Source organism: Panthera uncia (genome assembly GCF_023721935.1).
Source record: "Panthera uncia isolate 11264 chromosome B2 unlocalized genomic scaffold, Puncia_PCG_1.0 HiC_scaffold_24, whole genome shotgun sequence".
In the NCBI taxonomy this organism is placed as follows: Eukaryota; Metazoa; Chordata; class Mammalia; order Carnivora; family Felidae; genus Panthera; species Panthera uncia.
This window is the reverse complement of record NW_026057580.1, coordinates 115,400,082-115,472,170: the sequence shown is the minus strand read 5'-3', so window position 1 is coordinate 115,472,170 and position 72,089 is coordinate 115,400,082. Positions and strand designations below refer to the sequence as shown.

Here is a 72,089-nt window from a genome sequence, read left to right as displayed (position 1 = left end):
GAGGGCAAGTGGCAGAGGGGCAGACAGAGGGAGGACACAGAATCCAAAGCAGGTTCCAGGCTCCAGGCTGTCAGCCCAGAACCTGACGTGGGGCTTAAACTCACAAACTATGAGATCGTAACCTGAGCCAAAGTCAGATGCTTAACCGACTGAGCCACTCAGGCGCCCCGATATTTTTTTATCTTAATCTACCCTCCAATTTTCTAATGTTTCCTTCAAGATATCCCCCCCTTTTTTTTTTTTACATTTTTACACTATGAGTTTGAAATGTCTTGAACTTGCTTTTGCAAAACACAATCTCAATGTTTTTCTTCCGTGCATCTATTGCACTTTATAGAAGACCTCAAGCTCTCTCTTTCAGGCCCCCAAAAGATGAGTAGACATTTGTGTGTTACATTTCAAACCTTAAAGTTCTGTCTGTTACGCACACACAACTTGGCGGGGCTCATCTGTGTCCCCTGGCAGGCCAATATCCCTCTTTTCTGCAAGGTCTCCCTCTCTCTGGCTATTTGGTTACTCAGCCTGCCCTGGATGGTTGAGCTGCTCGTTTGCTGGTTTCTCGCAAGCTTGGAAGGAAGGTTTCCCAGCCTCTCCCACCCTCTCTGTAACTACAGCGTAGAGCTGAGAGAATGTCAGTTGCTTCCTGAGGATTCAGAGGAGGTTTCCCCTCCTTGGCCCCAATCTTTGGGGCGTAGAAGACTCAACACCCCTCGTCGGCTCTCTCGACCCAGTCGGCAGCCTGTAACTGTTACATGATGGAGGGGTGACTCTGTTCTAAGGCCATGTCTTCACGTTGCCTTTGGGTCCTTTCGTGGGCGATGACATTGTTCTGCAGTGTTTCTTCAAGGGGGTGAAATTCTGTGGAGTGTCCTGTTCTCTCGGCGGGGATGCCCATGAACTCCCCCCTCCTCTCTTCTGTCATCGGGCACCGCGACGCTCTCTGTTGACAAATGACCTGCTCCACGTGACCTCACCAGTAGAGCTTTTCCTCCAGCCGGTGTGCCCCAGGGCCGCGTGATTGCCATAGCATTTCCTCCAGGCCTTCTGGACACTGTCATCTTGAAATTGAGGTTAAAATAGATCTGTGAAAAATTCAGAACAATGAGCGATAACCCTCAGCAGCCCTGTGCTATGGGGAATCCTTTAGGATCTTCGGACTTTCCAAAGCACGCATGAAAAAAAAAATCTTCTGTTTTTCTGGATGGGAAGCAGGAAGAAACTGAATGAATGTGCAACAGAAGAGCTTTTCAGAAGTCAACGAGACATAACTTCCCAGGATGGTAAGACCATGAAACATGGGGAAATTGCAGCAGTAATTACGTGAGATTGGACAGGTAATTGCACTGAGAAACGTAACTGCAGTTTTTCAAGAAAAAGTGCCAGGACAACTTTAAGATAGTGCTGGTTACAGAGCCAGAATCATTGAATCGTAAGCTTAAGAAGAACCGTGAAAAAGATATTGGAAGAAATTTTAATATACATTTTTGGTTTCAGAATTGATGAAATATATTTAAATAATACATGAAGTCAGACGGCATTTCCAACGAATGACTCTACAAGCTTTGCCAATTACTTACGTTATTCAGCTGAAATAGAGAAAAAAATATACTGAGTTCAGGGTAAGCTGTTAAAATGACCTGAGACAATTTACCCATTGTAATAAATATTCTAATCAAGTTTCTCCCCCAGAATAAAACAAAATGTAGTGCATTGAAAAGAAATTAATTTATCGTTATTCCAATTTTAATTTGTACCCTTAGCTACTGAAACCTTTCCGTAGCAACACCATACATACAGATTCATAGGAGAGAAAGCAAAAAAAAACCAAAAGTCTACATTGTTGCTGCTCTTCTGGCAGAGAAATTTCCAGGGTAACGCCAAGTGGACATGAATGTGAAAAGAATTATAGCAGGTGTAATACATGGCCATTTAAATAAATGGTATTGATCTCCACTTATCGTAAACTGAAAAGCACAAGAATCATGGACATTCACTCTATTGGCTTTTTTCTCTCAAAATCTGTTCTAGAAGGTAGCAATTTGTTATGACAACCTGTTCTATTCATTAGGACTAGAAAGAATCAGGCATTTGTAAATATGCATTCTGAGCAATGTATTCGGTGCAAACAGCATACTGTGGCTGAAAATTAGTCTGCAAAACCAGCTACCTGATACGCTAAGCACAATGCAGCATTTACAGCTTCTCTATAGAAATTGTAAAACGCAAGAAGAAATGTTGCTTTTTAACTGAATGCATGCATGTATCCATTTTCTTCAGTCCATTAAATACTGGGTTGTGCTTTGGAAGAATGATACGTAAATGGCAATAAAACACACGCACACAAATTCAGACAGTCGTACGTATCATGAGTTGCTGAGTTTTATCTAGATAATAGCGCTGGGGGTCCAAGTAGTCTCTGTTATTTCCGTAACAACAAATAATCTCAGTGAATTAACCATGAAAAGAGGGGGTTCTCTCACAAAGATGGTGAGCTCTGGGTCGGCGTAACTCCCAGGGACAGTTGCCCCATGTGTTGGCTTGATACTCTGCGCTGGGCCAATCAGAACTTACCAGAAGACCATCGCCACCGCAGTAAACGCTTCTGAGCACCATGGGAAGAGCCACCTGGAGAGGCAACGCCAGCCAGGAGGCATGTGATGGCTATGATTGCAAGTGACTGAGAGTGACTCCTGGGCAGGTCAGGCACACCTGCCTTAGAGATGAAGGAACACAAGAATCCCAGATGTGCAAGTATGGAGGAGCACCGGACGTTGCTGAACAGTGGTTGCCTGCTTTTTTGCTGCTCTTCTGAATTTTTCCACCACCAATAACCACGTCTCCTAGCCTCAACACCATCGCAAATAATTCCTCCTATCCGAGATCGACCAAGAGCCTGGCACTGTGCTAGATACTCTGGATGCGTTACCTTCCTTCATTCTTACGTAAATCTATGAGGTCAGTGCACTGGCATCCCTATTATACAGACAGTGAAAAATGAATATCCCAGTATGCATACAGTCAGGACTCAACCCCACTTCTTTTTCTGATTCCAAAGCTTAATTCCCAGGCTACCGACTCATATGATGGTTTGCTTCCATTCACCAATTACTGGCTGTGTTCTTTTATGTTAAAATCTACAATCAGAAAGTGCTTATAAAATGATATTAGAAAATGAAGAGTCAAGAAGAGTGGCGTAGAAGCTGGGCTGTAACCCATCCTTTCTACTGGGGAACACCCAGGGTGAGACGGATAAAGAGAAAAAAGAAAAAGGCTAGAAGATCTCCCTTTACACCTGCTAATCGGAATTCCTGATAGAAGATAATGTAGAGTCTTTGTCTCCAGAATGCGTTTAGCAGGTCGTATCTGCACTTCTTGTCTTTCTTACAGTAAGCCAATTTTATGGATTTGTGGTTTATTGAATTATGGGGCACACCCACTTAAACTGAAAGGGAAAAATCTATTATAAGCTGGCCAATAGGACTGATAGGGGACTTCCAGTCCCTGCCTGAAGACTCCCCTTCTGGGTTTTTCTTCCCACCCTGCTTGCCTCCTGTGCCAAATTACTACTAATGCGGAATGTGGAAGTGACGGATTATAAATTGTCCCCTCTGCTCATGCTCTGGGCTCAGACCTCGAGAGAGCGATCTCCTCTGAGCCCGCAGGTGTGAAATAAACCTCCCGCCTTCCAAGACCTCTGAGTGCCGCTTGGTTCTTCCGCTGGGTGATCCAGACCGGGTTCTGCAACCAAACTATCAATGTCAGTATATTTCTATGAGAGCATAAAATGTCTCCCTTTGTGTGGGGGGACATCTAACCTAATGTCCGTTAGCAGTCTCTTGTGTTCAGCCCGGATCCGAGAACATCCTGATACAGTAAGAAATGACCCGGTGGCCGCAGGCAGACTTCGTTCGTCACTGCGTCTCAAAGCTGTCTCTGCCCCCTGGTTTATAGGAAGGTTGGAGAGTGCCTCGGATCTTCAAGTCTTGTGAGAACGATTTGGCCATCCTAAACTTGGCGACGTCTAGCCAACTTGATCACCTGTCTGACTGATATCACTAATGCTTAGGAAATTGGGCTTCGTCCTTGTTTTGGAGCTACCTAAAGGTGAAAACCAAGCCTTTTTGGATCCCTGACTCAGGGAGACCAGAAAGCCACAGGGTGACTCCAGGGAGGACTCAGATGTCCTTGGAGGGACATGAGGAGTTAAGTAAGCTAAGCGATTGAGCATTTTGAGTCAGAGGATTTGCCAATGTTCTAGGTCAAGGCAATACATCTTTCAAAATATCGCTTTTATTTCTGGTAAGTGGATATAATAAAACCTGCCTCACAGCGATGAGGGAGTGTGGGGCAGGCTGAGAGCAAAATACAAGCCAGCAGACACTCCCTCCCCCCACCCCCTCCCCCAGTGGGATTTCTGTGGCATTCTTCAGGCACTCTTGGCTGCCCAAGGACAAAGGAAAGGACAGAAAACAAATGGTTGAACTAATAGAGTTTACATCAGTTTACAAATATCTTAGTAAATTACAAGAAAAAGGCAATCTTACCAATAGCCTGATCTCCAGAAACATGTAGACTCAGTTTCCTGGAGCCTCAACATCACCCCTCCCTAGTGATATGGAGAACAAAGGCAAGAAGAAAATGGCAGGTAAAATCAAATTTCCTTATAATCAGCAGCCCATGGACAAATACTTGAGGCCAGAGGAAAACAGTTTCTCCGGGAACTCCCTACTGTCTTAATGCTAATGATTTGCTGGAGGGAAAAACAACTTTAATTTGACAATAGCCAGGCCTGGGGTATCTTTGGAGTCCTCTTTAGCATATGAAAGTCCCTCCAGGAGGCCCCCCTTTTGAATTTACCTCCAAGTCCTTGGTATATAACCATCCATTCTATACAATCCCAGGGCAGCTCTTCCTGCCCCCGGGTCTTGTCCCCAGGCTTCAATAAAATCACCTTTTTGCACCAAAGAAGTCTTCAAGAATTCTTTCTTGACCCTCGGCTCCGGACCCCATGAACCCCACCATCGCCCCAAAACCTCATCAACGGGGTTCAGGTTTTTAGAACCTGACAAACTTTCCTGACTTTGTGTCGTCTTCCCGTCCCCTTCTGGGCAGCGACGTCTCAAGTCTGTTCATGACATTGATTCCATCAGTTGTGTGATGGACACAACTGATCCAATGAGTTCGAAACAACAGGCCAAGCGCCATTCCCACACCCAGGGCAAGGGGAGCCTTGCTGGGATGTTGCGTGGGGCGTACTTAGCCAACCAGCCCCAGTTCTCCCGCACTGGTCCCCATTGACTGGTCCCCAGTCCCGCACTGGTCTCCCTGCCCTGCCCTTCTCGCCATTCGCAGCGCCCAGAGCATCTCAAGAAGTGTCCTGGGCCTCACTCAACACCCCCTTTCCAGCACTTTCTCCCCCTATTTCTTCCTCCTACTATTCGACATTCTTTTCCTTTTAGAGCCCTGCCATGTAAAATATAAAAGAAAAGTTTTATGTTCCTTGCAACCCAATGGACATGGTAAAAAGTCTGTTTACCGATCCTGTGGATAAAGACAAGCAGTTCTTAAAAGCAAGATGCCTGATGTCCATTCCCTGCAAAAAAGGGGTACTGCTCACCCTCTTCCTTCTCTTCCTTCCCACAGACTGTGTGCTGGGAAAAAAATAATAAATCCACATTTAATGCACGACTTCTACTATTACCTAGGTCTTTGAGAAGACGCCATTCTACATTTATGCAAACAAATTCTCTTACCCCCCTCAAAATGATTGCAAACTGCTAGCAGGCAGAGGCCACATTTTGTACACATAATTTTTTACCGAGAGCTGCACTCAGGCCTGGAACATGATAAATAATCTCTCTGGATTCCCACCAGGCTACAGAGAAAGCTTCCCCTAGTTGAAACACATGCACTTTATATGCAAACTTTATAGCAAATAGTTTTCTGTGGAACCAAGACCTGGAATATATCAAAAGTGATGCTAGCACATAATCTTCCCATGGTCACATAGTTTGTAGAAATGGCATATTTGTAGTTAAAGTCGTAGTTTGGTTATAGTTGTAGCACTAATACTCATTGAAGTGTTGGCAAGGTCGCCTGAGACAAACCTTTTCAATTTTAACCCACTAGTTCCCAAACTTCCTTGGAATCCGGACTACCTTCTCTTGGGATCAGAGGCCAGTGGGTATTTTTCTGGCAGAATCAGACAATACATGTTTTCGGGTTTGTCGACAAAAAATTTAGGCTATCGTGTGGGTGTTTCTATAGTCACTTAAAGCATAACAATTTGGAAAAAAAAATGAAATAAGATAGAGCCTTGCGAAGTGTAAAAAGGCCATTTGTCATTCGTGGGCCATAAAGAAAGAGGTCAGCCAAACCTGGCTGACAGGTTTACCAACCTTTAGTGCACACACTTCCACTGACAGAGCGCGGCAGAGTTGGGGATGCTCACAGTGACGTACCTGCACACTTGGGTGTTTGGCTCAAAACTCCCTCAAGCGTCGAGAAACTGCGTCCGTAATTGATTCTCATTTTGATGACTGCTAATCCCACTTACACTTGCAAAAAAGATACAAATACTTCCCTACTTTCTTAAAGTTACACACTGTTTTTCAAATTGCGTGTCACATACAAGGAACAATAGAGAAAACAACCCCCGATTCAGAAATAAATATTCTTTTTTTTTTTAAAATTGGTAATGTGTATTTATTTTTGAGAGAGACAGAGAGACGGAGCACGAGCAGGGGAGGGGCAGAGAGAGAGAGGGAGACACAGAATCGGAAAGAGGCTCCGGGCTCCGAGCTGTCAGCACAGAGCCCGACGCGGGGCTCGAACTCACAAACCGCGAGATCATGACCTGGGCCGACGTCAGATGCATAACCGACTGAGCCCCCCGGGCGCCCCTCAGAGACAAATATTCTTAACCATGTGTTATATTTCTCCCGAAGCCTCCTACTGCATAGTTTAAGGTAGCATTGATTCTTTTGAAATTGCAGAATCCATATACTTGAGAGTTTCAGTGTTTGCAATAAATAAGTGGAGGTCAGAGGGGCACTGTAATTAGACGAGGGTAGGCTGGCGGTAAAACAGACCGCTGACTGACTTCCCATTTTAATGGATTTTTTTACAAGTTTTAATTTTTTGTTTCCTCTAAATTTCTGTTAATCGAATGAGATATGCACCAAGCTATGGAGCAGATACCACTGTCCGGGGTGGAATCTCTTCTTTAGGCAGGATGACAGGACTGGGGAGGTTAAATTCACTCAGCTCGTGGAATCATCTGGTGCCCTGTGTGAACTGACAGGTGCTGCCGTCACAGAGTTAAAGCAGCTGGTTGCCCAGTTATGCTACGTATTTGCTGCGCTGGGAACCACCTCTTCTAGCGTCTTTTGCATGAGCTAAAACTGAATTAAGCAAATAACAGAGCTCACTGCCTTGGGGACACGGATCTTCTGCATTTCAGGGTAATCTGCATTTTGTGGAATGCAGTTTGCATTATCAGAGCCTCTCGCGGGGGATTTCACCGTGAGGTTCCGCACCCACAGAAACCCCTTCTGGAGGTTTTTACTGATATGTCATGAAAGTTGCAAATATCCGCTGTGTTTCTCAGATTCAGAATCTATCTGCACCTCAGCAACTACTGATGATGGGGAAGGGGGCACTTGGCTGCTGGATGGGACAGGGTCAGCCGGTGACTCTTAACATCCGTTGGTCTAAAAATGGACTAGTTAAAAGCTCGCTGCGTAAATTTTCCTGAGTGTTCAAAAATGAGGGAAGGCTGCCAAGGGAGGAGAGACCAAGTCCTGCCAAGAAGCTAAAACAGACGAGGCTCCAACAGTTTATTAACCACAAATAACAAAGAAATAGGGTATATGCTGCTCTGTCCTGCCAGCTTTGAGCCACTTTTCAATTCCAGTGAAATTCTACTGTTGGCAGAGAAGAAGAATCACATACAGGAGACTGGAAAGGTCCCATTCACCAGTCCGCACGTCAGTAGCACAAAGCGAAGGGTAAGCAGTGCTGACAGAAAACAGTGTAGAAGTGGAAAACCAGTGAACAGAAAGGAAGGGTCGAGAGAAGAAAACAAGAAATTTTCAGAGGAGTACAGACGCATCTAGGGAGACTCTTGATGGTTTTCTGTCACCGCGTTTCCTGGCACTGACAGCTTATATTCGACTTCTAAGGGACGGAGGATGTTGTACGAAGAAACTTTAGTGTTTGAGCCTCCAGAAGCATGGGGCTGTCTCCTAAGAATGGACTAAGCCTCAGAGGTGATTGGATGATGGATACGAAGGCCGGTGCTTCCCCAGCTACCCAACCCCCCTCCCCGAGCCTACTTGAGCATCTCCAAGGGAGAGATCTTAACAAAGCAACATCTTCCAGGCTCCAGGCCACTTGCGGCTCTCATGCAGAGTTCACGCCGAAGGAAAATGACACGGTGTTTCTGTCCAAAAAATGACTGAGCAGCTGGAAGGGACAGAAGTGGCCTGATGTGCTTTGAAAAGATGGGCTAATGACTTAAGAAAGCGGCCCGTTGTAATCTCTCTGTGTCTCCTTAGGATACCAACAATAGGGTGGAAGCCTCACCTTCCCTTTGGATGGTCCGAGATGGAAGGGGTTGGCCAAAATGGTCATGGCCGTCCCAGCTGCACATCATGCACGTTTTATGGGGAGATTCTTGGAACCCAGATCCCGGTTTCCGTGTCCAGACTCAATGTACACAATATGTTTAAAAAAATGTTTTTAAATGTCTATTTATTTTTGAGAGAGAGAGAGAGAGAGACAGAGCATGGGCAGAGGAGGGGCAGAGAGAGCGGGAAGCACAGAATGTGAAGCAGGCTCCAAGTTCTGAGCTGTCAGCCCAGCGCCCACTGCGGGACTCAAACCCAGGAACCATGACATCATAACCTGAGCCAAAGTGGGACACTGAACTGAATGAGGCACCCACGTGCCCCAATGTATACAATATTTTGCTGATCTGACCTAGATTAGCTAGACTAATCATTGCACAGAGAAAACCTTACATTATAGCTGTAGATTGAAATTGGTTACGATTTTATCAGCTACCATTTTACGTGTGTAATTTGTAACTTCTTTTAGGTCATTTTTTTCTTTCAACCTCCTTGAATGTTATGAACTAAGTATTTGTGTTTTCCCAAAATTCGTATGTTGAAATATAATCCCCAGTGTGATGGTATTAGCAGGTGTGGCCTTTTGAAGGTGACTGGGTCATGAGGCTGGGGTCCTTATGAATGGATTAATGCTCTTGTAAAAGAGACCTAGAGAGCTCCCTCACCCAGTCTGTCACATGAGGTCACAGAGAGAAGATGGCCATCTAGGAACCAGGAAGCAGGCTCTCACCATTCTCTGGGCCTGCAAGTGCCATGGTCTTGAACTCCCAGCCTCCAGAACTGTGGGAAATATGTTTCTGTTGCTTGTAAGCCCCCCTCTCTCTCTATGTGCAGCAGCCTAAATGGACTAAGACATTGATTTACTATTTTGAACTTTACTATTGCCGTGCTTATGTTAAGGTTCTTAAGCACTTTACGTAAATAGTCATGGGAGAACCAGGAAATAAACACGAAGATACTGAGGACAACACTGAAGGCTGTGAGGGAAGCCGGCCCGGCTCTGGTGGACAGGAGATGCCCGTGGCTCTGTGACGGGTTAGTGCCAACCTCAGCCTCTCTGGCACTGGCTTCCACCAACTTTGGACCTGGACTCCCTTGACCACCTTCACACTCCCCAGGTGATCAGACCCCTCAGTCTGTTCGTGTCTTATCGCTGCACACACGGTGATCGGCCATCTGGGTGACTCTTTCACTCAAACCTTCCCTCCTTTATACATTTACACGGTAACTACCACACGCAACTCCAACTTCTCTTCCATGTTGCCCTCCAGAGTCTCTACCGCGTGCAGGAGGCACGGTGGTGATAAAGAAAACCCGACCCTCTCGGAAACCAGTTCACCTGGCGTGGCTTTCTGTGTGAGCCACCGTCCCTCCGTTTCGGCTGCAGCAGGACCTGTTTCTTCCCTTCAGGAGCCAAGAAACTGGAAGCACCATCGCCATCCCCCTCCTGTCCACCTGCCGCTGTCCCACTGTGAAAGTCAGGGCCGTTCTGCGTGAACCCGTTCCCCTTCTCAGGGCCCCAGTCCTCCACGATGACCCCATTTTCCATGCCTGTTGCCAAGAATCACCTGTCTCCTCCCAGCGTCTCCTTGGCCCTTTATCACCTCCCTTCTTTGGGACGCTGCTACAAGACTCATGGCCTCTGGTGTAACTTTAGCATCTTTCTACCACTGGATCTTCCCACTAGGCTTATGAACCTCTTTGTGGCCAATTCCAAGCGTTCTCTTTAGTCTCTGCTTCTTCTAATCTCTGCCATACATTCCACTGTTGACTCTTTATATGACAGCCATCATAGTCCCTGCCTTCCTTGGATTTCTTCCCCCAGTCCGGGCAGGTTTCTTTTTTCCCTGCTTCTTTCTTCCTTGTCTTTTCCTATTACTTCCTTCTTCCTCATCAAGAAATCCTGAATGCAGTCCCCCCTTTTCCTGCTAAGATCACTCAAGACCACATTATAGACAGTCCCTGCTCTATGCAGGGCAAGATAAAAAATGAATATAAAATGAACCATTGTAAACCAAATTTCTTACTCATAGAATTATTTAAAAGAGCTTTACTCATTTTTATGGCCTCCAGAGTAATATTCCATTGTGTGTGTGTGTGTATGAGTGTTTGCGCGCGCGCGTGTGTGTGTGTGTGTATGTATGTATGTATGTATCTAGATATAGATATATATTTCTATATCCATTCATCAGTATATGGATATTTGGGCTGTTTCCATAATTTGGCTAGTGTAGATAATGCTGCTCTAAACACCCAATGCATGTACTCTTGTATTCTTTGGGTAAATACCTAGTAGTGCAATTGCTGGAGAGTAGCGTAGTTCTATTTTTGCAAAGACATGGATAGAGTGAGAGATTATTATGCTAAATAAAATACATCAGTCAAAGGGGGCGTCTGGGTGGCTAAGTCAGTTGTGTCTGACTTCGGCTCAGGTCATGATCTCGTGGTTTGTGAGTTTGAGCCCCGTGTTGGGCTCTGTGCGGACAGCTCAGAGCCTGGACCTTGCTTCGGATTCTGTGCCTTCCTCTCTCTATACCCCTCCCCAACTCATGCTCTCTCTCTCCTTCTCTTTCAAATATAAATAAAACATTTAAAAAATTAAAAAATATAAGTCAGTCAAAGAAAGACAAATACCATATGATTTCACTCATATGTGGAATTTAAGAAGCAAAACAAACCAGAAAAGGGAGAAAAAGAGAGAAAGAGAGAGACAAAACAAGAAACTACAGACTCTTAACTACAGTGAAGAAACTGATGGTCACCAGACGAGGTGGGAGGGAGGCTGGGGAAACAAGTGATGTGGATTCACGAGTGCACTCGTCATGACGAGCACCAAGTGATGTACGGAAGTGTTGAATCGCTATAGTGTGCACGAAACTGATAGAACATCGTATGTTAACTAACTGGAATTTAAATAAAATTTAAACAATGAAAGAGCTTTCCTCACTAGTCGTATTGCTAAGAACATGGGGACAACGACACGTGCAACATGATTGATACAACATCTCAAGTGTAGGCAAGGGAATTTCAAATACTGCTCTCTTGTTGCTCCGGAAAGGTAGCAAGTGGCCATACAATATTATTTACGGAAGCAGATATGTATAAAATATATGAAAAATTATTGGTAGTCTCCATTTACACAGGTTGCCTGAAAATTAATTAATAAAGCCACACGAACACTTGAACATGTGTTTGCAGAAAAAGAAATACAAGTAACCCATGTTTGAAATAGTGAAGAGTTGGAAAGGACCTTTGCATCCAGTCGTGACATTTTTTTGCAATCTGAGGAAACTACTAAGAATGTTATCGAAGTATGTGTGAAAACATTAATGATATACTCCGTGTGCTAAAGTGTTCCCAAGCTCTCTGAAGTTGGGTTCATCATTTGCAAAATGAAAACGTTACTAACTATTCCCCTGATTTCAGAACGCCATCAAAATCCAGTAAACCCTCAAAATACCATTTTTACCCTGAGCTGAAGGCTGTGCATAAAGTACGATGTAGACAGTGAAATGTAATAAATTTTAATAAATTATGTTGTCAAGTATTTGCGGAAAGAATAATATCGCCTTTGTGGAGAAGGCTTGCGCGCTGTCAAACACTCAGGTTTGGGTATTTTTCTCACTCAAAGTTACAAACGTAGCCACTCAGAACATTATACACTTTTAGTGCTTGTAGCTTTTATTTGGTCGCTACTGGAATACGCCCCAGTTCACTGGAAAAAAAATCCCACAAAAGTGATCAGTTTATTCATTTGGATTTTAGTGTGTTCCTTTCTTGGTGTTGCATGGAATTATTAGGGTCAGAGGGAGCAGTGCCCTTATGGAGCGTGTGGGTTATGTGCCGTATATTTGAATATTAACAGAATAAGTGGATATATTCAACAAGAATGAAATATAAATATTAACATTTTTTAATGTTTTATTATTTGTTTTTGAGAGACAGAAAGAGAGCGAGAGAGGGAGAGAGAGAGAGAGAGAATGAACAGGGAAGGGACAGAGAGAGAGAGGGAGACCCCGAATCCAAAGCAGGCTCCAGGCTCTGAGCCGTCAGCACTGAGCCCCACGCAGGGCTTGAACCCATGAACCGTGAGATCATGACCTGAGCCAGTCAGACACATAACTGACTGAGCCACCCAGACACCCCAGTAATACTGTCTTTTAAAGTAGTATTTCCATTGTGCAAGAATGTGGAACAGGCACAGTGAAAACTCTATTAGGTTTGTGTCATCTGGTCCAGGAAACTGAGGCTGAGATTAATGGGCTAAAGAAGGGTCACACAACAAGCGAAGGATGGCTAGTGTTGGTTACAGTGCAAATTTGTCTATTATTTTAGAACTGTGCTGACAATACTGAAGACCCTCAATTCATATTTGTTGGAAGCGTTAATAAATGGTTGCTGATTTTCATTGGCCCTTATTAGCCTTTCTGGAGTTGTTGCCCGTCTGTTTGTTTGCTTCCGGTCCGGAGGAGCCCCCAGGAACAAAAGTTTTAATGCGTCAAGTCTCTAAAGGCTGAATGCTCTATTATTTCCTTTCTCATTTCTCCATCTGTCTCTAGGAAGCTAAAATATTAATTATAAATATCCCCAACATATATATTTTTGGTGCCTAAAGATAGCATAGTGAATCTTGCTTGTGAATCACGATCTGGAATATTAATAAAATTCTCTTGCCTCTTTTCAAGTTTACAAAAAAACATCACTCAGAGATGATAATCTCCTCCTGGAATTAACTTCAAATATTGAAATGAAAGTAACCCCAGGACTGTATAAATATGATACACGCTTAAATGATATGAAAAGCAGTTGACAAGCTATTGATGTTTTTGTTACTAGTTTTCAGGAAAAAAAAATCTTAATATCTGAAAACTAGAGAACTCAGCGAATATCAACAAAGCTCACTTTACATTTTTTAAATGTCGCAACATTTCCTCAAATTGACTGAAAGATAATTTGGGGGGGGGTGTAAGACGAGAATAAGAATCCAGGAAAATGTAGTATGCAAAATATGAAAAACGTCCTTCCTACTTGACCCAAGATCCCAAAGGCTGACAATGAACAGTTTGATGGAGAAAGAACTTTGGTGCTGAGAACTGTTGCTTCAAAAGATTACCAGTGTCTGTAACGTGCACTGATTTGTTGCCTTAAGGCATGCCTACTGAATGCTGAATAGAAGAGCACCAGTCTATAATAGATGAAATTGATTGGTTTTGGTGGCAGATGGGAAGAACATCACTGCTCATTATATGGTTGACTCAACTGGTTTTCCCCCGGAAAACAGAGACAATATTCTCTTAATCTGCTCCACACCAGGTACTTAAAACCAAAGCCTCTGAATTATTGTCTAATTGTCAGTATTTTTAAGAGAGTGCTTATCTTCTGGGATTGGCTTATGATAGAACACTAGTTTGTCCTTTGCATGGAGATTCATGCCTGACAACAAAGGTTGTCTCTGCTATTTTCAAGCATTCACCTCTTATTGATGTGAGAATGTGCCGATTTTTTAAAAATCAAAAACTTGAACAGAATACAGCATTTAATGAGAATATTCTTCTCTTTGGGGCATCATTTTTGTTGTCATGTTATATATAGCAGAAAGGTCAAATGATGGATTTGAGTAAGTATTACAAATCTCAGTGATTTATGAAGGGCATATCTGCAAAACACAATCAGTCAGACCTCGGTGAGATTTATTTTAGTTGCTTTGAGAAAACAATGATCAAAATCTCTGTTTAAAATGGCTTTAATATTTCTGTTCTGTAACTGGAAAATTAATAAACAATGTTTGCAAAAAGACTTTGAGCTGTGATTTTTGTGACTATGGTTTAAATAGTGAGAAAAATCTAGATTAGGGAACAACAGATTAATATTGTCTTTTAAAATGCTTTTTGAAAAGCAGCAATTCCTGAAACAGCCTGCCCCAAGTTCTCATTAAAAGATGGAGGGAGACTAGGGCGCCTAGGTGGCTCAGTCGGTTAAGCGTCCGACTTCAGCTCAGGTCCTGATCTCACGGTTTGTGAGTTTGAGCCCCGCGTCGGGCTCTGGGCCGACAGCTCAGAGCCTGGAGCCCGCTTCAGATTCTGTGTCTCCCTCCGTCTGCCCCTCCTCTGCTTGCACTCCGTCTCTCGCATTGTCTCAAAAATAAATAAACATTAAAAAAAAAAAGATGGAGGGAGACATAAAACAAAATGAGAACTCAGAAGAACACTGCAAATTTAGACCAAATGACCTATACTCAGAATCTAGGAGAACTTTCTGTAACCTGAATAAGCCTGGACTACCCTGCAACTTATCTAAAACCAGTGCCATGCTCAAAAACAAAAAACAAAAAACAAAAAACAAAAAACAAAAACACACAAAAAACAAAACCCCCCAAACCCCCACCACCCCAAACCAACCCAGTTGGATACACAATAAAGGAATCAAACAATTTAAATGTTTACTGCTGCTCTACAAAGAAGTGCCGAAACAAAATCACAATTCAGGACTCATGGCGAAAAGCCCTAAAAGCATCTATATTCACCTGAATCTCTCTGAATCCTCTCAAAAGTTGTTCTTGAGTCTCTCATATACATATTTCTTCCTCAGAAAACCTACAGTCCACTCAGCTCAGGCAAATCCATACTTTCATTTTTGCCTTCCGTACATGGTCTATCTGACTGCTGTTAGATTTAAGACTGATTCAGGACCTTTCCTATTGTAAATCAATCGAGTCTTTTTCGTTTTTTTAAAATTTGTCTCCTACCTAACAACTTGCATTAAAAGAAGAACTAGTGATTAAACAAACAAACAAAAAAACCCCCATAATCATAGTTTCTAGGAAGGGAGGGAGTTCTATATTTCTATTCTTATACAATTTCCTTGAGCATAACAGGGCTGGGAAAATTTCAGTGTCTTCCCCATTAACCTCATGAAACAGATAAACTGTGCTCACTGGCAAGGAAAAAGAAATATAAGCAAACAAAATATTACATGCTTTAGAAAATAAACCACCGAAGCTCCCTTCTTTCCACATCTTCTAGAATTTTATTCATGTAAAATAATGAAGCATGTCTTATAGTTTACTACTTATATTTCGATAAATCATCTGCCATTCACCAAATTTTATAATCTAGTCTTAAAGCGTTAAATTTTTGTGCCCCCATTACAGGTTGTCCCATCTTTTAGTCTTTCGGTATATCGATGGCCCCTTTTCACAGATGACGAGAATAATAACATTTTCTTAAGAATGATTGTTTTTGGAGACTTTTGTAATTTAGGTCCTTGTGGATGATCTAATTATATACAGAGATATTTTACTGAAAATATCCTTCAAGATATGCACATTTACCAGTCCCCAGATAGCCATTATCTACTTATTAGATTGCTATTACAAAGTATCAATTGGATCCTAAATTAAAATATTATGAAATACAAGTTTTGTACCATTTGAATCTCTTCATTTGTTCCACTGTTGTATGTTGTATATATGTAGGAGTGTGTGTATACACACACACACACACACACACACGTAATATACAATCTATGACACAATTATTTAATCTGCCATTGTAGCTCAAAAGCAGCATTGATGATAACAGATAAATGAACATGGCTGTATTCCAATAAAACTTCATTTATGAAAATAGGCAACCAACTTACAGGCTATAATTTGCCATGCCTGTTGTAGAAGAAAAGAATAAATGAACAGATGGTACTTTTCATTAAAAACAGAGATGAAACCATAACAAATGATCTCATAGAACACAATAAAAACATTTAAAAATGCTTTGATAAGCTCATTGTTAAAGTTGATATAGTTAGGAAAGAATTGGTGACCTAAAGATAGGTCAATAGTAATTAAGTAATTTAAAAGATAAAGAAGAAAACAAAAATAAGGCAGAGTATGGTAGATATGTGAATGATATAAAGGATCTAATGTGTGTATAATTGAAATCCTGGAAGAACCAAAGAGAGAGAAAGGAGCAGAAGAAATACCTGAAGAAATAATTGCTGAGAAGGTATTAATCAAAATAAACAACATTAAACTATACGTTCAAGAATCTCGTATAATACCAGAAGGGAAATAAATAAAACATGCACGTGGAGAAAAGCTTTAAGGCAGCCAGTGAAGACCCACTTCATACAGAATTCAAAAATAGGAGTTACAGGGGTATCTGGGTGGCTCAGTCGGTTAAACCTCTGACTCGTGGTTTTGACTCAGGTCATGATTTCACGGTCCATGAGTTCGAATCCAACATCGGGCTCTGTGCTGACAGTGTGGAGCCCGCCTGGGATTCTCTGTCTCCATCTCTCTCTGCCCCTTTCCTGCTCACTCTCTATCTTTCTCTCTTTCAAAATAAATAAATCAACATCAAAAAAATATATAATAAGAATGACGACAGATTTCTCATTAGAAACCATGCAAGTCAGAGGATAATGGAATGTCATTTCATTAAATGCTGGAAGAAAAAACTCAAACAGAAATTCTATATGCAGCAAAAGCCTGTTTTTAAGAATGAAGGGGAAAGAAAGACTCCAAAAAAAATCAAAACCAGAGAGAATTGATGCTAGTGAACTTTTACTACAGGAATTCATGAAGGAAGTTCTTCAAGCTAAAGTAATATGGTCTCACAAAAAGATATGACTTGCAATAAAAATGTGGCTATAAAACTCACTTTTATTTTTTTAATCAGTTTAGAAGATAAATGACTTTCTAAAGTAAAAATAGTATTATTGGCTTCCATATATAAAATGAAATATAAAAAATAAATTGTGTGAAAGCAGTATCACAGTTGAGAGTAGGAACTGAGGTAAAATGCAAGTCTCTTATGCTACAGATGAAGTATTGTGATATTCTTTGAAGGCATATTGAGATTATTTGATATATTTATAATATAAATGCAAGTATAATCATTAAAGGTTTTAAAGAGCAGTGTAAGAAATAAGATTAAGTGAAGATAAAATGGAATAAAGGTTTTAAAATAATATAACCCCAAATAAGCTATAAAAGGAGAGAAAAGAAACAAGAAAGAAAGGAACAAGTAGAAACTACGACCTAGCAACATAGAAATTTTAATCCAAACAGCAACAATCACATTGAACGTAAATGATTTGTACATACCAATTCAACAGAAAAAATAGATTTGATAAAAACTGACACAGCTACATGTTTTTGTAAGAAATCTACTGTAAACAAACAAGTAAATAAATACCTATTTAAATATAGATAAAAACTAGGGTGCCAGGGTGGCTCTGTCACTTGAGTGTCTGAGTCTTGATTTTGGTTCATTTCATGATCCCAGGGTTGTAGGATGGAGCCCTGCGACTGTCTCCACGAGGAACATGTAGCCTGCTTAATATTCTCTCTTTCTCTCTGGCCCTCCCCTGCTTGCATGCATGCTCTCTCTCTCCCTCCCTCTGAAATAAATAATAAACAAACAAACAAACAAACAATGTGATAGGTAGATAGGTAGATAGATAGATAGATAGATAGATAAAAATAGAGGGGAGAAAGATACTCCATGTACACACTAATAAAAGAAAGCTATACTGGCTATTTTAAAATTAAAAAAATAGATTTATAATAAGCAATTTTACCGGGGATAAAAACGGACATCAATGAATGAGAAACGTATCAACACAACCAATCTATAATCATGTTCCACGTACACACACCTAACCGTAGAGCTTCAAAGTACATGAAAAATTGATCAAAAAGTAATAGAATCGAGAACATATTGTTGTGCTGTGTTGTTGTTTTAGACCCGAGTGGCACTCATTAATTACTTTTTGTTTCTGCTATAATTATTCAGTTAGATTTTCTCTTTCTGTTTGGATCAAGATGGATAAATTACATTTATATTGGAAATAATCCACTTCATGTAGGTTTTAACATGTCTGCGTGTTGTCGTAAAAAGACGTCTCTTATGATATTTTAAAGTCTCTTCTGACATTTCCTTCATTTGGTAGTTATCTGTCACTTGTCATTTCCTATGTTCGGCATTTGTGTTTCCATAGCTTTCTATCAGTTGAGTTAAAGTTTATGAATTCTGTTGAGTTAAAAATAAATCATTTTTGGAATTTCTGCTTTGCTCTACTATTTTTTGTTTCCCCATTAACTAATTTTTATTTTTATATAGCTACTACTTTGTATTTCTCTCAGGCCGTTTTAGATTTTAGAGTTAGATTTTGAGAGATATTTTTTCCCTCCTGACACCAATCATTTCTCCAGTCTCTGTGGACACCAATAGGTGTTTCACAAATCACTTCAATTCTGACCCTCTTTACTCGAAGTCAGGGCCCAGCTTCCCAGGCTTCAGGGCCCAGTCCCACAAGACTGTCCTCACTTCAGATGGCAGTCACAGTGTCACTTCTCAAGTTATGCACACTTTGGTCAGAATTAGCTACAAAATTGGAGGTTCCCACAACCCCTATCCACAGGTTTGATAATTTTCCAGAGAAACGGAACTCTGGAAAGCATTTTATTCTCTGTTGTCATTTATTATAAAAAATATACCCGAGGAACAGCCAAGTGGAAAGGTGCATTGGGCAAAATATTCTCTTTTTAAATAAATTCTGAAGATTGGTCCATATTTCCCTTACAGTACAAATTGATTTAATTACATTTTAAAATCTTCTTATAGGGGTGCCTGGGTGGCTCAGTCGATTGAACATCTAACTTCTGCTCAGGTCACGATCTCACGGTCCATGAGTTCAAGCCCCGCATAAGGTTCTGTGCTGACAGCTCAGAGCCTGGAGCCTACTTTGGATTCTGTGTCTCCCTCTCTTTCTGCCCCTCCCCTGATTATGCTCTGTCTCTCAAAAATAAATTAAAAAAAAATTTTTTTTAAAATGTTAACAATTTTTCTTATAGAAGTGTGCTTTTTGCATTTATTAGCTTTTAGTTTATTACCTTCGCATTCAAATTTTATTTATTTTATTATGTTGGGAGTTTTATTGCCAAAGCTATAGTCTATATCACTTGACCATCCAATACATGAGTAAGTTTTTCTCTATGTTATTTTTATACAAGGTACAATATGTAATATAAGCTCTACTGTATTGGCCATGTTGTTCAGGCCTTCTAAATCACTTCCATTTTATTTTTTCTGTTTAATTTGTCTTAGACTCTGTGTTTAAGAGTACATTTTGAGTTTACAGCTACCAAAAAAAAATCAATATGGATACCAATGGACCAAATACCATGATCAAGCAATTGGATTCAATTTTATTTACTCTGAATTACTATATAAATAGTAAGAATATTTCTATATCTTTTTGTGACTCTAACATAATCTCTATTCTAAAACATGATAAGCACCACACAAGACAATAAAATTACAGACCAATTTCACTAAAAAATTAACAAATATTGGAAAATCAAATCCCATAATATATATAAGGAACAATACATTACAACTAAATGGGGCTTATTCCAAGTCTTTAAAATTGGGTAACGTTTGAGTATTAATCAATGTTTCTTTACTACATTAAACATAAAAAAAGAAAGGTTATATTATTATCTAAGTAAATCTGGAGAAAGCATTCAAAAAAATTTAATACCCTTTCTTGATTAAAAAGTATTATTAAACCAGGAATATGAGAGTACTGCATTATTTGAAAAAGAATAACCACTAAGAAAAACATTAATCCCTATGGTAAAATATTTATCTTTCCCACCCTCGAGATCAGGAAGAATAAATGCATGCTTGTTATTCTTCTTATTCAGCCAAGTGCTTACTGAAATATGTAGCCTTTGCTCTGAGGCAACATAAATAAATAAATAAATAAATAATAAATCTATATGGATTTGGAAGGTGAAATGAGGCTGTTGTTATTTGCAGGCAACATGATTATTTTTTCTAGAACACCCAAAAAAAACTACAAATTATTTAAAATAAATACGTAGACTTAAAAAGGCTATTGGACACAAGGTCACTAAAAAAACCAATTGTATTTTAATTTTTTTTAATTTTAGAGAGAGAAAGAGTGAGAGCAAATGGGGAGAAGGGCAGAGAGAGAGAGAGAGAGACTCTTAAGCAGGCTCCATGTTTGGTGCAGAGCCCCATGCAGGGCTTGATTCCGTCACCCTCGGATCATGACTAGAGCTAAAATCAAGAGTTGGATGCTCAACCACCTGAGCCACTTAGATGCCCCTCAATTGTATTTGATATATTACAGCATACATTTAAAAAATATAAGTGTCAGAGACTTGCCAGAAGTATTGCATCAACCATATCAAATACAAGAACAAAATCTAATGAAAGAGTTGCAATATTTCTTGCTTGCACATTCGTGGGTCGAAAGATTCAATATTGAAAAAAATGTCAATTTTCTCCAAATTGATCTATAAATTCATGTCAATGTCAAACAAAATACAAGCAAGTTTTTCTTTTCTTTCTTTCTTTTTTTTAGAAATTGACACGATGTTACCAAAATTATTACATAAATTGAAAGGCACAAGATTAACCAGGATGCTCTCAAAGAATACATTTGGAAAACATACATTCCAAAAGTAAGACTTACCATAAATCTACACGAATTAACACAGTGTAGTAGGGAACAGGTGCCGCTGTGTGACTGCATTCTCTTATGAAAAAAAAATGTGCTCCAAATTCTGTTTCAGACAATACACAAAATTAAATTTCATATGGAATCCAAATTTAAATAATGACATTTAAAAGAAAAAATCATAAAAGGACATCATTATGACGTTGACATTGGTGCAGATTTCTTAAAGAAATATGAAAACACTAAGCATGAAAGAAAAAGAATAAACTGAGGTGTATTAAAAATTGCCATGTCAAAAAGGAGTCATATACTGAGAAGAGAAACCAGCACAGGGGTAGAAAATATTTTCATGCATACAGGTACAAAGGACTTTACATAAAGAACTCTTGCAAATAAATAAGGATAAGATTCACAATCCAATAGAAAGACAAAACCTGGACAAGTATCTCACAAAGGAAAATATACAAATTGCCACTAAATACATGAATGTGCTGGGTTTTTTTTTAAGTTTTTATATATTTATTTTGAGAGAGAGAGAGAGAGAAGAGTACAAGCAAGGGAGGGGCAGAGAGAGATTATCCCAAGCAGGTTCTGCTGACAGTGAGAAGCTCAAAGCGGGGCTCAATCCCACAAACCAGGAGATCATGACAGGAGCCAAAATCAGTCGGTTGGACACTCAACTGACTGAGCCACCCAGGCGCCCCTGTTCATCTGTTTGTCATAAGGGAAATGAACATTATAACCGCAGTGGTATGATACCATTACGTATCCACCATTTTGGCTAAGATGGAAAAAATACTAAAAAATTATGAAGCGCTGAGGAAAAGATAGAGTGACCAGGACTCTCATGCAACACTGACGAGAGCACAACTTGAAAACTACTTTTGAAGGCTGATAGGCAGTCTCCACGAATTTTGATGCAGATAAATGCCAGAGCAATCCCACCACCATGCATATGCTCAACAGAAATGCATACCCGTGTCCACTTGAAGACAGGGACAAGAATATTAATAGCAACATTCTTTGTAATAGATATGAAAGTAATTTGATAATAGGCGTCAAATGCCTTGGAAGGATCTATATTCAGCACTATTTTAGAAGAATCTTACCTAAATCTTGTGTTAGAAATGTGAGCAAAGATTTATGGAATTAGTTACAAAAATACAACTGGTACTATCAACAATGAGTGAAGGATTACCACGATTAAGATTTATCCAGAAGATAGAATATTCTACCGTCATTAAAAATCATGTTCACAAAGATTATTTAATGTCAACAATTAATGTCTCTCAAAATACGATCTGAAATTCCTGAGGTGGACACAGGAGGCTTTCTGGGTACATCCAGAACTCTGACACCAAAGCAACATATTGTAATCTATTGAATGCAGAAGCAGAAATGAGAACGGAGCTGTCTTCTTTTAAGCCAGATGGCAAAGAAATTTGTGAAAATGTAAAACAATGCCCCTTTTCACAAATATTTTGCTTTGGGAAACATATTTAAGGGTCAGACAATTATTACTTTTGTTAACACGTAATGGATTACTGTTATTTTTAAATGACTAAATGCATATTTGAAATTATTCTCCGTTTTAAATTCTGATAGAGTCAAATGATACAGCTTACATAAACCAAAGTTCTTGGTGGACTCGGTAAGTTTTAATAACATTGTTCCAGAGATCAGAATGGTTGAAAACTACTGCACAGGTAGTATCAGCATAAGAAATTAAACACAGTTTGAACAATGCACGGGTAAGAGCACTGATCCTACCCTCCAACCCCAAGTTGAAAATTCACATACAGTTTTTGAATCCCCAAAGCTAAACTACCAATAGCATACTGTTGACCAGAAGTCTTACCAATAACATAAATAGTTAATTAATACATATTTTGTATATTTTTTATATACTGTATTCTTCCAAATAAAATAGGCTAGAGAAAAGGAAATGTTCTCAAGAAAATCATAAGGATATATTCACAATACTGTACTGTATTTATCAAAAAAAAAATAAAGGGGCACCTGTGTAGGCTCAGTTGGCTAAGTGTTCGACTTTGGCTCAGGTCACGATCTCACAGTTCCTGATTTTGAGTCCCTCGTGGGGTTCTGTGCTTATAGCTCAGAGACGGGGACTTGCTTGGGATTCTGTGTTTCCCTATCTGCCCTTCTTCCACTTGCACTCTGCCTCTCTCTCTCTCTCTCTCTCTCTCTCTCTCTCTCAAAAATTATAAATAAAAAATAAACATTAGAAAAAATCTGTTCAAACCCATGTTGTTCAAGGGTAAACTGTAAAAACACACACAAACGTAAATTGACCGCTTGGCTTTGCGCTTCCATAGCAGTGAGTTAGGAAAGTTAACTTCTGTGTGGCTGTGTTTTCTTACCTTCTAAGTGTGAAAATTAATCATGCCTTGTTGGTTTCTTGCAATGATGAAATTCAGTAACAGTTTTGAACTTGGCATATCCTAAGCCCTCATTCCGTGTCTTCAATAATAATTAACTGCTTTCAGATTAGAAAACATTTAAAATTCATTTTTCTCTATATGTAAGAAGACTTTTATTAAAATAAGGATCGTGAAAACATAGAGAGATGGAGAGAGACAGAAAGAGATTGGGCTACAACTAAAAAATTAAACTCCTTATTTATAATCTTAACTAAGAAGGTGCCAATTTATTGCATTTTAAATTGATTACCTTAATTGAAACTTCTTGGTATCTTTTTTCGAGGCAAAGAGAGAGAATGTGCAAGCGGCAACAGGGGCAGAGGGAGAGAGAGAAAGAATCTTAATCCTAAGCAGGCTCCACACTTAGTGTGGAGGCTGATTTGAGCTTGATCTCACAGCCCTGGGATCATGACCTGAGCTGAAATCAAGACTTGGATGCTCAACCGACTGAGCCACCCAGGCATCCCAAAACATTGTGGTATTCTTAAAACGAAATCTCAGCAAGGTGACTCTGTTGGTATTATGGGAATCCAATATAGTTTTTTTTTTTAATTTAAAACTTCAGATCATGTGACCACGTTAAACCTCCAATATAGCATTACTAATATAAATATCATAGTCAACTTGCTACATTTGTTATGGAAGAAATAAGGACTCTCACATAAAATGCCATGAAACAAATAACACCTTGAAAACAAAAGCAAAAATGAACTACTGGGACCTCATCAAAATAAAAAGCTTCTGCACAGTGAAGGAAACAATCAGCAAAACTAAAAGGCAACTGACAGAATGGGAGAAGATATTTACAAACTACATATCAGATAAAGGGTTAGTATCCAAAATCTATAAAGAACTTATCAAACTCAACACCCAAAAAACAAATAATCCAGTAAAGAAATGGGCAAAAGACATGAATAGACACTTCTCCAAAGAAGACATCCAGATGGCCAACCGACACATGAAAAGATGCTCAACCTCACTCATCATCAGGGAAATACAGATCAAAACCACGATGAGATACCACCTCACGCCTGTCAGAAAGGCTAACATGAACAATTCAGTCAACAACAGATGTTGGCGAGGATGTGGAGAAAGAGAAAGTCTTTTGCACTGCTGGTGGGAATGCAAACTGGTACAGCCACTCTGGAAAACAGTATGGAGGTTCCTCAAAAAAACTAAAAATAGAACTACCCTACTACCCAGCAATTGCACTACTAGGTATTTATCCAAGGGATACAGGCATGCTGATTTGAAGGGACACATGCACCCCATGTTTATAGCACCACTATCAACAATGGCCAAAGTATGGAAAGAGCCCAAATGTCCATTGATGGATGAATGAATACAGAAGATGTGGTATATATATGCAATGGAGTGTTACTCGGCAATCAACAAATAACATCACCTTGAGCAATAAAAGCTATAATATAGTCACTGAATATATATAGTTTTTGTAACCATGATTTGAAGAGAACTTTTCTCTGCTCATTAATATTCTAACTGAATGCAGTATTCTTTTCAGGTTCAAGTAGGAAATTAATCAGGCATCTGATTTTCATTTTGCTTGGGGTAGTCTATAAACATCTGAAACCATCAGTTCTTTTTTTTTTTAATTTCTTTTATAATAGAGGGTTGTACCACGTAATTCTTTAAGATTCCTTGTCTTCAGATCTATGGTTTTTTGCCCCATGTTCCCTAAAATGAAAATAGGGTTTGTTTGTTTTTTTAGCAAAATTCTTTTGACGTCTTCACTTTCATAACCTAATCCACTCAGCCAACATTCCTTTTCAATTATCCAATGGCTGCTAAGTTGTCATGTACAATTTTTCATTTAATTCTGAAACTGCCATTGAACATATTTTATAATTATCATAAAGCAAAAATGTTATTAAAATTGAACAGGAATTGTGTTTCCTTTGATTTGCTGTGTGTAATATTCTCTGAAACAGGCTGACTCAATAGCGTGTTCAAAGACAGAGTTTGTCTAGTAAGCGTTCTGGAAAAATGACAGGTCTAAAACAGAGCCAAGTATCCATGGGAAGAAGAAAGAAAAAAGGAGAGCAAGAGAGAAAATGCATATGTTGTAAAAAGGGGATCCCAATAAATAATTCAAATATATTCTGCCCAGATACTTTTGTGAAATGGAAATGGATTTTGTGTGGGCGTTTTAAGTTTATTTGGTAAGGAAAATGATGAGCTTTGAATTATCATTTTTTATTATTAATTTGGCAGCTTATGCTAGTATAGCACTTACAAGTTATGACAAATTACTTTCTTGCTTTGAACTTCACAGCGGCCCGTGAGGGTCTTTAAACAGGAAATATTTGCACATGAGGAAACAGGCAGAAAATTCAGTTAAATTGCCCTAATTCGTCCACACGTTAAATTGCACCAGGCCTTTTTCTCTGAATACTGTTTATTTCCATCTCATTAGGATTTCTGCCTGTCTCCATAGGGAGGGAAAAAGAAAGGAAACAAGCCATTATCCACCCACCAGCTTGCCTGGACATTCCGAAAGTTACGTTTGTTATGATTTCGTGGCCACATTATTCATGTCTGCTCAAATACATACTCCAGCAACGTGGCTATAACAACAAAGGTAGAATTAGCTTCAGAATTCTCTAAGAAGATATTGTATTCGATTATGATGTTTTACTGGAAAATCCTTGTACTCATGTAAGTTGAGTAATATTTATGTGTGTGATAGTTATAAGCTTTTAGCAATAGTTTAATTTACAAGTCCTCGAATGACACACACATGTTTTAGATGGATGGATGGATGGATAGCTACATACATACATACATACATACATATGTAGGATGGATAGATATAGATAGATACATACATACATACATATGTAGCTGAAATAGTGTTGTGTAATCTTGCACGTTTGTATACATGTCTAGTGTGTGTGGTTTTTACTTCAGTCTCGTGCTGTCATTGCAGGACTATTTCCTGATTTCTACTATTTTTATTAATTAGTCTCACAATGTGCTTCATACGAGATTTCCTGCGACTTACATAAGTCCATATGACAAAACGCAATGATCCACAATTTAAATTGAGTGGATGGGAGAGGAAGAAGGCAGGACCAAGGGAGTGAGGGAGCAGTTGAATGAAGACTTGTGCAGCTCGGCACCTGTGTGTTCTCTGCTGCGACAGCTGCACTCACTGCTCAAGGCTTTCCAGGGCAGGGCCATAAGTTTGGTTTCAGATTTTTCGAGACTGTCACCCGGTAAAATGAAGATCACATGGCTGATCAATTGGCCCCATTGGCTAAAAACTCAGGCGTGGTCAGGAGAAAGCCATCTTGTTTAGAGGTGGATGAAATACGGCCCAGCACTTTGTCTTTGAGTGTCCACACCTCCTTCTGTCCCTGGCAGGCTTTGGGCATCAATAGGGCATCAAAGGCATCTTCCCTCTCAGAATCAACTTTTAAAGTATCATCTTTGACCTGTCACTCTTTTTATATTCAAAAGCCAAGGGGATGCTAGGATTTAGAGCTTACTTTCCATCTGGTGAAGCCACATCTGTAGATGTGAGATCCCTTGCTCTCAGGATGTGGGGGGGAGGGCAGGGGGAGGCAGCTCTGGGCTTTGCTCCAGCCTCCGACCATGCACACTGAGTGCAATGCCTCGTGACGAAGAAAGGAGATTTCTTTCTTCTCAACTTGACCAATTTTATTCAACAACCACCACCAAGAAGAAAAATCAGTTTTATTTTAAAAGCTTTAATAACCCGGAATTACCTGAAATAACCATGGTAACATGTTCTGAAGTAATATACGTTGCTTATATAACCATAGAAACGGTACTAAAAACTGGAAATTACCTATAATTTATCTCAGTTTCTTACCGTGACAATAATATAATGTGCATTTCTCACAAAGCACATATTTTGGCTATCGTGCGATCAAGAAGTTATTCAAAAATTATTTCTGGCTTTCCAAAAGGTATCAGTTATTGTTTGGTTGTTAAGGTTAGTTCTCATTAATAATTTTCTGGACATGATAACACAACTACGCACACACACACACACACACACACACACAAAGGAGCAAATTTTAAATGCAGGAAAACCAGGTATTTCTGAAAGTTACTGGTACAGAGCTCTGATCCACAAGCGTGAGAACAACTGCTTATGTTTTCTTCTAGTTTCAGGTTTTTTCCCCTTTAGACAATATTCAATATTTCTATTTTTCTATATGTTTATAAATCTATAATTATGCTATATTTGTGGTATGTATTTCACCAAATCAGAATGGCTCACTGGCTCCCTGGCCCACTTAAGTTGACTCTGGGCACCGTATGCTGGGGTCAGGTCCATGCACCTGTCTACCCACGCAGGCCTGTGGACACTGGTGGGACATTCAATTTCTGTAGCTCCACTGGGCACTGAATCGCATTTTGGAGCCACGAAGTACCTGATTCTAAGCTGATATCTCAGTTTCTGAGGGTCAAATGATTAATTCTCAATTCACATGCTGGAATTTCCAAATAACCGCCACTGACTTGACGTTGTAGACTCTCGGATTATTTATTTTTAGAGAGATTTCCAACGACGTGGTAGCGTACATAAAGTCCCATAACCTTTACTATCCTTGAGAATGAAATCCATTCAATGAGTGCTTATAGGGACTATTTTTTAACAGCTTTATTAGGATGTAATTCACATACTATAAAATTTACTCATTGCGTGTAGAATCAGTGTTTTTTAGTGTGTTCCCGGAGTTGTGTAGCCACGATGATGTTCTAATTGTAGAACACTTTCATAATCCCCAAGGAAGACCTTACCCCTTAGTGGCCACCCACAGGCTCGGCAACAACTAATCTACTTTCTGAATTTATATGTTGCCTACTCACCACCATCCTAGTGATGAAGCAAACAAGGAAAAAATATTTGCAACCAGGGAATTTAAGTAAATGACATGAGGAAGTTCTTTGAACTATTTCTGTGAATTATTTATTTATTTTTTTTACATTTATTTATTTATTTATTTATTTAATGTTTATTTTTGAGAGAGAGAGACAGAGACAGAGCATGAACGGGAGAGGGCAGAGAGAGGGAGCCACAGAATCCGAAGCAGGCTCCAGGCTCCGAGCTATCAGCACAGAGCCCCACGCGGGGCTTGAACTCACAAACTGCGAGATCATGACCTGAGCCGAAGTCAGACGCCTAACTGACTGAGCCACCCAGGCGCCCCACTGCGAATTTTTTTTATAACTTTTAAGTTATTTCAACACAATACCAAGAGTCTTTTTTTCCATTCTTTCTTTTTTTCCTGCATTTCCAGTGACCTCTTACACAACAGGGGTTGGTTTGAAATGCATATGTGTATAAATGTATACGTCCTATGCATAGTATAACTAGGACATGTGGCCCCTTATAGATATTGTAGATCCAATAAGGTTAAAATTTTTTGCACAACTCCCTTTCGGAGGTAGAGTCTCTGTCACTGCCAATTAGATCTGGCCTGGCATGTGATTTCTTTGAGCAGAATGTGGTAGAAGTTAAATTATGGACGTTTCCGAATCCAGGCCTGAAGAACTCTTTCCAGCTTCTGGCTTTCAACTCTGGGAGCGCTCCTGCTCCCGCTGACACGTAAACAATCCCGGCCTTTCCTCCTGAATAACAGCAGAGAGAGAGAGAGGTCCGGGCAACAGGCAACTCCGGCAGCATGAACCTGACCATGAGCGAGAGGCTGTCCTAGAACCCTGTCCACAGCTGAACTGACAGCTGATGGAACCATCTAAGTAAGGCCAACAGGCCCGGCAGGAAAACCACCGTTGTGGTCAAGAGGTAAGAAAGGGGTGATTTTTCAGTTGCTTTATGGGTGTCTGCTTGTATATGTACATGTTGATTCCTCAGCTAGATTCCAGTCTATTCATGCTTTGGGGGACACTTTACACTTCCCAGTCTCTAGTGAGCCCTTGAGGGCACTAACGCTGATTGTCTTTTTCAAGCCCTCTCTGGACATCTCTCAAATGAAGGAAGCATGACCACACCGGTTTTGTGGCGAACGGAAACTTTAGGGAAAATCAATTCCATCTTTACTGAATACGGTTATACGAAACAGCTCAGAAAGTGTAGCTGAGGGCAGTGCTTGGCTGTGCCTTAAGCACACTGTTTGCTCATAGTTTCAGTTGCTGTTTAGTGGCAAATTTTTCCTATAGACTTGGCCATGAAACCCACTGACCCTTAGCTCCAAAACAGTGTCCGGCCCATTGTAAACTGGCCATAAATATTTGTTCAAATATTTGTTAGAGGAATCCATAAATGACCCTCCTTTATTTAGCTGAATCTTTGGATGGGTGTGGCCCAAAAATCTGATTTGCTTCTGCGTCTCTATCTCACTAAGACTCTGGACTTTCAGACCAGACTCTGGATTTTAAGACCGAGCCCCTTTTGGCTATTTTCCCACGTGTGTGTGTGTGTGTGTGTGTATGTGTGTGTGTGTGTGTGTGTGTAACATGATATATACATCATACTATATACATACATAATATATATGTGTTATACACACACACACATATTCAAAATTAAGAAAGCTTTTGAGATTCAGGAATTTCCCAATAACTTTACTATTTCTTGGGTTCGTGTCTTTATGAAAACATGCTTTTAATTTGAGTATTAGACTGCCAACATGCCTAATTACACAATGTTGTGACAAACCCAGAAGTGCAGAGGGCAACATGGCACTTTTTTCATTTCGAAATGGTTGGAAATTTTGACTACACCAAAAATAAAAACAAATGCAACAAAAGGCCAGAGTTGACATTGTGCTCATATCTGTGAAGACAATAGACAGGGAAGAATTATGAAAATAATCAAGGCAGGGGAACTGCTTCCCCAATCAACTGGTTTTTTTTTTTCCCCTATTATTGCAGTATCTGTATGCATAGCACTTCTGTCTGCTAACGGACTACGACCAATCCACGGTGCATAATGAAACTGGATTGTCTGGCGTCTTATTTTATGAACCAATAATTTAAATCTTGCGTTTTCCCTTTTCTGCTTATCAGGCTAAGTATTATACAGTTTTTTTTTTTATAGTTGATTTAGGGGAAAAACCAAAGAGAAAATAAATCCTTGTTATTGGCTCTTTCTAGTGGTTCCCCCGCTGCCCCAGAGCAGTAGCTTAGGCTTCCCAGCTGTCATGCAGAAAGCTCAGACCACCCATGGGGATCAGAAGGCCCTCTGAGACTCAGTCTGTGGGGTAAAGTCTGTGCAAAGATAGAGACAAAGAGAGGCTTTATACCGTATGCATTTAGTGCTCTTTATTTCTTCCTCAGTCATAAATGAGAGAAGCTGTTCCCACTAAAAGTGGAGAAGAAAGATATTTCAAAAAACAATTAGGCACCAGGCCAGTACCCAAAGTACCCACCCTAAATACCAAAGGCTTTCCCTTTCCTGGGCGTAATGCAGAAATCGTTATCAGGCTCAAAAGGCAACATAGTCGGAAAGGAATTAAGTGAGTTGTATTCTTATTGCCCAATGCCCATAACTACCATAGTGCCAGGGAGATAGGAGATGTTCAATAAATTTTTATTGATTGAATACATGTAGATGGTTCAGTAACTTATTAAAAGAATAGGCATTTAAGGCAGAATTGCTGAATAACACTGACTCTTCAGATGATCGGCTAATCAATCACATGTGTTGCATTTTAGATAATTTTCAAAGCGTCCAAAACTGAAATAAGTTAGGCCCAGGATTTTTTTTTTTTTTTTTTTTTTTTGGCTAAGCTCAAGCCCCAGGTTAGCCTATCCTCGGATGGTGAATTTGTATTACTTGTGAGCTGTTGATTGTCAAACTACTTCAGGAGTGCTTACTTGGCATCAATAACCACGTCTAGTACAAAAACTGAAAGAAAATACTCAGTGGAAGGTCCAATAACATAATAGAAGGGTGTCTGAGTTAATTTGAGCCTCCATAACAAAATACCACAGACTGGATGGCTTAGCCACAGACATTTATTTCTCACGGCTCTGGAGGCTGGGAAGTGCAAGGTAAGATCCCAGCTGACTTAGTTTCTGGGAAAGCCTCTCTTCTCAGCTTGCAGACAGCTGCCTCCTCTCCAAGTCCTCGCAAACCCTGTCTTCTGTGCATCAACACAGGCGTGAGGAGAAGAGGCAGGGAGAGAGGATGAGAGAAAGAGAAGAGGGGGGAGAGTGCCTTTTGGTGTCAATTTTTATAAGGATACATATCCTTTCGGATCAGGACCCCACATTTGTCATCTAAGGTAACCTTAATTTCTTCTGTAGATGCCCAATCTCCAAATACAGCCACATGGAGATTAGGGCTTCAGTGTATGAATTTTGGTGAAACCAACATTCAGTCGATAACAAGGGGAGAAAGGAAAGAATCTGTGAAGTTGAAGACAGAACAGTAGAAATTACCTAACTGGAGCAACAGAGAGAAAATGGACTAAAAAAAGGGAATATAACATCGGGGACCCATGGGACTATAACAAAGTATAGATTCCTATCATCAAAATGCTGGGAAGAGAAGAGAAAATGGGAGGGGCTGAAAAAGTACTTTAAAAATTAATGACTGAAACCTTCTTAAATGTAGTGAAAGACATAAAAATACATATTCAAGAAGCTAAGTGAATCCTAAACAGGACAAAATCAAAGAAATTCACACTGCAGCTCATTATTGTCAATCACCTGAAAACTAAAGACAAAGAGTAAATCTTAAAGTCAGTGAATGAGAAACCACACCCTACCCTTAGGGGGAAACAAATCAAATGACAGTAGATTTCTTACCAGAAACTCTAAAGATCAGAAGAAAGCAGCACAAACGTTTTCAAATGTTGAAAGAAAACAGCTGTCAACCCAGGACTCTATATCTAGTGAAAATATCCTTAAGGAATGAAAGGGACATCAAGGAATTCTCAGATGAAAGAAAATGAAGAGCGTTTGTCTGTTTATTTTATGCCAGAAGACCTGACATAAAAGGACAGCAAAAGGAAGTTTTCTAAATATAAGGGAAATGATGAAAAAAAATTAGAATGAGGAAGCAAGAACACATTAAACAAAAATATGGGGATATATATTACTTAGTGATAAGAGGGTCTATCCACCAGAAGTACACAGTAATCTTAAATATGTATGCACCACACAATAGAGCTGCAAAATATGTAAAGCAAAACTGTTTAAACTGAAAACAAACAAACAAAAGAAACAAATCTACAATTAAAAACCTGGGGCACCTGGATGGCTCAGTCGGTTAAGCATCAGACTCCTGATCTCAGCTAAGTTCTCGATCTCAGGGTCTTGAGTTCAAGCCCCATGTCGGGCTTCACACTGGGTGTGATGCCTACTCAATAAAACAAAACACCCACTCATGCTAAAAACTCTCAGAAAAGATAAGAAAAGAGGAGACTTCAATTTAATAAAAATTATTTATGAAATACCTCCAGTGAATATGATACTTAATTATAAACACTGAATCCTTTTCCCTAAAATTTGGGGCCAGGCACAAATGTCAGCTATGACTACTCTGATTCAGACAGTAGTGCAATGCAGTGAGAAAAAGCAGTAAAAGGTATATGGATCTTAAAGGAATAAAACTTCCTATCTCAGACTGTATGAGGATCTGTGTCAAATAATCCCAATAAGACTACAAAAATATTACGAGCACTAATGTAGAGTTCAGCAATATTGTAAGATATAAGATACACATTCAAAATTCAATTACATTTCTGTATATGAACGATGAGCACGTGGATTTAAATTAAAACTATAACATTATTGATGATCATTTACAAAATGAAATGTTTAAGTGTAGATCTAATAAATGGACAGGACTCGTACACTGGAAACGACACAAGGCTAATTAAAGAAGTCAAAGATCTAAGCAAGTGGAGACTCACTGTGCTCATTGATTGGAATACTCAACCGCATGAAGATGCCAATCTTCCTTACACTGAAATACAGATTTAACGCTCCTTCCAAAGTACTAGCAAAATGTTTGCAGTTATAAACAAAATCAATCTAAAACTTATAAAGAAAGTCAAAGAAACTAGGATAGCTGTGGGACACAGTTAAAACAATGCTGAGAGGGAAATTTATAACATTAAATACATGTATTAGGAAGGAAGAAAGATCTCAAGTCAACGATCTAAGCTAAAATTATTTCACAAAAAAGAGGAATTGTTCTACTTAATTTCGGGACTTATTACTGAGCTCCCATAGTCAAGATTATGTGGTGTTGGTGAATAAATAGACTCACACATGAATGAAACAGAATAAAGAATTTAGAACTAGAATCACATAAACATGCCTTGCTGATTTTTGACAAAGGGGCAAAAATATTTCAAATGGAGTAAGACGGATTTGCAATAGATGATGCTAGGTATCTATGAACACAAACAACAACAGCAAAACAAAACAGAATCTCAACTGAAATCTCACACCTCATACAAAATATTAACTCAAAGGCTGATTATAAACTTCAAAGTAACAAACGAATTGTAAAATGGAGAAAGGACAAAACCAGACATTTTATCCAGGAGAATATACAGGAGGCAAATAAGCACATACAAAGTGTTTAATATCATTATCATTGTTAAGGACGTGCAAGTTAAAACCACAACGGAAGGTCACAGCACATGTAACAGAACGCCTAAAATAAAAAATAATGACAACACCAAATGCTGGCATGGACGTGAGAAAGTGGGTCACTCATATATTGCTGGTGGGAATGTACGATGATACAGTTAGTCTGTGAACCTCTGTGTACCTTATATGCTGGCAATTACATTCTTGGGCATTAAGGCTAACAATATATTCACTAAAAACCTGTACATGAGAGGCCCCTGGGGGGCTCAGTCCATTAAGCATCTAACTCTTGATTTCAGCTCAGATCACGATCTCAAGGTTCATGAGTTTGAGCCAAGCGTTGGGCTCTGCACTGACAGCATGGAGTCTGCTTAGGATTATCTCTCTCCCTCACTCTCTGCAATCCCCAACCATCTCAAAAATTAAATAAGTAAATAATTAAACTTCAAAAAAAACCTGCACATGAATATTCAGAGCAACTTGTTTCATTGTAGGTCCCCAATGGAAACAACTGAGGTGTCCTTCACTCGGTGAACAGGGAAACTCTGACATAACCATGCCATAGAATGGTAACTCAGTAACAAAAAGATACACAACAACATGGGTAAATATCTTAAAAATAAGACTGAGTGAAAAAGCAAATCCCAAAGTTGATTACACTATATGATTCCATTTATAAAATAGCCCTTGAGTGACAGTATCATATAAGCAAAATATTTTTGGCTTCCAATGTTTACAGAGGAGACAGAAGGGTAGGAAGAAAGTGGATGTAGTTACCAAAGGACAAGAAGGATCCTCACGGTGAAGGAAATTTTCTGTCTCTTGACATTATCAGTGTATGTATTCTGGTTGTGACAGTGTCCAAAGTTACACAAAGTGTTACCATTCAGAGAAACCAGGTAAAGAATACATGAGATCTGTCTGCAATCTTTCTTCAAAAAAAATTTTTTTTAATCTTTATCTTTGAGAGAGAGAAACAGTGTGAGTGGGGGAAGGGTAGAGAGAGAAAGAGAGACACAGAATCTGAAATAGGCTCCCGGCTCTGAGCCGCCAGCACAGAGCCTGATGCGGGGCTCGAGCTCACAAACCGGGAGATCATGACCTGAGCCGAAGTTGGAAGCTCAACTGACTGAGTCACCCAGGCGCCCCTGCAATATTTCTTAAACTGAATCCAAAACTATAATTATGTCTAAATAAAAGAAGTTTAACTAAAAAGAAAATAACTGGACTCATCAATAAAAGAGAGAGAGAGAGAGGACTCAAATAAACAAAATCACAAATAAGAGGAGAAATAACAAGCAACATCACAGAAATACAAATGATTATTAGCAAACTTTATGAAAGATTATATGCAAACGAACTAGGTAACCTAGAAGAAATGGATGAATTTCTAGATGCTTATAACCTACCAAAACTGAATCAGGAAGAAATAGAAAATTTGGACAGACTGATTACCAGTAATGAAATTGAATCAGTAATCAAAAAACTCCCTCGGGACACCTGGGTGGCTCAGTTGGTTAAGCGTCTGGCTTCAGCACGGGTCATGATCTCGCGGTCCGTGAGTTTGAGCCCCACATTGGGCTCTGTGCTGACAGCTCAGGGCCTGGAGCCTGCTTCAGATTCTGGGTCTCCCTCTCTCTTCACCCCTCCCCTGCTCATGCTCTATCTCTCTCTGACTCAAAATAAATAAATAAATAAAAATAAATAAATAAATAAAGTAAATAAATAAATAAACAAAAACAAAAAACAAAAAACTCCCAATAAACAAAAGTCCAGGACCAAGCAACTTCACAGGTAAATTTGACCAAACATTTAAAGAAAAGTTAATACTTATTATTCTCAACTATTCCAAAAAGAAGAGAAGAGGAAGGAAAGTTTCCAAATTCATTCTAGGAAGCCAACATGACCTTGATACCAAAACTAGATAAAGATAACACACAAAAAAGAGAACTAAAGCCAATGATCTCTGATGAGCATAGATGCAAAAATCCTGAACATTTAGCAGACTGAATCCAGCAATACATTAGAAAAATCATTCACCACAGTCAAGTGGGATTTATTCCCCTGATGCAAAGGTGGTTCAATATTCACAAACCAATCAACATGTTACATGACATCAATAAGAGGATGACAGCCATATGATCATTTCAATAGCTGCAGAAAAAGCATTTGACAAAGTGCAGTATCCATTCATGATAAAACCCTCAGCAAAGTTGGCTTAGAGGGAACATACCTGAACATAACAAAAGCCATATATAAAAAACCCACAGCTAACATCATGCCAATGGGGAAAAACTGAGACCTTTCCCCTAAGGTCAGGAATAAGACAAGGATGTCCACTCTTGCCACTTTATTCGACATAGAAGGTGTGGTGTGTATATGTGTTATCCAGCCATAAAATAATATTATTCTGCCATGAAAATATGATTCAACCATAAAAAAAGAATGAAACCCTGCCATTTGCAACAGCATGGATGGACCCAGAGAGTAGACTGCTAAGTGTAATAAATCAGTCGGAGAAAGATAAATACTCTATGATTTCATCCTTATGTGGAATTTAAGAAACAAAATGGACGAACAAAGGAGAGAAGGAGACAGACTAAAAAATGGAGGCTTAACTATAGAGAACAAATATGGCTATCGGTGGGAGGTGGGTGGGGGGATGGGTCAAACTGGTGAGGGGGATTAAGCACACTTACCTTGCTGAGCACTGAGTAACGTATAGAACTGTTGAATCACTACATCGTACACCTGAAATGGATATAACACGGTATGTTATCTACACTGGACTTAAAATTTTAAATAGGAGAGAAAATAAATACAAAAGAGAGAAGAAACAAGAAATAAAAACAAATAAATGGACACTCTATTTGAACTTCTGACTGAGATGGAATAATGGGATCAGATTTACCTCCCTACCCCGAGCAGACAAAGGTATGTCAAACAGTGGTTGGCAAGGCGAGGGGTACCAGGCACGTGAGGATCCTAACCCCCGAGAGAAGGGAAACAAAGGAAGTAAGCCCCATGGTTGCCCATTTTCTTGCCTTGCGGTCGTTTGTAAGCCAAGGTGCAAGGAGCAGTACCCAGGAGGAGCCCTGCAGAGCCCTTGAGTTGTGAAGAGAGGGATGAGATGCCGGGAGACCAAAGTAGCTTGGGGTTCACAAGTTGGAGTTGCAGAGAAGAGACAGAGGCACTGCCTTCTCCACAGGGTTCCCATGGAGTATTCAGGGAAACCTGAGTCCAGGGAAAGAGCCACCGAGGAACATTAGCAGTACTGAGAATAGTGCCTCTTTCCATACACCGAACTGGGAGACCCCCAGGTCAGAATACCCTTGCAGAGTATACAGAAGGGTCCTGAGACAGTAGTGGGGGAAATAGTAATGCTAGCTTGAGCATCGCTACAGCTGTGCCCCCAAAAGTCTTAAAGACTCACAAGAAGCAAACTGTTTCCAAGTAACTGAACTGCATCCCAGAATAAAGTTCCAGAATACTTACAGGAATAAAAAAATATCAGCACACAAGTTAAAATGCATGAACTCTACTATTCATTTAAAAAACTATCACGCATGGAGGGGCACCTGGGTGGTTCAGGCAGTGAAGCATCCGACTTCTGCTCAGGTCATGATCTAGCAGTTTGTGAGTTCGAGTCCCGTGTCGGGCTCTGTGCTGACAGCTGAGAGCCTGGAGCTTGCTTCAAATTCTGGGTCTCCCTCTCTCTCTCCCCCTCCCCCTCCCTTGCTCATGCTCTGTCTCTATGTCTGTCTCAAAAATAAATAAACATTTTTTTAAAAATTTAAAAAATGTTGGGTGGAGCGAGGTGTAAAATTTCCTGAATAGTTGCAAGTAGGTTCGACTTCTCAAAAGAAAGATTAACGAACGTGAAGACTTCGAAATACAAACCATCCGTAATGAAATGCGAAGAGAAAAATAAAATTTCGGAAAATGAGCAAAGCAGTTGTTACATGTGGGACAGCTTTGAGCAGTGCGATAAATGGGTAAAGTTTCCCCAAGAGGAAGGGGCTCAGAAAAAAGAAATACTTGAAGAAAGATTTTTATATTTGATTTTTCAAATTCAATTCTTTCAAATTTAGTTTTTTGGCTAACATTTTTTCCAAGTTTAATGAGAACTACAAACCCATAGTTGCAAGAGGCAAAAAAAAAAAAAGAAAAAAGAAACAAGAACAAACAAACAACCACCCTGCCCCAAAAAAACCCAAAACCAACCCTAAGCACAAGAAATATAAAGGGAAGTCTACATATGCATATCACAGTCCCATTACCCAAAAGCATCCAGGTCAGCCTAACATCAGATGATACATTTATTTGTTTATGTCTTCTCTGACTCTACCACTGGCATGTGAGTGTGTAAGTTAACTATTGTTGTGTAGAAAACTACCCCAAAGCCCGAGACGTTGGATAGCCTCATTTGTTATCTCACGGTTCTTGGGGGTCAGGGATCTGGCAACAGTTCAGCTAGAGCTTCTCACTCTGTATCTTTCAGAGTTTGCAAATAGAGTCATAGCAGGTGTCTCCTAGAGCAAGAGACAGAAAGAGTGAGAAGGGGCGCCAAGATGGAAACCTTCTTGGTAGCCTGATGCTGGGAGTGACATTCCATCACTTGGGCCAGTTTCTTTGTGTTAGAAAAGGGTCATTAGGTCCATTCTACACTAAAGAAGGAGGATATTACATGAGAACATGAGTATCCGTAGGCAGGTGTCATTGGGGGCCATTTTTAGTAGCTGCTAATCACAGTTAACGCCACGGGACTAACACTTTATCTTGTGCGTTACTGACTCCCAGTCCCTAGTGCGAAGTAGACACTGCAGTATTCATGGGATGGATGGACGCACAAACAAATAGTCTGATAACTAGAAAACTCACGGTATAATTACGGATGCTAGAGTAACTTTGACATTATTGCCCAATGTCACCTCTATTAATAATCAATAACTTGGGACGATTAGTGCTACAAGTTTCTACAGAAGCCGTTAATTTTCAGAAACCAAGAGTAGAACTTCAGCTGAATTAATCAATGGGTATGCTGAATTCTATTTATTTCACTTTTAAACAATATAATTAAATAGATTTCTTTTCACTAAATCGTTAACACGGTGGCTTGTGTTTTTATGAAGAAAGAAACAACAGAAAAGTTCCTTTCATAGTCTTGGAATGGGAGATTTAACTTTGATGATTCCTCCAGTATTTTATAAACTGCTTGTATTTATGTAGGTAATGAAAAAATATAAATCCACACATATTTCACTGCAGGGGAAATAAATGAAGCCCAGTCCTGGGAGGCTTGTCTTTAATCATGAAATGTGCAACATTTGGCTGCACTGAATTAGCCATTTGTCTCACTAATGTAAATCCTCAAGAGCACTGAGGGCCCAAGCGGAAAAATCCACGGAGCTGAGAACGTGCCTTCCAGGGGTGTGGGCGTGAGTTAAGTGGCAGAAACAAAAAGATGCCAGGGTGTGGCTCCCTGAACATCTTTACGTCGGGGAAGTCCCAACTTCCGTGATCTCTTTTATCCCCCAAAGCCCCCCATGAATATATTCATCAGAAACCCAGCACAGTTTCGGCGATCGGACACCAAATAAGAGATAAGAAGCTTCCATTGCCTTTCGATTTACCTTCAGACTGTGCTTGAGCTGTGATGACAGACTTCCTGGTTTCAGAGACCCATGTGGCTCTTACCCTGCCTTCTGCATGGGTCTCTAGGCTGCCTCCACTGGGTGTTAGGAAGACCACTGGAGAAAAAAAAAAGTCAGTATCTGACTTCTTAGAAATGCAAACAATGAAACACGCATTGGGGATCATTTCTTTCATAACTGTGGCCATTTTGATTAACACGGTCCACCTAGTACGATTGCAAACTATTCATCAAAGCAGGTCTGTCCTACACAAATGCCATTAATAGTGGAGACAGCCTCTCGCTCAAGAGACAGCGGTGGCATTAATCTTCCCCACTGTGCATTAGTCATGCTACTTTACTGGTCTAATCTTGTGGGTCTTAAAAAAAAAAAAAATCACATCCTTGCCAGATCGCCTGGAATTTTCAGATCAATTTACCCAGATTTACTCTCTGCTCTCATCACTCAGCTGATACACAGAGGAGATGGTTACAGGCAGTATTAAACCCCATTTCATCCCTACTCGTGTGTCTTTACAGGAATTTTATAGGTTTTGTCTGTTTTCCTTACATTTCAAAATGATTCCATTGTTTACAATATTGCCCTACTTAAAAGGAGTAAAAGCAGTGCTATGTTTAAAGGAAGCCACTTGGGGATTTTAAGCACAATTACCCAGAAATGAGCATGCGGGGTCATTTTCTGTGTTAATTTTGATATTATGGAAATTAAAAATGATTTTCAGAGCTTCGCCTCAGAAGAAACACTGAAATTCTAATACATTGAATATTTATATTAAAAAACAAAACTAGAGAATGACAACAACATTACAGAGCATAGATCTGATCCTGAAATCAAAGTTACTTCCCAAACCTAAACCAATAAGAAATGCCAAAGAAGATGGGGGCGCCTGGGTGGCTCAGTGGGTTAAGTGGCAGACTTGGGCTCAGGTCATGATCTCACAATTCATGGGTTGGAGCCCCACGTCAGGCTCTGTGCTGACAGCTCGGAGCCTGGAGCCTGCTTTGGATTCTGTGTCTCCCTCTCTCTCTCTGCCCCTCCCCACTCACACTGTTTCTCTCTCGCTCTCACAAATAAATAAAACATTAAAAAAAATAAAAAAAGAAGAAATGTTGGGGCGCCTGGGTGGCGCAGTCGGTTAAGCGTCCGACTTCAGCCAGGTCACGATCTCGCGGTCCGTGAGTTCGAGCCCCGCGTCGGGCTCTGGGCTGATGGCTCGGAGCCTGGAGCCTGTTTCCGATTCTGTGTCTCCCTCTCTCTCTGCCCCTCCCCCGTTCATGCTCTGTCTCTCTCTGTCCCAAAAATAAATAAAAAATGTTGAAAAAAAAAAATTAAAAAAAAAAAAAAAGAAGAAATGCCAAAGAAGAAAAGAAATAGGAAATAAGAATTTGAATTTGAAGATGTTGACATAATCACAAAATGAATTTCAAAAACACGCAAATAAGAAAAATAATTGCAACAGATATAACTGAGCAGGGACAACAAATTATTGTAGGAAGCATCTATATAATTAGACCCAAAATACTACAGTTAATGGAAAGATTATTATAACATGACTGTTAAAGAAGAATCACAGATGATTAATAAAACCATTATATTTGTTCAGTTTAATAATGACAGGAAGTCAAATTAAACAAAAATTTCTTGCTTGAGAGATTAATAAGATTCTTTGAATAGTAGTATCCAATTTTGGAAAGGTCAGAATGAAATGAGCTCTCACATATTTTTTGAAAAATCTGACATTTGGGAGCATGACAATGTAGCACACATTCTCTCCCTTAAAATGTTCATTACCTCTTAGGAAGTAACCTAGGGAAACTTAATCTAGGCAAAGACTTTGATTATATATACATAATATATACATATATATATATACACACACAGATCAACATTATATGTAATATGTATACATTATATATATTATATATTATACGAACATTGTATATAATTATATACAATACTACTGCATTATATTATAATATTATATATAATACAAAAACCTTAGGAGCAATGTAAAATAGCCACGGGCAGAAATAATATTAGATTATCAAATGTTCACTTTAGAGCAAAATTATCAAAAAATATTATGAATACCCTCAGTTATATTTTCAAAGATTATATAGTTACATATAAAACTGATTATGATATATTAAAAAACACAACTATATCCATATATATATAGGTCTACATTCCGTGTGTGTGGATACGTATACATATATATGTAATTAAATGCGTGTGTATATATAAGCCATAATAAATAATGCTTACATTGTATAGTAATTTAAATTATATATATCACATATATATAATTATAATATATATGATATTATAAGAATTTAAATATATAATGATATGTATTGTGTTGTTAATAATTTTAACTATCACATATATAACATATAGTGGAAGAAAATGAACTAAATGTTAGCCATGATTAATAAATTTGAGAGTGATTTTGCATTCCATTTGTTTATTTATCTTTCTAAGTTTTTCCGTAGTTAATAGCTTGGGAAAAAATTAAGTAAAAAGACGTGTCAAGGGACGCCTGGGTGGCTCAGTCAGTTCTAAGCGTCTGACTCCCGGTTTTGGCTCAAGTCATGATCTCACGGTTTGTGAGTTCAAGCCCCACGTTGGACTCTGCTCTGGTGGTGGCATGGAGCCTGCTTGGGATTCTCTCTCTCCCGCTCTCCCCCTCTCCCCCTCTCCCCCGCTCAAAATAACTAAATAAACTTAAAAAAAAAGATTATGAAGTGAAAAGCGAGGTTTGCCTTGCAGAGACACCGTTTTCCTCTATTCCCTCAGCCCTCCCATTGTATACATGTGTGCACGGCCCCTCTGACAAGTGCACAGGCATTTCTCACTGTGAGATCCAGGAGTCTGAGCCTATACCTTGTGTGACCACTCGATAAGATAAGAGGGACCAGGAAAGAGTCTTTGCGAATGGTGCGGGGTAAGGAGCTGGAGAGTAAGTGACAGTAACTCTTCCTTAAACTTCATGACCGTATACACTTATGACCGTATACACTCATGTAAAACTCACACACACACACACGTGTGCACACACACACACACACACACACACTTTTCTTTTTCAAATCTTCATCCACTCTCGAAATTCTTAGAATTTGGAATTTCCCTGGGAGGTAGAGTTTAGAACAGCATATTGGGGATCAGCGTGGTCTCAGCTGCTATGCACGTTACAGAATTACCTCAGGACAGAAGCTGCACTTAAGGTTTGAACAGAAATGAAAATGAAAGCAGTGACGATTTTTCTGGATCCATTCCGGTCACCCAGGAAGTTCTGCACGTTGCATGTATGAACTGGTCCCTGGGCATATGTTGCCCGGGGACAGAAAGCACGGATTTGAAAGGAATCCGTAAGTCCTGTGGATGTTGTGTGCTATGTGTAACAGAATTTTGTTCTTCCTTAGGTATAAACTGCCCACCCCTTGAGCGAATGACAGTGAGCGAAGGCACTTAGAACCTTCTGCAGGAGTAGAAAATATGGCTGAATGTTTTACAAAGTTCAGAGTCTAGGAAGATAGACAAGTCAGAAGTTTACCTAAATTTAAAACTCTTTGTTTCTGGCTAGGTGTGCATGCCCTCAGGATATAAACGAAATAGACTGACTCAGTGGACTGGACTTACCAGTAAGAGATGGTCAAGGTCCTGGGTTTGTAACTTTGCTGCCTCCCACCATGTCCTGACAACTGCCTTCTGTCTTAGGGGCTCCTGGGGGACTAGTGATACTCAACCGCACTGACTACAAATGCACAGGCCCAGGTGTCCAGGAAGAGATCAAGAAAAGTGGTAAAACATTCTCTGTCTCTGAGTGTCTATAATCTCTTTGGAAGAAGAGCAAAAAAATGAAATCACATCATGAGTTTTATTGTATTCCCACCTCCGACGTGTTCTTACAAAGCAGGACACTGCGTGATGCTGAATTATTTAATGTTGCACCTCGAAGGGAGTAATTATCATAATTTCCTTATTTAATGACAAATTTATTAATCTTATGAGGTTACCAAGGTAAATATTTTGAGACATCAAGAAGTGCCATTCATCCACACAATTACATAAAACTTGTACAACCCATAAAATTTATGTACTTCACAAAAGAAATTTCTTCAACCATGGACATATTGGTTGAAAATATAAACATGTCTATATATCTTATTAGAATGAAAGTCTAATAAATCAGCCTTTCACAGACTTTATTAATTTTTTTTTCAACGTTTTTTATTTATTTTTGGGACAGAGAGAGACAGAGCATGAACGGGGGAGGGGCAGAGAGAGAGGGAGACACAGAATCGGAAACAAGCTCCAGGCTCCGAGCCATCAGCCCAGAGCCCGACGCGGGGCTCGAACTCACAGACCGCGAGATCGTGACCTGGCTGAAGTCGGACGCTTAACCGACTGCGCCACCCAGGCGCCCCATCACAGACTTTAAACTCTGCAAGACACAGCCAAAAGATACATGAAATGTTAAAATGATTGCACGATAGTAAACTTATCCTAAAGAAGTTATAAAGAATGTTAATCCCACGAGATTGTATTAACTATTCCTATTCTTTCCTAGAATAATTTGTACATGTCCCTAGGGTTTTGGTACACCTGTTACACCCCAAAGAAATGAAAATATGTTTTTGTGCTAGCCATGGTTACAAGACCTGGGTTATCAACTGAATATTTTTTGGTAGAAAGTAGGACCTTCCTGTCCAGCCAAAGCATGAGCGTCAACAACAATGTTTACTCGGTGCGTCATCTCTCAAGACCTTGCACTTTTTTCCCTGGGATTTGATTTTTAGAGGCGTAGTGTCTTTCTCAAAGCCAACGCGTTCTATAAGTTTTACATAAGCTGTCATTATGAACGCACATTAAAAGTCCATTACAAGAGCAGACCTAGTCCATCTATTTTTTTAATCTATTCTAATGACATATTTAGAGTTTTCATTATTTAGAATCATTTCATTCTTTAATATCATCTAGAAACCCAGCTTTCTATTGTTGTTAGTAAGTGACCACTGTTGTGGATTCCTTCTCCTGTCTTTTTCCAGCACTCCTTGCCTTACTCAAAGTTTACTGTGTTGGCTTGCGTGTATGCCGGAAACAAGCACATATCCATGTTTTATGAGAAGATATATACTTGTTAAAGAAACAAGCTACGTATAATTGCCCTCTCGTACACTCAGAATTCAGTGACGATTTAAACTTATTTTTCATATTCTTATCATTTTATGAAGTTTGTATTTTGTCTTCGGAGTGCAATTATGAGTCCATGGCTTGATGCAGGCTCAGCTTGTCCCAATTTCCGATCACATAATCGGAAACGTTTTGAAGATCCATTTCTCGTAACTTAGCTGATAGGAGCCCTTTCACTTGGCTTGTTGTGCGTCCTTTTGATATCACTCCTAACCTTCGTGAAACCACTCTTCGTTTCTGGATGTGACGGGACGTGTCAGAATCATCCTCATGTTTTCCTGCCCAAGATACAGAATCGAGAATATTGAAGAGGTCCCCATATCCACCATAATTGGTGGAGGGCAAAGTGCTGTTACTGTTTTCATACGCCATTTCAACGCCAATAATGACTTGGGCATTTCTGCCAGTGTTCTCAGTAATTTTGTGAAGGGAAGAATTTTCCAAAGTCCTTGCTCTGTCACTCCTGCTGCTACCACCTCCAGGTTTCTTACTGTAGCTTTTCTCTCACCAAGGTTTTCTCTACATTTACTGTGCGAAAGACATAAAAGGTATTCCTACGTATTGAGAAGCTTGCATTAAGATCAAGTAAACAAATGAAATCCAGTTATTGTTAGAAAATAAGACCACATATGAGGGTGTGGCGAAGAGGGCGAAGGGAAGCTTTGAATGCCACACACAGGCGTTTGTTGGTCAACGTGTTCCAGAACATTCCAACATGTTCTCTGCCTGTAGTTTAATGCTTTAGAAGATGTTTAACATAAGGCAGTTGTCGGTACGGGGGTGTCTTCTATATCACTTCTCTTTATCAGGGGAACCAAATTCTACAGAGCGAGTTCTAAAGCCCGAGTGATCGTTTAATCCTACAATGTAGGGAAATCTTGATGTTGAGCAAAAGAAACGAAGGGATCTATCATCACCGTAGTGCAGACGAGGCACTGTGACAGATGTTTAGAAAGATTGTTTCACTTATTTGTCATACTTCCAAGAACACTATCATCATCCCCTTCAACAAATGGTAAGTGAGCTCTTAAATGAAATTTCACGAGACCTTTTGGGTTTCAGGGGACGTCTTTGCATCCCGCTGTTCGAAAGCTTGGATTTAAACCTTGTATGCACCCAGCCACTAGCTATGTGACCATGAAAGGAATCACAACTTCTTTGCTGCTTGTCTCCTCAGTTATGAAGGGCACATTATGTTACCTGTACGTCTGAGCGAGATCCCGGGAAGTAAGCGAAGAGATGACTGAGACGTGGTCTAGTTCAAAGCTGTTTGCAGAATAAATGGATCAGCAGCCCCTCACCGGGGCCACAGGGAAACCTGGGTAAACAGAAGCGCACGTGGGAATGTTTCCATTGGCTGTAATCATTTCTCTTTGCTTCATGTGGGCGCCATCTCCAGATGGGGCTAATTAGTGGGCATAAATGTAATCACTGACATCACAAAGTGATACAGTAATCTGCCATTTATATTAAAATGCTCTCCGATCATCCTGCTCTCAAGGATTTGAAATTTGGGGGCACCTGGGGGGGTTCAGTCAGTTAAGCATTTAACTCTTAATTTCAGCTCAGGTCACAGTTGCCCGGTTCGTGGGTTCAAGCCCGGCTCTGTGCTGACGGCGTGGAGCCTGCTTGGGATTCTCTCTCTCCTTTTCTCTCTGCCCCTCCCCCACTTCCTCTCTCCCGCTCTCTCTTTCTCTCAAAGTAAGCCAATAAACTTTTTTTTTAAAAAGAGAGAGTCTGAAATTTGGCTAAAGGTTTATATGAGTTGGGGGCCATATCCCTCCATGTCTCCTAAGAAAAAGGTATCATTATTCTGCTTTCTAAAGTACACGTAAAATGGAGAACAGTGGTGTAATAACCCCATACACACAGCCTCTGGTGGCATTTTGTCAGTTTATTCCACCGGCTAAGGGGGCTCCTTCAGTTATGCTGGCTTTGGGCGCCTCCAAGTGCTGGCCGGAAGCCTCGCTGTGGGGCAGCTCAGACGGCTTCCACGGCCACCTGTTCGGTAGTCACTCTTGAGTCAAATCCACTTGGAAGGTTTGTGCTCGGCTAGGGTCAGGGTCACCTCACAGGCCCTGGGGTCTCAAGGAAGCATCCCGGCTTCTGCCGACGTTCACACAGGTGCCCTCATGCCTGGCCCTCCAAGCACAGGCGTGTAGGGGATTTCTCACAAACGCTTTCTTTGGGTTTTCAGTGTAGACTCACCACTCACTTTTGGAAGCAACCCAAATTGAGGAATAAGGGTCTGAGCCCCGTTCTTTGCCTCTGCACAGGTGTCTACCTTAAAGTTGAGGGGATACACCGACATCGTATTCAATTGGCAAGAAATTGCTCTCTTGTCATAGAAGGTAAGTCCTCTACCTGCGATCCTTGGTTAAGTGCTTTTATTTGTCTCTGGACACCGCCTGGTCTTTTAGAGGGTTTCCTTGTCTCGGCTGCTGGAAAAGCCTTCTCTTCTCCAGCGAACGTATTTCCCGGCCTGGAAGCAGACCTCAGGTGGGGCCCTGGAGGCAGCAAGAGAAGCTGGGCTGAGTGGAGACTCACACCACAGAGGTACGTAACCCCAATACCTCCCTCTTCCGCAGACCGGACCGACTGGACGGGGTCACCGGGTTTCACCAAGCACGTTTTTCAAATCAAATTGTCCAGGAGACTTTGATACAGGTCCTCCACACCCAGATCCTCCGAGGAGCACCTGGCATCGAGTGCTCACTGCATTAGTGCGAAATAAGGCTGAGAGTATCCCATTTTCCTCTCAGTTTTCTGGTCCCTTGCAGTTCAGCGGGGACAGGACACTGAGGTCTGGCTGTGCTCTGACTCACAGACACTGTCAAGGGCTGAGAGGCAAGCATGAAGGCTACTGACAGCAGCAGCAACCTTGATCTCTGAGCACCCAGGCTGGGGGTGCGGGGGGGGGTGGGTCCAGGCTGACGGTGTCACAGAGGCCAAGCAGTCACAGGAGGCTTCAGGGTGCGGTCCTAGGTCCTGTGACACGGGATCCATCCTACCCTTTTTTTTTTTTTTTTTTGCCGCCTATTCCTCCCCATTTTACGATCCCGAGATGGTAAAATCTCAAGCAGGATTATAAAATCCAGTCCTGAGACAATCTTGAGTCTCGGGTCTTTCGTAGGATTCTGTAAGCTAGCCGGTAAACTTCCCAAAGGATCATTTGTTGCTTAAAGCCACCAGTTATGTTCTGCCTCTCGCAAAAAAAGAAAAAAATGTCATGGTGGAGAAGGTGTCAGCGGTAGAAGCAGGGTTCAGGACCCGGACTCCTCCATCAGTCCATCAGGACTGATGACCCTACCCGAGCTTCAGGGACCCCGGTCTTACTGGCTGGGAGAAGGCAAGCCCTCAGATGTTTGCGCTGTGGGCGACCAGATGGACGATCCAAAGGCCGGTGGCTGTGTCCCCGGGGCAGGTCACTGTGAAGCTGCCCCCTTTGCAAAGGCGGAGCCCGCCTCCATGCAGCCACCCTTCGGGACCCCGACACTTTGTGGGACACGGTTTTCAAGCCCCTGGATAGTCTCTCAACTCCGTTTCAGCTTCAAAATAATATGATCATACACATGTAAGTATGTAAGTACAGCGGGAGGACTTGATCAGAAATTTTAGCAGAGACACTTCGCCCAACAGCCTGCTTCGAACGCCTCCCATCTCTTCTCCCAACAGCCTTGGAAAGACTGGTTTCTGCGCCCACGAGAATCACATCCTAGTGAAGCTCTAGACTCTATGAGGGTAAACGCTGCGTCCTCTGTTTTCCGTGGTTCCTTCAGTGCCTGTATGAGGCTCCAAGGGCTGCGGTGACAAAATGCCACTAGCCGGGTTGGCTGACCCAGGGAAATGTCCTCCCCCACCGCGCTGGGGGCAGAGTCTGACATCTGCTGATGGCGGGATCTCACCCCCTCGGGAGCCCTGGAATTGACCCCTTTTCCTGGGAGTGCTGGCAATGTGGGGTGCCACTTGCTGGCCAATGCCCCACTCCACTGCATCACATAGCTCCCTGGGTTTCTTCTTTAAGGACACCTGTCATGTTGTGTGTGGGCCCACCCTATCCCAGGATGACCTCACCCCAACTTGGCTACATCTGCAAAGACCCACCTTTACCGGGAGGGGGGCTAACACTCCAACATATCTTTTGTGGGGGACACACCTCAGCATCCCCCCCAGACAGGGGAAGGTCAACATGCTATTCTGAGAGCATATTAAATACATTTCTTCTCTTCTAATTTCTCCTCACTCAAATAAATCAGCAACCCGCAATTTCCTTTCTCTTCCACCTTCCTTAGCTGCATGATTCCAGCCTCTCTGCCTGTTTGACTGGGGGATACACTTTTCCCACCTGCGACAGTCACTTCTTTCTTGTGCTGGGGGCAAAGCCGCAGGGAATCTTCCAGCGGAGCCTGTCCCTCCGCCTCCTCCACCGCCCTGAGGACCAGGAGACCCCTGACCTCGGCATCGATTCTTGGATCAGGCCTCTTCCTCGTGTTCTAGAAACAAAACTGCATGAAACAAGGGACCTCCATCGTGTGTGTCTCTTGAGAACGTCTCCTGCACTAGCCGATCCATTTCTGTCTCTCCCCCTCTGGCTCGTCCCAATCTATCACCTCCCCCTCCATGGTAGAGAGAAAACATCTGGAAGGGAGTCACAAAGAGCTCAGCGACGGGGGGGAGCAGCGTGATGCTTTCGCACTGTGGCGACGGATGCCCAGCCCTGTGATGAATCCCCCTCTTGGCCCAGCGCTGACGTGAGGCTCCCGCATAGACGAATTCACAGCCACAGACTCACGGACCTGCAGACCAGAGATGCGTCTGATTTGTGTGTTTGCTGAAGCTTAAGTGGGCAGGTTCTTTTCTCTACCCTCTGAATAGCCAGGGAGGAATCCACCAACTTACAAGAGAGAGAAAAAGCCACCCCAATAGCAAATGTGGTCTTTCTTCACACCCCTCCTATCGCTTCAGCCTCCGAGGTGCTGTTTGGAAGGGTGTATGGATTACATCTGGGAAGCTTTCCAAACTGTCTCCACAAAGAAAAGAAAGAAGGAAAAGATAACCAGCCATATTAGGCCGGCCATATTAACAAGCAAACCGCTTTTCCTTTAGTGAACCACAGAGTGTCTGTGGTGAGCAGGGAAGGAGCCTACGTTCTGGGGTTTTCTCACAGAGGATTAGGTTTCCGGTCTATTTGCCTGGATCTAATCACTCACGTGTCCCTACCGCTGGCTGTGTGTGCAACCAAAGTTCTCATCAATTTGCTGGCCTAACAAGGAGTGGATGTGAGCGATGGGAGGGTCTCCCCAGATGCCGTGCGTTTTTGTTCGCCCCCATTCCTAAACGTGGTAATAAAGTGCTATACCAATAACTAATTAAAAAGTCCCTGGAAAAGTTGCATGAATGAAATCCCTGTGAACCACTGCTGTAAATATCATGAGAGATTCCCTTCATTCAGAACTGAGCCGGTGCCAGGCGCGTGTAAGCAACTGATCCGATCTTCACCAAACATCCATCAAGGTGGGACTTTTATCTCGGGTAAGAAATTGCGAATCAGAAAGACGAAGCGATTTGTTCAAAATAACAGAGCTGAGATATGGGAAAATTAGGATTTGAAAGTGGGACCTCAGATTCAAAAACCCTGATTTTTAATACCGCGCATGCTGAAGGAGATAAGGAACAAAAACTGAAATACGGAATGGAAAAGCGGGCTGGAACAAAAGCGTGAAGTACGAGTCAACGCAGGGCTCAGAATTAGAAAAACAAGTTCTGGTGTGCAAATCGAGTGATCAAAATTCTTAAAAAAAAATAGCAGAAGTGTCATAGAAGACATAGATTTGGAGCTGAATCTGGAGGTAAGAAAGAAATACTCCAAAGAGAAAACCGTCCTGTATTTCTTTCTGTGCACTTCCTGTTTTAGAAGTGCTGTAGTCATTGGGCAAGAATCGCACAGACCTACAGAGATACTTTGAACTTGGGTAGACCATTCCATAACCAGCATGGGTATTGGCAACGGGATGGTGGGGAATAGAAAGCATCGCTATATCTGAATGGAGGTTCATTGATTTTATCCGTTAAAAATAGCTTGGCAATTGGCTTTTGATCATTGTTCCCTCAGAACAAAAACCAAAAGTAGAAGAAATAGCCTATTGCTGGAATTGGGTCTATAGCCGCTACCTGAAACTTTTTGCTGGATTCAGGGAAGAGTTTGGAATAACCTGAAGATCACTTTTTTTTTTTAATGTGCTCGAAAACAAGTTGGAATCTTCATTTGAACTTGAAAGTGCAGGAATCCCAGCATGTTGGGCAGATAGTGGTGTTCAGCCTTTGGGGCTGGAACAAGACAGGAGGATGACAGAAACCCGTCTGTGGGCTTGGAAGGCAGTCATTATGGGATATGATAACAGTATTTTGAAAGGGTGACTGTTTTTACGTTTCCTGTCTTTTCTTTGCGGTTTCCCTTTTATTCTCTCTCTTGGAGTTTGGTAAAGATCTTTTGGAAAATTCTGACCTGTTTCCACTCTTCTGGAGGGAACTTTTACAGAGGAATCTGCCTATGCTTGGGGAAGATTTATTTTTTAAAAAAAACTGGAGTATTGGGGCGCCTGGGTGGCTCAGTTGTTTAAGCCTTTGACTCTCGATCTCAGCCCAGGTCAGGATATCATGGTTCGTGGGTTTGAACCCTGGGTCGGGTCTGCACTGACAGCAAGGGGCCTGCTTGGGGTTCTCTCTCTCCCTCTTTCTCCACCCCTCCTCCATTCACAATCTCTCTCTCTCTCTCTCTCTCTCTCTCACAAAATAAATAAACATTAAAAAAACTAAAGCATTTGGTGTTTTGGTTTTCTTGTGTGAAATAATTCATGTTTTCCACACTACAATGGACTACATGTTTTTAAGAAGAAAAAGCAAGATAAAAGAAATTCATATATATTCTTTCCATTCTAGAAGAACCTTCGTTAATACCATCATACATATCCGTCCAGGATTGTGTGCAAGAAAGTACGTACTTGTTCCGTAGATAAGTGGGGGAACAGATAACATAGCGAATCACACTGCACAAGTTGTTGTGACCATTTTTTCACAAATGTATTTCACAACATCAATTTCAGTGGCTTCAGAGGTGAATCCTGTGAATATCCTCTACCGTATTTAAGCCTGCCCACCACTCTTTTCCCAGTGTGGCTTTATAAACAACACTATGAAGAATATAGATACATTTCCGCATATATTTCTTCCATAGTCCGAATTTGTTTCAGTCTTCTCCTGAACATCCCAGAATTCTCCCTATTGTGCGACCTCGGAAAACATCTCTTTTAAATGTGTTGTTTTGTCATATTTTCAATATCTCCCTTTCTCCACATGTCGTGGCAAATTAAGTTATCTCATTATATGCCTTGTTTAATGCAGTGATTAACACATCTAATTCACATGGTACGAATTGAAGAGAATTGTGAAAGACTGTTGAAAAGTGTAGTAACTGTTAATAGTACCAACTGTTCACGGTGTACTTAGCTTAATTTATATGGAAAAATTGTGTGTGCAGCCACACTTGCCAATATGAAAATTTGCCAACGGTAATGATCGTTTTGTCTCAAGACCTGTGATCGATCTCCACCTTGGGTCAGAAAGGATTTCTCCCTGTGCTTTAGTTTTTTATGGTTAACTCCATCACGGGGGCTTTCTGCTTTCCTCTGGAACAGCTGCACCAGCTGCTGTCACACGCAGAACTCCTGACTCAATGGACCATTAGTTTTTGTGCAGAAATATGTGTGGATTTACAAAAGGCACTCGAGAGTGCCTATAATGGAGGCCATGTGCTATCAATTGGAAAGAAGGGAGAAATTGGCTTTGCTCAGATCATTACAATTCCCCAAGCAGAAACCTCTGTCCTAAAATAAGCCAAGCACATACTGGGGCTATCTGGCCTCAGAGATCTCTCCCGGAGTCCCTGAGGTAGATGCCATCCGGATGCACTCGGAATCATCAGGTGAGGATTCCCTGTATCCGAGGCATTTGACAGATCCCGGGGAATCAGCGTTCGCCAACAGCAGAGAAAGCGGCTGCTCTTGGGCATAATTTTAGGAGCGCTGAGAAATGCCCTCGGACCCCAATAATTCCTCTCTGCTACCTGTAAGCATCTCGTTGCCGGCATCAGATTCTTCTTCCCCTCCAATATTCTTTTCCATCGGGAACAGTCGCGTCTAACCTAATGTTCGCTTAAATTAATCTGTAAGACTTTGAGCGAAAAGACAGCTGCTTGTGTGCAGAGGAGAGCTAGGAGCACAGGTGGAATTGTGTTCGGTCTTGCTGGGATAACAGAACAGTTGGGGTAGAGAACGTGTCCCACGGCCCAGGAAGCTGAAGGGTTTGGTTGCTGAGTTTAGGGCCTTGGGGCCAGAAGCGGACTGGGGGTCCAGGATCGGGGCAGCTGCAGCCGGTAAAGAACAGAGTCTATCTTACCACTGTTTTATCTGGGATTCTTAACTCCTCCCCGTCCTCTCCCTGGAAGGGCTGTCCTTCCCTCCAGGAACTCCGCGGCACGTCCCTCTATTATAACATACGGCACTGCCCTAAGACTATTCCCTTTCATGTCTCGCTTTCTAGAACTCTACTGGTCTTAAAGAAAGGGTCTGTGTTTTTTCTGTCCGCATATTCTCAGTGCCCTTAAAAGTAACTAACACATGGAAGGCGTTTCAGACTTCCTTTTGAAAAAAAGGAAAGGAAGGCTCCTCCGAGGAGAACGCGATTGCTTCCTACTGAAATCATCGTCTCTGGACACGCATACCTTTCCAGCAAAGAAACAGTGCGGGCGCTGCAGCGATAACACAGAGTGGGAGTCCCGGAGTGTCAGCAGCACTTGACAGGGATTCCTTGAACTTGTTGACTAAACTGCATGGTGAAACCATAAAGTAATAGAACAGCAGGGATGAAAGAGAGTGACGGATTTTGCGCCCATCGCTCACCAGGCCTGCGCGTTGCTGTGCAAACGTCCGTGGAGGGCGCAGGACATGTAGGTACCGCTGTTCCCTGTCCTGGTGTTAAGGCACTGACCGAAACATAGGAAAGAAACAGCCTCGGAAGTGAAATAGAGTCTATCAGGGAGCTTGAAGGCTATGCTGAAAAATAGGCGGGGCATGGGAAAAGGGGGTTCCAGCATGCCAAGGGGGGGGCAGGGAGTTGTTATCTAATGCACGGTTGTAAGAAAGGGCCCCTGGAGGCACCATCTGCCTGTAATGTGGAACCCGAGAGGGTAAGGAGTGTCCACCGGGTGTGGCTTCCAGATAATGTTACAAACCGTGGCTTGGAGACTATCTTGGAACAGATGAGCGTCTTGAGTATAAAGGTGGAGAACCCACAGAAAGGGAAAGTCTGGGGGGGGGTGGTTCTTACCCCACACCTGCTGCTCTAGACTACCCCCCCACACTCCCTCCCACCTCCGACCAGTGCCCCCGTCAGGTGTGGAGAGAGAAGCCGGGGCAGAACAGAGAACTAGAGGAGGAAGGCCCGAGTCTGCGGGATTCACCACACAATGTACACGTGCGAACATCACTGGCACCGGGAACTGCCTCCAAAAGACCAGCCACCTGTTAATGCACCTGTTAGGAGCAACTTCACGGCCAGAGAAATCGCACAGCCGGCGGCCGCCGGTATCGGTTAACCTCCGCAACGCTCTGAAGCCCCCGATCTCGAAAGTGCCCCCGAAGGGGCGAGGCCAGACCTACGTAGTAGGATTCCGCCTGATGTCTGCATCGTATCCCACACAGAGGCAGGTGGTGGCTTTGGTCTAGGAACACATCCGTCCCACATTTGCACCCCCGAGAGTAAGCCAGCCCTTCCCGGTCAAGTTACAGGCACCTGGTCCTGCAAAAGCAGCCTTGTTCCTGTCTTCGGCCCCCGCCCCGCAGAAAAATCAAGCAGGTGTAGAAGTAAACTCGAGGATGCTTTGTGGAGTCTTGCCAGCGGTGGGGGAGAAGGGGCAGGCAGTCGGGGTTTCCGGGACCAGGGCTGTAAGTGTGGGGGCACATCACTGCGGCTCTGCGAGAGGTCAAGTCCAGACTCAACGTCCTCCCCGCGCCCTGCAGAGAAATTGCATTCGTTCGTGGCCGGGGCTACCCCGAAACGACAGCTGGCCGCGAGGGGGGTGACTGCAGCACAAGACGAACCTACCTGTTGCTCAGGTGGCAGTGCTGAGCGGCCCCAAGGTCAGGGGCGGAAGGAGGAAAGGGTCAGGCCTGGCATAGCTACGTTCTCCGCACACCTCCCGCCGTTCCGGTGTCTCTTTAAAACTTCTCTTGCTTTGGGTGCCCTCACTTTGTCGGGGGGACACTTCGGTCGCATTTGGAGTTGGCATGTTTTCTCGAACATGGCCTGAAGGTGTGAGATTTTTTTGTTGTTCTTCACTGTGTTCCTCTAAAGGTTTCCAGGAGAAGCCAAAGAACAATTCAGAACTGGGCTGCCACATATTCCCATCCGAGGAAGAATCCGGTCTTTCATTCATTTCCATGTATATTTTGTGTATACATACACATATATTAATGTTTATTTTTGAGAGAGAGACAGAGCACGAATGGGGAAGGGCAGAGAGAGAGAGAGGGAGGGAGACACAGAATCGGAAGCGGGCTCCAGCCTCCGAGCTGTCAGCACAGAGCCCCACGCAGGGCTTGAACCCGGGAACCGTGAAATCACGACCTGAGCTGAGGTCCGATGCTTAACTGACTGAGCCACACAGGCGCCCCTTTCATTCATCTGTAAATCATCGACAAGGGTACCTCCTATGCTGGACTGTTCTCATGTGGTTTCTAAAATAGTTTGGGAGATGGACGAATAGAGATATGTTTAGCGAAAAGTACGGTGAGAAATTTTGACGGGAGAAATAAAGGTCATGGGAAGAGAATCAGGAAACAGAAGAGGAAGATTTTAAACAAAACTGCCTTTTAGACCTCCCCGAGAAAATACACCCGCACATTTCTTTCCCCACTCTTCCAACCAAGATATTTATGAGGAAATGAAACATGAAGTCGATTCCGATTTGGAAAGGGAAAGGCTGGAGGTCTAGACCTTTGCCTTCTGTTTTAACCAAAGCCCAAGTGCCTCGAGAGGTGTAATGTAATATTCAATAATATTCAATAATTCGGGAGTCAGTGAGCCCTGAGAGGAGCACTGGAGATTCAGCAGGAGGTAAGGCCATTTCTATCCTCCTTGGTTTTCTCGGCTTTTCTCTCTCTCTCTGGTTATCTGTCTTCCTCTCGTGGAAGACAGTGGTGTCCGAGGTCAGCTCACTGAGCACACGTGTCAAGCTTTGAACCTTGATAACCTTGAACGACTAGAGGAATCGGCCCTGGATGAAGGAGCCGGGTTACTTCTCTGTGGGCACCGCCTGGGAAGCATGTCTGTGTGTGAGATTCCACGGAGGTGGGTGTCTCTGGTGGGTCACGTTTGTGGAGTCTCCTGTGATTATTTCTATTTCCTTAAAGAAATAGAAACTTGTGTCATCAGCGGAGAGAGACCAGACAAGGTAATGAAGTTGATCATCCATTTGATTCTGTCCGTGAAGTTATATCTGTGCACAGTCTATTGAGAGCTTTAGGATGGGAAGCCTGAGCCGTCTGGCTTTGTCTCTAAGGGAGGTGGAGGGCGCATTGTTCTCTACACTGTGGTCTAGAAGCAGAGGCTGAGTCTCCTGACCATCCATGGGCTGACCGCTCCCTAGCCTGGGCGTGAAGCATTCGATGCCAAGGCCTTGTTTTCCTTGCATTCTCATTCGAACCCTGTCTTTTTTTAAACTTGATTTATTTGTTTGGAGAAAGGGGGGGAGGGGCAGCGGAAGACACGGGAGAGAGAGAGACAATCCCAAGCAGGCTCTGCCCTGTCAGCACAGAGCCTGACGCGGGGCTTGAGCCCACGAACCTCGAGATCGTGACCTGAGCCAAAATCAAGGGTTGGAGGCTTAACCAACTGAGCCACTCAGGTGCCCCTCATTCGGAGCCTATCTTCGTGGCTGGTGTAACCCGACTCTGTGTGTGGCTGTGTCCTCACTTCAGAAAAACGGAAGGCCTGGTGTGCTGAGGGTTTGACTCAGGGTCGCTCGGCCTTTTCCCCAAACCCTCCAGTCAGGTGAACAGCCCACATTTCCAACTTTGCTCTGGTTTTCAGTTCCCTTGTCAGCTAGAAAAGATGTCACATTTCAGGTTTTCTCCATAGGTGGTGTCTAAAGCAAGATTTCCATTTTTGTGTTTTGTGTTCCACCCCCGTCTCCCCCCTCCCCCCCCCCCCCCCCCCCCCCCCCAGTCTCCGGAGGACCTGAAGAGGAGGGGTCGAGGCTGTCTGGCCTAGACCTGCGTTGACATCTGGCTCCAGCAGCCATGTCTGCGATGGCCTTGGGCAAAATATTTCTTCACCTGTAGGGTGGGTGTACAAGATCCCTTCTGCCGACACATTGTGCAGACGGGATATGCTGTACGTAAAGAATAAAAGTTCAGCATTAAAGTGACGCTGAATCAAACGTAGCTGATGAAAGTTGTCATTTATTCAGTGCTCACTACGTGCTAATGAACTCATTCGCTCCTCACAAGGACCTAGGTTCTGTTACAGTTGTCATTTTACAATGACACAGGTTCTGTTACAATTGTCATTTGACAGAAGGAGAAACTGAGACTCAGAGAGGACATGTGACCTCCGTGTAATTAGGCAGCTAATATAGGAAGACTGGTGTTCGAACTTGGGCAGTGTGACTTCAGAGTCCTTGGAAACTACCCACCCTGGCCGTGGCGGGCCCCCCCCCCCCCCCCCCCCCCCCCCCCGGCTTCCATCAACTATGCACATACCTGTCTTGGTTTCGGATTGTTGCAGTCTAAAAGTCAACAAGAAGATCGTGAGAGGAACTTACGTTTACCCTCAAGGGAAAAAAAATGACTTTCAAGAATGCCACTGCGTTTTGATAATGAGAAATTCAATGAGATGCAATGCACTCGTAGTTCGAAGACTGCAAGTTTTATTTTAAATTGTGAAACTGATATATTTTCGAATTTCCAACTCAGAAAACAAAGCCTTGGGACAGAAAAACTGTTCCTGTGTACAGACAGGAAAAGGAAGCAGGGTGCGTTCAGGAGAGCCAGGAAAAATCGAGAAATGGTTCGTAATGTTTATGAGAGGTAATCAATCCTTAGCCTGTATATTGTAAATTCATGCACAAAAAAGCATATCAGAATCACAGAAGCACAAAAGAAAGTGTAGTAACTTTAATAAAAAAAAAAAGATCAGGAACTATGTAAGCTTCATAGGCCAACATAGAATTTCCGGACAGTTCTTGAATTTTTAACGATGTTTACAAAGTGGAGCTAAGAGGTCTAAAACCTGTGTCCTCTTAATATTCCACTGAGGCTGTGGATGCATTAAATAATGAGTTAGAAGTTTGCAGGAACCACTTTGTGGCAATCGCAAAGCATAAAGCATATTTAATTAAATTAAGTAATCTCTATTTAGATGAAAATAAATCATTTTAGTGCTGACTATTTTTAATTACTCGGGCTGTCATTCAAAAAGAGGACAGGAAGCTGATAAAGTACTTAGAACTCCACTTATGGGGCTTTTATAGCAAAGCACTAATGGGATTTTCTTGCCAGGGAAATGCCACATTTTATTAATAAATGATTCTGAAATACTCACAATAATTAATAACACACCTCACAAAATGTGCCAAAAAATGGGGCAAGAATATTTTAAAGATGTAAGCATTTCTGAATGATTAAAAGTGTCTTTAGAATATTTTAAAAATTATGGTTACTTAATCCATCCGTAGGCAACTTTCTGTAAGAACGTTAATTAAAAAAAAAAAACAAAAACAGAAGAAATCTGTACTAATATCTCTTTTTTCATGATAAGATAGCTGGCCCTCTCTATTGGCTGTCAGTAGTACAAGGATACACGACTGAGGATTCTGGGAAGATGGTGGGCTAAGAAGCATCTGGAACTGGTCCCTCCACCTAGGCAACAATTGCACTAGCAGAAACTGACGTAACTATTTTGGAACTCTGGAATCTATTGAAGGCTTGCAACTTCTGGATGAAAGGCTTAGATGGTTAATTATGGTTAATTTTGCTCAATCTTAGCTCTTAACACAATAGCCGCTACCCCTGCCCCACCCTCAGCCCCACGGTCGACAGCCGTGTCCAAGTTCTCCGAGCAACCTGTGCACAGTTTGCAAGAGCCACGTAGGCAAAGAAGGGTCTGCCCTCCAGATACTGGGGATCTGTGCTCTGATCGCTGACTGCTGCCTCTGATCGCAGAGGCACAGAGGGTGGGCGGCCACTGTTGTTATACCTCCCCTCATCATTACATGGCCCTCTGTCCTCTCTGGCTGAAGGAACTTCCAGGGAATTTCAATTTCAAGGGCTCTTTTGTTTCCTTCCATCATTTTTTCTTTCTTTCTTTCTTTTTTTTCCATTTTCAGGAGTCAGACATTAAAGGCTAGGACCTTCAAAAGAAAGCACATTTTATAGGGAAAATTAGAAAGTGACCATGACTGCCCAGGAAAAGGCACAGGCTCAAAACCCCCTGAAAGATCTCAGGTTTACGTCTCAGGCTGATTCATGGCACATAGGCAGCCTTAACAAATTTTTTAAAAAAGAAGCAGAAGGAGAGAAAGAAAAAATAGCAAAATGCATCAAGCAGTGAAAAATGGAGGAGAATCTGACTTCCAAAGTTACCCCATTGTTAGATTCAAATATCTGGTTTTCAACAAAGAAAAATCCAAGGCATACAAGGCAAAAAAAAAAAAAAAAAAAAAAAAAAAAAAAAAAAAAAAAAAAAGTATGGCCTATCATAAGAAAAATAATCCACAGAAATTATCCCTGGAAAACACTTTGATGACCTATCTACCAAAGGATTTAAAACAACCAAGGCTCAGAGAACTAAAGAAAGGCAAGGAGAAAGTCAGGAAAAGGATGTGTGAACAAAATGAAATATCAGCAAAGAGACAAAACCTAAAAAGAAAGCAGAAAGAAATTATTCTGGACTTGAAAAGTACAATTAACTGCAATGAAAAATTCCTTCAACAGGACAATGGGAAACCTTGAGTCTGAGGAAGAGAAAGGAAAAAAGATGAAAGAAAAGTAGCCTGTGGCGAGGGGACCTGTGGAGCACCACATAGGTCAACTTACGTGGATGAGTCCCAGAGGAGAAGAGGGAGAAAAAAAGGCCGAGGGAATATTGGAAGTGGTGGCTTCAAACTTTCCAAGTTTGATAAAACATATGAACATAAACATCCAGGAGGCTCACCAAAATGCAAGTAAGGTGCATTCCCCTTTCATTAGTTGAGTGGTAGCCTTAAGAACCAGCAGCCCACCTTCGGAGTGAGAAGCAGTGGTCTAGCGGTCTCTGTAAGGGGCAGAAGGTGACTGGAGCTCCCGAAACACCCAATTCCTCTGTAACTCTTATCATTTGACCTGTCTGGCATTTCCTTGGAAAATTACACTCACAAGGCTTGTTTTCATGGGATGTGAGTTAGAGCTCACTCAGCGGGGATAGCATTTTCTCCGGAATCGTTTGTCGGAAAACATCTGCAGCAACTAATTGACATTGCGGCTGCCTGCGTGGGTGATGACAATTGGGGAAACACTGAGGTGAACAACAACCCTTAGAAGGAAATGGTGAAGAATGAGATGTCCACAGGGGGGCTTTGAAAAGCTCCAAGACGTCCCCGGGAATGCAGGAGGCCCACACTCACTTGTTGGGCTGTGCACCTGAGCAGGGCGGTGCACATCTTGAGGAAAAGCCAGAGCTTCTCCCCTCCGGCTGACCTTGAGGCCCTGTGCAAGGAAGAAGTGAATGCTGAGGAAGAAATGTAAACTACGCGCCTGAAAATGGAAAATGAACTCCAACATGTACACAGAGCCCCTCAACAAAAGCTGATTCCAGGCATAGAAGGAAACCTCTGTCCAATCTGCCGACCACTAAGTCGAGTGAACACTCCAGCGACAAACAATTCATATTCCAGAATCAGTTTTAAAATATAACAGTAAGACAAAATACAAACATCAACAAAAACAAACCCTGGGGGGTGGGTAAGAATGTGATTCCTAGAGTTGCCACAGGACGTCAAAAGTCCAGCTTTTGAAAAAGGGTATAAAATATGCAAAGAAACAAGGAAGTAGGGTCCATACACAAAGAAAAAAAATCAGTGGAAAGCGTCCCTGAAGAAGACCAAGCACAGGATTTATTATACGCAATTTTTAAATCATGTATTTTAAATATTTTCAAAACAATTATTTTGTAAAGAGGTAAAGAGAAGTATAACCGTGATACCACAGTAAATAGAGAAAAGAGGTCGAAATTGTAAAAAAAAATCAAGTAGTAATTCTGTAGTTGAAGCAATACAATAACTGAAATCAAAAACACATTTAAGAGGGGCACCTGGGTGGCTCAGTCGGTTAAGCTCCAGACTTTGGCTCAGGTCATGATCTCATGGTTTGTGGGTTCGAGACCTGCATCAGGCTCTGTGCTGACAGCTCAGAGCACAGAGCCAGCTTCAGTTTCTGTGTCTCCCTCTTTCTCTGCCCCTCCCCTGCTCACTCTCTGTCTCTCTCTCGCACCCCCCCAAAAAAAATAAACATTAAAAAAATACATATAAGAATACAAGAGTAGTTTTGAGCTGGCAAAACAAACAAACAAACAACATGTTGTTTAAAATTTTTTTTAATATTTATTTATTTTTGACAAAGAGAGAGAGAGAGAGCCAGAGTGTGAGTGCAGAGGGGCAGAGAGGGGCAGGGACAAAGAATCTGAAGCAAGGTCCAGGCCCTGAGCTGTCAGCACAGAGCCCAACACAGGGCTTGAACTCACAGCCATGAGATCGTGACCCGGGCCTAAGTGGGACACTTAACCAAGCGAGCCACCCAGGTGCCCCCAAAATATGTTGTTTTAAATTAAGATAGTATTTATAATCTGCAGGACAACATTAGAAAATCCTCAAAAATGTAGTAAAAGAATTGATAAGGAGTAAAAATAATGCAACAGAAAATATCTTTCTTACACTGAAGAAAGAAGGAAGAAGAAAGGAAAAAACAGACATAAAGAAAACAAATAGCATAATAGAATTCATAAAGCCAGTATTATTGGTAAGTCTGGTGTATGTAAATGGATTAAACACTCAATCAGTAGGCAAAGGTTGTCAGAATGGATTTGAAAGAAAATATTTCAGGATGTGCTATCTGCAAGAGACACAGTCTAAATTCAATGACACACACACATGTATATCACACAAAATAGACTTTAAGAAAAAAAATATTGTTAGAAACAAAGAATATTTTGCAAACATAAAAAGGGTCAAGCCATCCATGATGTAACATTTAAAAACATGCATGTACCTAACAACAGAGACCCAAAATGCAGGGAAAAAGTCCTGACAGAATTGAAGAGAGAATCAACTCATCAACAGTAACTGTTAGAGACGTCAATTTTTTCCTTTTAGTAACGGATAGAAAGACCAACACAGAAATAGATGACATGAACAATGCTGTAAACCATTAGACTATAGAATATTTGGGGCACCTGGGTGGCTCAGTCAGTTAAGCGTCTGACTTCAGCTCAGGTCATGATCTCCCAGTCCATGAGTTCGAGCCCCACCTTGGGCGCTGTGCTGACAGCTCAGCGCCTGGAGCCTGCTTCGGATTCTGTGTCCCCCTCTCCCTCTGCCCCTCTGCCACTCATGCTCTGTCTCTCTCTCTCTCTCAAAAATAAATAAACATCACATTTTTAAGAACTAGAGAATATTCAATCCCCAAATAAAAGATTACACCTTCTTTTCAAGTGCACAGTGAACATTTTCCAGGATAAATCATATATTAATGCAAAAAAACAAAACCAATTTAAAAGGGTTATACATACAAAGGATGTTCTCTGGCCACTATGGAAGGAAATTAGGTATCAAAAACAGAAGGAAATTTTGGAAATTCGCAACATGTAGACCCCAAAGGATCCATTCCTAAATAGTAAGTTGATCAAGGACAAAAATCACAAGGGAAATCAGAAAATATCTTTATGTGAATAAAGATGAAAACACAAAATTCCAAAACTTACAGGGTTCAGCAAAAGTAGGGTTTATGTGGCCACAAATATCTCCGTTGAAAAATAAGAAAAATCTTAAATCAATAACCTAACTTTGTATCTGAAGAAATAAGAAAGTTAATCCCCCAATAAAAACAGAAGGAAGGAAATAATAACAGTGGAAATACATGCAATTGGACATAGAAAACAGTAAAGAAAACCAATGAACCCAAGAGTTGGTTCTTTGAAAAGACCTGTAAAATTGATAAACATTTGCATCTCGAAGGAGAAAAGCTCAAATCACTAAAATCAAGGAAGAAACGTGGTAAATACCATCAATCTTAGAAATAAAAAGATCTATAAGGTAATATTATGAATAATAATATTATAGGGTAATATCTATAAGATGTTAAGAATTTATCTTTTACTTGTTCACCAAAAAATTAGATAACCTCACAGAAATGGACATATTTCTAGAAAGAAACAAACAACTGAGAAGGACTCAAAAAGAAGTAGAAAATTTTGGGGGTGCCCGAGTGGCTCAGTCAGTTAGACATATGACTCTGGATTTTTGTTCAGGTCATGATCTCATGGTTCATAGGATTGAACCCTGCATCATATTCTATACTGATGGCACAGAGCCTGCTTGGGACTCTCTCTCCCTCTCCCTCTGCCCCTTTACTGCTCATGTGTTCTCTGTCTCTCTCAAAATAAATAAATAAACTTAATAAAAGAAGTAAAAATTTTCAATAGGCTTTTAAAAAGAAGAGAAACTGATTAATAATGAAAATCTTCTCTCTCTCCCTCCCTCCCCCCCCACCCTCTCTCTCTCTCTCTCTCTCTCTCTCTCACACACACACACACACACACACTTTTGAAGTCCAGATCTAGCTGGCTTCACTGGTGAATTCTACTAAGTTATTGAAAAAAAATTAGCATTAATCTTTTAAAAACATTTCCAGAAACTATAAGGAAGGAATCCAATTTATTTATGAGGTCAGTATTACTGTCATATCAAAACCAGACATCATGAGAAATTACAGACATACCTTAGGAATCACAAAAATCTTCAACATACTGCCACTGCACTGAATCCAGCAACATATAAAAAGGATTCTACACCATGACTCCAAGAATGCAAGGTAGATAGAACATGTGAAAATCAGTAGATGTAATTCTATCTCTTAACAAAGAACAAAAATAATGCAATTGTATCAATAGATGTAAGAAACAAACAAATGAAAAGATTTCCTACTATTATGTTGAACAGAGAGGTATTAGATAAATTTAAGAATAAGAAAAATGAAATATTTTGTTTTACCTTTTAACACTTATTCTCCGATGCTCTTTCTTTCCTTATGTAGATCTGATTTTTCTGATTTATATTCTACTCCTTCTGTCTGAAAAACTTTTTAAACATTTCTAACAAGGCAGGTGTATTAATAACAAATACCCTCATTTTTGTTTTTCTGAGAGAGATTTTATTTCTCCTTCACTTTTGAGGAATGATATCACCAGACACATAATTCTAGATTGGTGATTCTATCTTTCAACCCTAAATATTTTATTTCACTCTCTTTTTGCTTGCCTGAAGTCTGAAGAGATATCTGATATAATTTGTATAATTGATATTTTATATAGAAGGTGTTTGTTCCTCTGGATTCTTTCAATACTTTTTTTTCCTGCAGTTTATATATGATATACCTAGGAGTACATTTTGATTTATTTATCTATTATTTTTTACTGTTTATTTATTTTTCAGAGAGAGAGAGAGAGAAAAGAGGGGAGGGTCAGAGAAGGATGGGGACAGAAAATCTAAAGCAGGCTCTACGCTGACAGCAGAGAGCCCCATGCAGGTCTCGAACTCACGAACAGTGAGATCATGACCCTAGCTGAAGTCAGACTCTTAACCAACAGCCACCCAGGCGCCCTGACCTAGGTGTACATTTTTAAATGTATGCATTCTAATTGGCATTCTCTGAGTTTTCTGGATGTGTCCTTTGGTGTCTGTCACTAATTTTGAATAATTCTTAATCATGAATAGTTCAAGTATTTCTTCTGTTCCTTTATTTTTATGGTATTCACATTCCGCATATGTTGTACTTTTATAATTGTCTCACAGTTCTTAGATATTCTGCTCCATCTTTTAAGTTATTTTCTACTTACGTTTTAATTTTGGAAGTTTCTCTCTTGACCTGTCTTCGAGCTCACCAGTTCTTTCCTAGGCTGTGTCCAGTCTATTAGTGAATCTCTCAAAGGCATTCTTCATGGTCTGTCACAACACATCTTAACTCTTTTTGATTCTTTCCTATAATTCCTGTCTTTCTGCTTACACCCTCCCCCCTCTTTTTACATGTTGTTCATTTTTCCTTTAGAGCCCTTAGCGTATCAATCATAATCGTTTTAAATTTCTGGTCTGATGATTCCAAAATCTCTGCCATATCTGATTCTGCTTGTGAGGCGTCCTCAGCGTCTTCAAGTCATTTGAAGATTTGTCTTTCAATATGCCTTGGTGTGTTTTGTTGAAAGCCAGACATGATGGTGGGATGGAAGGAACTAGTAGGTCTTTGGGGTGAGGTTTTGTGTTTATCTGGCTGTTCCTTAGATTGTGTTCACTGTTCACTCTAGTGTTTTAGGCTAAAATTCCCTTGTTTTTGCCTCCTGTGTTATCTTCGGGTTTCCCTGGAGACTTCTTAAGTAAGGCCTGAGCCATGCATCCTGTTTCACTGTATTCCCCAGGTTCTGGCCCCAGTGCACTTCCTGCCTCTGGGCTTCTGCTTCTGTAACCTGTGATTCGCTGTCTGTCTGCCTCTCCACCTTGGGAGGAAGCAGTTTTTCCAGTGACCTCAGTTCTCTGATGGATAGATCTAAGAAGGGTTGTTGATTTTTAGTTACAGCTTTTTCATTGTGAGTATGGAAATGATAATTTCCAAGCTTCGTAGAGGCTGAATCAGAACATAAATGCTTTTGAACACTCTCCAGCAAAGAGTTAAATTTACCTTCCTAGGGCTAAACCAATCTTTCTAAGTAGTGATTAGAGCACATTTTCTGTTAATGTACCATTTAGTTATTTAAAGAGAGGGGTAATGTGATAATTTAATCATTTTTATTATACTTCAACTTCACCATGCATTCAAATCAGCTTTTCGTATTTTTTAATAACATACTTATGTATTCTTTTTCCATATTATCTTTACTGTAAAATCAGACCTTTAATAAATTTGGGAAATCAGGAGATGGGGATACGATTCGAGTTAACGATTTCATGGCGAGCCCCATTTATTGAGCGATGATTTTATAATTTTTACATACTTTGAAATCCTTATCTGAGTTACATTACTAAGTAAAATATTCCATTAACAAATGAACAATAATGTGCATTTCTATGACAAAAGTAATAAACACTGGAAGATAAAGCTGCCTTCGAGTTTAGAAGGAAATAAGCATCTATATCATGTGACACAGTTCAGGTGTTCATTAATGGGTACCTTGATGAAACTTACAAACTCATCCAAAAAGTGGGTCAAAAAAATGATAGTTGTTTTAATATATAATTCTAGATTCTGGCAGTTACAAGTGAATGAGAATCTAAATCCCCTCTCTTACAACCTCATGTTTAGATGTTACTTATAATGAAAGCAAGTTTTAGACCAAACTCTGCCAAACAACAAAAATGCACAACATCAAGCAAATTAAAAAGAGTCACAGAGCATTTAAAGTCTCACTCTCTCACCTAGCTTTCTCCAACTATTACTATGCATGAAACAATAGCTTGGAAGCCCACAATGACTTTCTGGCTTCTCTGTCAGAGTACGGCGACCTCTGCGAAGGAAGAAATGTAAGAAGAGGGCTCTGGGCTGTGAGCTTTGTGTGATAACTTTTTGATTGCTTTGCTGGAGACTTAAACCCCAATCACGTATTGGATCTGTAAAGTATTCATCGATTCTTGCCCACTTTTACTATCTTTAACGTTTTCATTCTTCCAATATCATTTATTTCAGATACCACTCACAGCAATTCTGACCTTGCCCAATGGGCTGTAAATACTAAATACCATTCTGATACAGGTGATTTCTGATTAGAGCCTTTCAAAACCCCAATCGGTGGCCCTTTAGAGGAGATTAAATTTGAACACACGCACCACTATTTATAACGAGACATTTGGTAACTAGGTACTTCATAGATGATATAAAGACAGGGGAATTTGAAATAAGTATCCATGATAGATAAGCAGAAGGGAGAAGCCACCAAAGACAAACGAAATGGCATTGCCTAGGGCAGCCCCGAAGTGATGGAATGACATTTCTTACTGTCTTTGCTGGCGGTTATTCAATATGGTCATCAGTCCTGCCGGCATAATGTCCCAGGCTGGCCCTAGGAATCTTGTTGTCATTCAGTAAGGTGTCATCACTGAGCAAGGACATGTTCTCAGCAGTCACATGGATCCTCTGGCTGTCCCCAGTGTCCATAAAAATTGTCTGACTTTGTTTATTCGCCTGTCCAGGCAGACCAGTGACAGAAAGGGCAATGCCAGTAGTGGTTCTCATGGTAGGATGCTGGATCTTCCTCGGGAAAAGGAAACATCAAGATTTGGGAGTAGGGGAAATAAAGAGTATTTGGGTAGAGTCTTTCTTTTCTTCCCCAAATGGTACTTTCAGATAAGTAAAGTGGAATTCAAACATTGGCTTTTTTAGTACTTAGCAAAGGGTAAATGGAAGACGGCATTTCAAAATAAAGTTTTCAAAATAAAGCAACTCGGTATTTAAAAGGCTTATCTCTTTGGGTCCCCTCATGTGTTATTCAATTGTAAGCTTCTGTTCTCCCACTCAAACTGTGGGACACAATGAATCACAATTTTCAAAAAAGCTTCATTGCACAAACAGTTCATTTTTTCATATTGCTCTGAAGAAAAAAAATTATGAAAGTAATTTTTTTTTGGAAATTAGTGAAATTTTTCAGAAAATTGCTTACCTTGAGTTTCAAAAAGTCAGATGATGCAGGCAATGACTTTAAAACAGCCAATGTAAATTCGTTAGAATAAAGAGATGCGTATAGAAAATAGATCAAAAATAGAATTTAACAAGGAGTTGGAATTTATAAAAAAAGGGTCAAAAAACACTGCAGAACTAAATAATAAAATGTATAAGTTGGGAACTCATCAGATGATCTTGACAGTAGCCTGGACTTAATTTTAAACAAAATTAGTAAACCAAAAGACAGACCCATAGGAAATTTACAAATTACATATTCGTGTTTAACGATGCAAGTTAAAGAAAACATAAAGCAAAAATGAGAATAGTAGAAAGCGTAAGAACTGCATGTGACCTGGTTAAACGGTTTCATATACATGCAACAAGAGGCTGCAAACTAGAATAAAAGAAAACCAGACACAGAGTATCTAATAACTGGGATTTTCCGATGGTGACGAAATGCATCTAAAGCCACACAGAATAAAGAGGAGCAAAGCCACATGGAGGTATATCGTAGTAAAATTGCTGAGCATCATATATACAATTCAGGAAGAAATGAACCCTGGGAAAAGGCAACTTGTGGGTGAATATTACAGACTGTTAACCATCTAAACAGAAAAAAATAACCATGTCTAAATGGAAACATTTATAACATCTGTAGAATAAAACACAAGGCAACATCAACCCAAAGATCCAAAGAGAGCGCAACTGTTTAAATTGTTGTGAGACATTTGTGGGCTTTCCAGAATTTAGGAAATAATCGGATAAGTTAAAGTATCGATTTTAATATACACATTTTAAATTAGAAAATACTACCAAAATGTTATGAAAGCTCACTCTTTGTGAACTTGGCGGGGGTGGGGAGGTGGGATGTACGAGTGGATTGGAGTAAAACGGGAGGTGAGGACATGAAAACCAAGTGCCCGGGTGGTAATTTTTAGAAGTCTGGCTGGGCAGGGATAAAAGGAGGTGATATAGTACTAAAAGGTCAGGAGATGCCAAGGAAGAATTCTATATTTTTTCATGAGAGAGAATAGAGCTTGTGTTTTTACGTGATTTTTATTGAAGCGTAATGTACATACAGAAAAATGCACCAATGATACTCGCACTGGTAGATAATCTCTAACAGAGCCAAAACATTTCTGCCACCGGCTCTCCATAGGTGTGAAAACCCAGAAACATCTCTTCGGTTTCTTCCTAGTCACCACCCCTTATGAAGGAAAGCTAATTTCCAGATTTTTACCGCCGTCACTTAGTTTTGCAAAGTATCGACCTTTCTATAAATGCAATCATGCCGTATGGGGTTATTTCTGCCTGGCTTCTGTCACTCCTTCTTACATTTGTGAAACTTTTGCAGATCATCCGATATAATACTTGATTCGCTTTCCTTGCTATATAGTATTACATTTCTTTCAATGTATTATCTCTTATTTGTGCCTTCCACTTTGACATGCGCTAGGTTATTCCTGGGTTTGTTCAGTGATGGGTAAGATGCTTTAATATTCTGTAACAGCTTTTTTTTTTTTTTTTGTGGAACACTGTTTTCCTTTCTCTTGATTAGACATCAAGGTGTGGGAGAGTCAAAAGTTTGCACGTCCTGCTTTAATGGCCCAATTTTATTTCCCAGGTAGTTGTACCTCTTTGCATTTCTATTCACAGGGTATGAGGATTTCAACCGATTTGCATTGTTGCTAACCCTTGTCAATATCTGTCCTTTTTTCCATGTCCGTGATTCTAATAGATATATAGGGCTTTCTTGTAGGGGTTTTAAATCGTATTTCCTGATGAGTTGTGAAGTTGAGTACTCTTACATTTGCAAAGGGCCTTCTCAAATCTTGCTCAGTAAGCTGGTCTTTCTACCTGCTCTCTGGTCTCTATCATTACAAGCCAGAAGGTCACATTAAGTGTGTGACTGTGTCTTAACTTCCTCCGTCTGTCTCTTGCATTCATCCATACATGTGTTTCTCTCTTAATGACTTGTGTTGTGTCAGTCTTCACTTCTGTAGTGAAAGACCTCTAATTTTACTCTTCTTATCTTGGACATTGGCCTTCCCATAAAAAAAAAAATATTAGAATCTGCCTGTCAATTTCCACATTTGCCCCACTCCCCCCGCCCCCCGCCCCGCCAGAATCACCTGGAATTTTATTTAGTGTTGCTTTGTAACTATAGGTCAATTGGGGAGCAATGACTTCTTTAGAACATTGAATCTTCTGTGCATAAAAATGCTACCTCGCTTCATATATTTAAGACTTCACTTATTCTCAGTAACGTTTCATAAATTTCAGAGTAAAGTTATGTACATCAATTGTAGATTTATTGTGCTTTGCGGATTCTTGTGAAGCTACTGATGGTATGAATTTTTTCAATCAGTTTCACTTACATTTACTTATTTAAATTTGTGTCTTTTGTTAGTTTGAAATTGATTGGCTTGCTGCCATTTTATGGTTGAGTTCGACCTTATACTTGTGTCCGGCGACCTTGTTAAATCCACATACAAATGACCATCTGCAGACTATTCATTTCTGTGCCCACAAATGTTTCATACGGGAATAGTGAGCTTTCTTTTCCCGTCTTCCTGTATCTTGGCGTATTGTTATTTTCCCTTATATTGGATTCAATTTTCCTTCAGCTAGGAGAAATTGAGACATTTGGAGTCTGACTTTCAGACTTTGTGAACACGGGCCTATCTTCAGTTGGTCATTGCTCCCAAGGAAAAGCTAGTTAGAGGTCTCAACAAAAAGCTGATGGTGCTGACAAAGCCCCTCCCCCTTTCAATGGCTCTGAATTACAGCTTCTGCCTCTCTAGTTCTATGCGGCCCCCAAAAGCTTTCAACCTGTTACCAACAGCTTCCTCTTTGGTTTCTCAACCCCCAACTCTTAACTCTCTTAGGATTTGGCCATGGCGTCAAGGGAAAAGCCTTAAGCCTTGGGGAACACAAGTCGTGTGTGAGTCAGGGGCCGGGGGAGTCCTTCTCCACTGCGGTCAAAAAAATAAATAAATAAATAAAAAGCACTCCACAGGAAGAAACAGGAGAAGGTGCTTGTGCCAGTGAGCGTGTTTGCGAGTCAGTGAAAAGCGGGGTAATTCTACTAAGTACTATATTCTCAATAAAGGAAGGGGTGTCATCAGCCACGAGCGGGAGCCCCAAGTGGATAGCAGATACGGTGTGGGTCCAAGACAGCTCGCACAGAAAGAAAAGTTCAGAACCGTGATCTTTAAAACTGGGAAAATGCGCTTAATAGAAAACGCTGGTGAATTGCCAAGCAAATTACGTAATTTTTCCGTAAGGCAATTTTCTCACCTGCTGTATTTATCTAGACCATCTTGCAGGGTTGATCCAGGCTCTTAAGGGATAATGGCTACAAAATGTCTTTAAAAGCCACAAAATGCTATAAAAATACTAAGGCACACAGGAACGGAAGGATTAGTGAGGGAGGAGGTGGGGCTTGGGGAAAGTCAAGGGAAGTTGAGGAGGGATTAATGACCAAATCTTGCAACTGGCTTTGGGAGAAGTAGGAAGACCTGGTTCAGACACCTGTATCTTGGAAGCCTGTCTTTAGAGGAAATAAAGGATGACGGGAACCCTAGCTGAGGCAGGCAAATCGGAGAGTCCTGCTAACGAACCGGGAAAGTTTCTGAACCCTAAAACAGGTGCAATTTTCGAAGGTTGTCTGTCATCGTTTATTTATCGGGGCATCTGAGCGTTCTGCATCTCTGAAGCAAAGACAAGAAAGAAAAACAAGAGTTAAGACTCATTATTGTTATTATTGTTATTGTAGGTTTTAATAAATGCAGACTCTCAACCCACTGTCCCCAAAGGGGCTCTGCAATCACTAGGCATTCAGCCAAACCGTCATGTATTATTCATAAGGCTGCTTTGTTTACTTTAAAAGATATTTAAGAGCTATTCCAATTGCATACTGCACCCGGTCTCTATAGCATCTGTGAGCATTCAACTCTACTCGGTAACTCTTTCCCTCTTGAAAGCCTAAGACATATGGTTTTTACCCTCGCTCGGCTTCTTTGACTCTTGTGCCTCATCGTTGCGCACCCTCTCTGTGATGTGTCACCATCCAGAAGGTTAACAACCAGTAGAGTCAGG

The 72,089-nt window shown here is 41.0% G+C and overlaps 2 long non-coding RNA genes across 2 annotated transcripts; both read right to left on the bottom strand.

Annotated features, from left to right (window-relative positions):
• Positions 1-31,506: 31,506 nt before the first annotated feature.
• LOC125938149 (uncharacterized) lies at positions 31,507-39,874 on the bottom strand. The gene is made up of 3 exons (XR_007462632.1): positions 39,763-39,874; positions 36,829-36,880; positions 31,507-31,665 (listed from the first exon to the last, which is right to left on the bottom strand). It is a non-coding gene; the product is annotated as an uncharacterized LOC125938149 (long non-coding RNA).
• A 6,071-nt stretch (positions 39,875-45,945) lies between these two features.
• Positions 45,946-48,129, bottom strand: LOC125939042 (uncharacterized). Its single transcript, XR_007462915.1, has 2 exons — positions 47,344-48,129; positions 45,946-46,297 (listed from the first exon to the last, which is right to left on the bottom strand). It is a non-coding gene; the product is annotated as an uncharacterized LOC125939042 (long non-coding RNA).
• Positions 48,130-72,089: the final 23,960 nt, after the last annotated feature.